General features: G+C 37.4%; 1 protein-coding gene across 1 annotated transcript; it reads right to left on the bottom strand.

Annotated features, from left to right (window-relative positions):
- Positions 1-22,376: 22,376 nt before the first annotated feature.
- Positions 22,377-24,347, bottom strand: LOC145082335 (cytochrome P450 Tp4149-like). The gene is made up of 2 exons (XM_079023311.1): positions 23,245-24,347; positions 22,377-23,064 (listed from the first exon to the last, which is right to left on the bottom strand). The coding sequence occupies exons 1-2, from the start codon at positions 24,154-24,156 to the stop codon at positions 22,456-22,458; spliced, it is 1,521 nt and encodes a 506-aa protein (XP_078879437.1). The 5' UTR covers positions 24,157-24,347; the 3' UTR covers positions 22,377-22,455.
- Positions 24,348-64,422: the final 40,075 nt, after the last annotated feature.

Below are 64,422 nucleotides of genomic sequence, written 5' to 3'. Positions count from 1 at the left end.
TTTAATACCCTTCCGAAGCAATTCCATTTTTTTGTTGCTCAACCTCAGGCCAAAATATAATATTTTTCCCCTGAATTATAGAAAATAGAAAGGATAAAATAATTTAAGTAAACAACGGATATGATGCAGATGATGAAATTTATTAACAAAGTTTCTTTCATCAAATAATTATCAATTCTTATCAGAACCATCACAATGTCAAACCTTAGTCCTACTGAAACATTGATAACCACTAGAGTGGTGGTAGTTGTAAAATTTGTACAATGGAGCTAGGTACATAAACATCTTCCATTTGAATCAGATTCACAATTTTACCCTTCTATTTTTCTGGCATATACAAAAACAACAAATTAAGGTCATCATTTTGTTTGCACTTCATGATTAATAATATACATAAAAAGAGAGATGACACTTGATGCTAGATCACCTAAGTGCTCTATAATTTCTGTAGCAGCATCAAGATTCACTTCAAGTTTAAGAGGTTGAAAGCCAAAATCTCCAACAAATCTTATAAAAAAACATATTGATGCTATAAAGATTAGAAAGGAGAAATGTAAGCCATTCATAAGAAAAGGTTCAAATAAAAAGAAAGCATACCTGGATAACTTTGAAAAAATGAGTCTAGTATGGACTTGTTGACTCCATCTAGTGTAACACCCATATTTGCAAAAACCTGTGACAGAATTACATACATTAATCCTTAATGCATTATACAAAGATTCAAAAGAGTAGATTATTTACAAAGATAAAAAAATCAAGATCCTAGTTCCATTTTTAGTATTTTCAACCATTTTTATCAAAGATGGTTACATTTTGAAGCACCACAAATTTGAATTCTCAACATAATTATAGTTCAATCAAAGATACTTAGTCAAACATTTTGAAGCACCACAAAAACTAAATATCATTTTTGTATTTGTGCGGGAGATGTTGGGAAATTAGTTATTTAGTTTTTAATTCTGCAAAATTATATAAAAACCAAAAATTTTAGAAGAAAAAACTATTGAAGATGTATCAACCTGTTAACATTGATATAAATAGGCTCTTTTATCTACCCAATGACTATGCAAAATAGTCTTGGATGTTTGAAAACTCCGGAATTTTCTCCACCTCACGCAAAGGGTATTAATATGTTGGATAATTAAATGGCCACGGGTTCAAAATTGAGTGGATTAAGCATTTTCCAGCAAATTTAACTTATTGGCGTGGAAGATTCAACATTTGCGGCTTTCTAAACGCAAAAATTTGATCACACGTAGAATTTCAATTAACTGTCAAAGATGTCCGATCTACTGCACAGAACCCCAGATTAGACTGAAGATCATATTTTCTCAAAATGTCATGTCTTTTGAGTTTTGAATGGTTTTCGATGATATATTTTATTGGTGGGGTATCAATACTACTCATTACTGTAGAAAACAAGGGTTGATGACCAAAATTCCATGCATGATACCAAAACTCATTACTACTTCAGATAAAAAGCACCAAATACTCCAAATGGCCTAGAGATTCATAAAGTTGCAAAATTTATGAGATCTCGCTACTCAAACCTGTCAAGACGTGAAGAAAAGGGACAAAATCTAAAGATCTAGCAACTTATTAATGAAATAGTTGGGTGTTGGACACTCACTAAGGTCTGGAAGATATGCTAGAAGATGTAGATGATGCTTGCTAGGTAAATCACCACACCAGAGGCTTATTTCTCCTTCAAAGATCACCAAAAACACCAAAATGAGTTCACAATTGCAATGGAGGCTAGGGTTAGGGTTTCTGAGCTTGAGAGGGTGATGACGACAAAATAATCATGAAATCCTAACTATAATGTCCTTTAAATAGGGCCCAAAGCCCAAGAATTTGGGTATTCTCCAAAAACACTTGCCATGTCGTGTCACATGTGGCCACGACATGGTGAGTCATTTAAATCCACAATCAAAACAATACTGTCACACCGTGGTGAAACTCCACCACGCCGTGGCCACCCAAAATAAAAGTAGATCATTTATAAATTTACTCATACTTGGAATGGGTGTTACATCATCTTCGAAAACTTACCTTTTCCAAATCTTAACCCTATCCTTTCCAGTTGCCAGCCTTTGTCACAAATATGGAACATTACTATCGTTGGTAAGATCTCCATCAATGACGTCACCACATCCATTCATCTTTTCCGCTAGTAGAACCCCAAGATCTTCGTTAGCTGGAAAAGATGGGGCGTTCCTGCGGGTTTTCTCATTTTTCATCTTTCAGCTCTATAAGTCATCGTCGAATGGATAAAGAGAGAGCCTAGTAGTAGGTAGGGGAACCCTACCAGTGGGTATCGGTTGGGTAAGGGCGTCTTTAGTGGTTGATAGTTTCATTTTATTTAATTCTTTTTATAGTTTGTTTTAACATATTTTAGTGTATTTTTAGTTAGACTTCATGCATTTTTTTCTTTTCGTTATTTTATATCTATAATTGGGGCTTTCTAGTTTTTGAGATTTATTGCAAACATTTGGAGGAATGGAGTGGAGCGTGGAAGGAGATTCGAAAGACAAATGAAGTTCGAGCAGATGAGCGGGAATGTTGGAGCTTATCAAAGAAAGTTGGGTTGAAGATTGATGTCATTGGAGTTTTCTTTGAAGATTATATGCAAGAAACTTGGGACTTGGATGATTGAAAGATGAAGAATTATATATTATGGATTGTAGGTTATGGTTGTTTTATTTGGTCTTTTGATGGTAATAAAAAGAAAATGGACTTTTTTTGGATCACTAAATGTTGCAATTGGGATTTTAGGATCAGTCAAAGAAGCAAGGCAAAAGGACAAAGAAGACTAAAGAGGAAACATAGACAACAAAAGCCTTTTCAATTAGCACATCTCACGAGGCCGCGTAAGATTTTACACTGCAACTCACGCGGCGTCATGGCTCCTACAGGCGCAATTTCAGGTTTTCAACTTTTATGGCTATTTGAAGGTAGTTTGGTAGGAGCTTTTGGGGTATTCTTAGATAAGGTTTTTGAGCATTTTCTCTAGGGGTTTTTGAGCTCTAGAAGGTGGGAAGAACTTAAAGAAAACATCATATTTTCATCTAGAATCTTGTTGAATGTTTGGTATTTCTAAACACACACACACACACACACACTCTCTCTCTGTGTGTGTGTGTGTGTGTGTGTGTGTGTTTTTTAAGATTAGCTATGTTAGGTTAAGTTCATTTTGGTTGATGTTGGTTTAATCCATGGATGATTAGTTATTTTGAAGATTTCTTATGAACTTGTGCTTGAAATTTATGGAAGTATTTAGTTAAACATCTTTTTATGTTTGTTTATCTCTAATCACGAGTCTAGCTGAATGAATGTTTAATTAGTTGGCTAATTTCTTGGTTAAGTAATAGCTCTTCAAATTAGCAAGCAACAAATGGTTTATATGGTTGTGTTCATTTCAAATAGACCATGGAAATATTTCCCCCATAATGGTAATGTAATAATTTGATTACCTTTTGGACTTGGTGACTCTTAAAACCTAATGCTAATTGATTTTCACAAAACTACATGCTTCATTAACTTTGTGACTTTGATTAAGGAAATGTGTTTTGAGCTTCTCTAGCGATTTTAACAACAAAGAAGAGTTGAGGTGATTTATGCTTATAAATTTTCATAACCAAGGTAAATGACATCACAAGTATTGCACCATAACATCTAATGATAAGTTAACTAATTGTCCATGTGTAATGACCCAAAAATCAAGGGTAAAATTTTTATTTTTATTATAGTCAAAACACAGATATCTTCTAAATCCAAACATTCCAAAAACATGGCTTTATCCCAAAATCATAAATTGCAGAACACGGCTGTGTGCACTGCGATCAAGCCAATTCCTTCCTTTCCAAACCGATGATACCTGAGACAATAAACAAAATTGTAAGCATGAAGCCTAGTGACTTAACCCTTTAAGGACTTCATCTACTAACCCCAATATTGCATTAAGATAATTGTAGAGAATTATTAGGTATTATTTTATGTTTAATTAATAGTTTTAATGTGGGTCCCGACCAACTCCAAAGTTATGGTTTCTTGATATTAGGGTTTTCTAAACCCTAATTAGGTTTTCCAACTCCTAAAGTTAAATGATTAACTAATTAAATAAATATATAATTAATAAATTGTGCACCACCCACTGCCACCTCGGGAAGTGGTGGTCGGCGGCAGCGGTCCATGGCGGCAGGAGGCGGAAACCACCATTGTTATGGTGGGAGCTATAAATTTTTTGGTCCAAACACAGACACACACACACATAAACACACAGCCACCCAAGGTGGCAACTAGTGGCGTGAGGTGGCAGCCACCACCTCACGGTGGTGGTGGGGGTTTTCCTTGATTTTTCTCCGGCCAAAAACATCCATACAACTTCTCATCAACAAAAGGAAAACACACACACACCATGAAATACACACACACAGCCACCATGTGGTGGCATGTGGTGGTTGAAGATGACAGCCACAACCTCACGGTGGTGGTGGTGGGTTCTTTTTAGGTTCCCGGGTAAGCAAACCTACACCAACACATGAACAACAATACAAAACACACCTACACGTCACAATACATGATAACACTACAAAACACACCCACATTCACTATCTTGGCGGCAACCACGACCGGAGATAACCTGAAAATGAAACAGCCGCAATGAGCGACGACGACAGAGGTCAAATGCGAGCTAATTAATTGCTGCAGGACGGAATAGAAGTAGAAGGAGAAGGGCTGATGTAGCGATGAACGGAGGTTACACCTCCACCAGAACACAACAACAGTGGCTACAAGCTCTTCCATTCCGTCTTCTCACTGTCACGACGTTGACTCGTCGGTCTCTACTAACGTCAGCAACAGTAGTGGTGGTATTGACTCGGTGGTTACGACCTCAATGGTGGAGGTAGTGGCGGCTAGAGGGGTAGAGGAACAAGGGTAGTGGCTGCAAGGTCGTTTTAGGGTTAGGGTTTGGAGGTTGCAACTTAAATGAAGGAGTGAGTGAAGGGTCCTAACCCATATCTAATCAAACTTCTGCCTAAATTTCACTTTCAGTCCCTCCCTCCTAGATTTATTTCAGCTTAGGTCAAAAGTTACAAAACAGCCCCTGCTCTCAAAGAATCTTTACATTACAAGTCCAAATGTTACAAAGAAATCCCCATTTCCATAAAGTACAATAGTTAACTCATTGTGGCTAACACTAGTAAATCTTTATAGATTTAGGGCTAAAATAAAATAAAATATAAAATACATCTCGGGGTTTTGGGTCTTATTTATTTATTTATTTATTTATTTATTATTATTATTATTATTATTATTTTTATTATTATGATTATTATTATTATTATTATTATTGTTATTATTGTTATTATTATTATTATTGTTATTATTATTATAATTATTATTATTATTATTATTATTATTATTATTCTTATTGTTGCTATTGTTGTTGTTGTTATTATTATTATTATTATTATTATAATAATAATAATAATATTATTATTATTATTATTAACGGAATGTTACACACTAGCATACATAAATTTACTATGAATGAACTAATTCATAAGATAAGAAAACTAACCTTTAGATTGTTATAGTAAACAATCTTGAATCCTTCTTCTACAAAACTTTAATAGCATGTACCACAAGCGCTGTGCCTCTAATGGTTCACACACAAGACTAGAAACTAAGGCTTATGTAGAGGGAGAATGAGAATTTCGACCAGATCTTGCTTAGGGTTATGAGTGCCGAAAATGTGAAGGCCAAGGCTCCTTATATAGGTTAGGTAGCTTAGAGCCAAAACTAGGGTTTTAGGGTGGAAAGCCTAATCCCTTTATTTGGTGCCCAAGCAGACCACATGCCTCCATCCAAGAGCCTTTGGACGAAATTTCTAGGCCATTCCTAGAGGATTTCGTCCAAACTCTATTAAGGAAGTTCTAGAGCCTTTTCCTCAACCATCAATAAATTGTCAAATAGCCCCTGCACTATTTAATTAATCTAATTAATCCCAAAATTAATTCTGATTAATTTATGATCAATTATTAATTAAGTATTATGATTTCTAATTAATATATTATTCTCATAATATATTAATAAATCATTTATTCCAATTTATTAATCAAATAATAAATCAACCTTCTTTACAATATAATCTTGTCCACTGCTAACTTTGAGGGCAACCTAACAGGACTGTGCTACTATTAAATTCAAGTTAATACCAATTATAGTTATGGGATTAGACACCTAGTCCAACAACCTCCTACTTAGATAAGTCTAATAACTATAACTACTAGTATAATCTTCCAAATTGATTAGTAAATTGTAGCTACCTAAAGTTGTCGTCGAACTTTGACGTAGTCAGTAACATGTCCTAAGATAAGTGATCATATAATCCTCCGTTATGCAAGATATCATAAGGATATGAGACATGGAACATAATCAATCTCATTTTCCAATAGTTTGTTTCCCGATTTTAGATTTTGTAATGACATAGAACTTCAGATCGACCACATCAATCAAGACTTGGCCGGGCCCGACACTATAAGTCAACACCAAATGAGGGGCCCAAAGATATCGCTTTTTCCCTCTAAAGGTAAAAAGGAACATATAAACTTTGACTTATATGCTTGTACTATCTACTCATCAAATCATGCACAACAATACATTTAATAATATCAAGTTACTAATGTGTTTATGTATCATCAATGCACAATCAACTTGTAAACTACAACTCATATATCTTCGTTTAAAGATTATAAGATATTATCGTCTCAGAATTACTCATGATAAATTCCATGAAGTCTCTGAGCGTGGGTTAATCCATACTTAAATTCTCCAGTTCAAAGTACTCATGAATATTGCATCAATACTTATTGCTACGTCTGAAACTCTTCATACAATCGGCAATTCAATTCATTATAGTGTTGGTTCACTACTTACTTCCAAAAGTACAATTGATTGTGGATGTTTGAATAATCTAATTCTTCCGGAAGTAAAAACATGCAAAAATGAAACACAAAAAAAATAATAGATAGAAGGTAGTAATCCAACTCATAAATAAATCTCAATTACTTAATCACCAAAAGTCAATTACATTTATTTCATTACAAGTTTCAAACCTGACTATCTAACTACTAAAACTAATATCATCCTTCAGACCAATCCTCCTAGCATGCTGAACGTGCTTGACCCTACTCAGTCCCTTTGTGATGGGATCTACAAGATTCTCTTCTGACGATACCCTCTTCACGACGAGATGACCTTCTTCTACTCTATGTCTAATGAAATGGTATTTTCTGTCAATATGCCTTGATCTACCATGATCTCTTGGTTCCTTTGTTAAGGCAACCGTCCCTTCATTATCACAGAAATTCTCCATTGGCTCCTTGATGGTTGGAACAACTCCAAGGTATCTGATGAAGTTCTTCAACCAAATAGCCTCCTTTGATGCTTCGCTCGCCGCTATGTACTCTGATTCACATGTAGAATCAGCTACCATGTCCTGTTTGGAACTTTTCTAGGTTACCACTCCTCCATTTAGGGTAAATACCCAACCATATTGAGAATGGAAGTTGTATCTGTCTGTTTGAAAGTTGGCGTCACAATACCCAGTTACTCTTAACGTATCACCGCCACCAAGCACAAGTATACAATCCTTAGTTCTTCGCAGATACTTGAGAATATTCTTAACTACTATCCAGTGAGCTATACCTGGATTTCCATGATAAATATTGACCATGCTCAAAGCAAAAGCCACATCAGGGTGAGTACATGTCATAGCATACATGATAGATCTAACTACAGAAGCATATGGAACTTTACTCATTTCTGCTATCTCCGCATCAGTACTCGGGCTCTGAGTCTTACTCAGTTTGGTATTACTCTGTATAGGCAATTCTCCTTTCTTGGAATTCTCCATACTAAAACATTTTAGCACCTTTTCCAAGTATATAATTTGACTAAGTCCAATTAGCCTTTTACTCATGTCTCTCAAAATCCTTATCCCTAGAATATAAGCAGCCTCTCCTAGATCCTTCATAGCGAACAACTTTCCAAGCCAAGACTTAACTTCTTGCAAAGTTGGAATGTCATTTCCTATAAGAAGTATGTCATCAAAAAACAATACTAGGAAGGTTACTATACTCCCACTAGCTTTGACATATACACAAGATTCATCCTCACTTCAAGAGAAGCCAAACTCTTTGACCTTCTCGTCAAAGCAAAGGTTCCATCTGCGAGAAGCTTGTTTCAATCCATATATTGATTTCTCAAGCTTACACACTCTATTTGGATACTTTGCATCCACAAAACCCTCTGGATGACTAATGTAAACATCCTCAGCTAACTTCCCATTAAGGAAAGTGGTTTTGATATCCATCTGCCAAATTTCATATTCATGAAACGCAACTATGGTTAGCATTACCCTAATAGATTTGATCTTAGCTACTGGTGAGAAGGTCTCATCATAGACAACCCATGGGGTTTGAGTAAAGCCCTTCTCAACCAGTTGAGCCTTGAAAGTGTGTACTTTTCCATCCATGTCGGTCTTCTTCTTAAAGATCCACTTGCACCCAACTATCTTCCGACTTGGTACATTATCAACCAAATTCCAAACTTGGTTGTCATACATGGACTTGATCTCGTTGTCCATTGCGTCTTTCCACTTGGCAGACTTAAGGCCTACCATGGCTTCCTTGTAGTTAGCTGGCTCATCCAAATTTACCGGTATATTATCACTGATAAACGTATCACCATCTGTATTAATATGGAAACCATAAAACTCAGGTGGCATTCTAACACTATTGGAACGTCTAAAAGGTAATGACTCGTCAATTGGTTCAACTGGAATTTCTTCCTCGGGTTGAGCCTTAGCATTTTCAGAAGTTCCTTCATCGTTTGACTCTTGAATTTCTTCAAGATCAATGGTACTCACACTGTCCTCTTTGCATATGAGCCCCTCTCTCTCTCTCTCTTTCTTTCTTTCTCTCTCTCTCTCTCAATACCCCCCTTCGTGCTATGAAGACCACATTCTCACTAGGTCTATAGAACAAATATCCAAAGGAATTTTGTGGGTAGCCGATGAAAATACATTTCTCACTTCGAGGTTTAAGTTTGTTGTGAGTCTCTCTTCTAACGAAAGCTTCACAACCCTAAACCTTGATATGTCCTAATGTGGGCAGCAATATCTAAGGAATACCCCCATAATGAGATTGGAAGTGAAGCTCGACTCATAATGGAATGAACCATATACAACAAGGTCTGATTATGCCTCTCAGCCACACCATTATGTTGTGGTGGCCTAGAAGGTGTCAATTGTGAAACTATTCCACATTCCTTGAGGTAGTCATGGAACTCAATACTAAGATACTCATTGCCTCTATCAGATCTAAGCATCTTTATCTTCCTGCCCAATTGATTCGAGACTTCTTTCTTAAACTCTTTGAACTTTTCAAATGTTTCTGACTTATGCTTGATTAAGTAGATATATCCATATCTACTATAATCATCAGTAAAAGTCACATAGAATCGATTTGAATCCCTTGTGGTGGATCTGAAGGTCCCACAAACATATGTGTGTATGAGATCCAAAAATCCTTCACCTATTTCATAAGAATCAGTGAAAGATGATTTTTTCATCTTTCCGAATAAACAAGACTCGCATGTGTCATCTGACCTTAAGTCAAATGATTCCAACACTCCATCCTTTTGGAGTTGAGCCATGTGTTTCTTGTTAACATGTCCAAGATGAAAACGCCACAAGCATGCTTTGTCTATACCATTAGACGAATTAATATGAAAAACATTATTTCCTAAATTGTATACAATCATTATAGTTTCATACACGACATTACAAGGTAAAGCTTCAAAATAAAATACACCATTTTTGTAAGTAGAAATATAACCATTCTTATCATTAAAAGAATATCTAAAACCTTGTCTAAATAAAGCATGAAATGAAATGATGTTTCATGTCATCTCTAACAAGCAGCAACAATTTATTAAATCTAAACCTAACCCAGTACTAATAATCCTCATAGATCCTTTGTAATTCTAGAGTCATTTTTGCCACCATGATGCATACAACGTTTGTTTTATCATTATAGTGCTTCCTATAGGTGACCATTTATTTAGTGAGTGTCGTACTTGTTATCAAGAACATAATCTTAACTTAAAAATATCCATATAATAAATGTTGCTTGTATTAGCTATGTTATGTGCTAATTGTAAAAATAAGTTAGTAACATTTGGATTAGGAACTGTTGTGGAAATCAATTTCCTTTAGATATATGTCTTTCCTTAGATTAGGAATAAAACTTATAAAGGATTTTTTATTGTCGAATAGGCTTAACATCGATTAGGTCTTATAGTTGGGTTAGAGTGTGCGACCAAATTGGAGTGTAATACACCCGTTCTTCGGATGACCATAAATGGTGGGTCCTGATCAGACAACCAGACGCTATGTCTGAGTCATCGACCAGAGTATATAACCAACACTTGGCTATTTTCGGCGGTCTTGTGAATTATGTTACTAGCATGACTTTATAACCCATGGATGTAGATGAAATGGAAAGCCATATTCATCAAAATCTCTGAACATTGGTTGCCTTATATGACTTACACTAGCCAAGGAATACCCTAGCAGGTGTAGTCAAACATTTGCTTAGACAGTTCATCCGGTAAGGTAATTCTTCCTTGTAATTATCAAATTAGGATCCGTGAGGATCGGTTGGAATTGAGTTGATGGTCTTAGGATAGGTTATCTATTTACACCTGATATAGGTCTTGTATGAATGATATTTTTGATGGGTTTTGAGCAAAACATCAATCCTATGGTGTACATGAAAACCCTAATAGCTTTTAGATCTAGTTTGTCTAATGAACATGCAATTGAATACCCAAAGCTATAAACCTTAGATCTATCATATAAGAACTGAAATAAGCGTTTAGTAATTATCTTTTATTTTTATATTGCAATAACAATTGTGACATCCCCTAATTTGTTGGCCAGAAAAAGACAGATTTAATTTATGCTTTTTAAAATAAAATCAGAGAAATCTTTTTAAAAGATGTTGCGGAATTTGTTCCAAAAACAAAACATGATAAAAGTTTATCAAAACCTTCTTTAAGAAATGTATAGTTTCATTTCATATCAAAATCTCAGGATGTCATGTTTCGATACAGATCAAAAGCATAAACAAGACATTATAAGCCCTTCAACAGTTATTTACAACTACTGGCCTATAATCCAAAAATCTCTCGTCGTCCTCCGACTATGCTCGGGGTCCACTACCTGTAACATAAAAAGATGAGTGGGTCAGGCTTGGTAGCCTGGTGAGCATATAGAGTTTTCAACCCACAGTAATAATAAGCTTATTAAGTTCACCAATCAACAATAACCCTGATTACCCGTTCCCGTTATCCTCACTTTACGTCCCTAAACACTTTTCACAAGGGACCGAACCTAAACAATATAATCGGGATGGACACTACTGCTAAGGGGTTTCCTCAGCCATACATGTCCTAAAGGCAACCATGAGGGGGATTGAGTACAACGAATGAACACTCTAGTTCATTAACACCTACAGGTTGCGGACCTGCTAATGTTTCTCACTGGACTGTCTAGAAAGTCCGTGGCCGTAATCCAAACTCCGCTAGATGACTGGATCTCAAAACACATCGAGGCCTCTCATCAATTTTATTTTATCACACATCACTATGTACCCATGTTCTACCTAACATATTTGTAGATAAAAATACTTATACAGTTTAAAACTTGTATAAAACATCAACTCAACAGTCACCTCAAATAAACAATTAATATATTTACACATAGCACGTATTATAAGGTAAATACTTCATATCTATGTGTAAAATGAAAGTGACTATACACTCACATGATTTGATGATAATCAGGCAGCAACTCGTTTCCTAAAACGATCGTTTCTAATAAAACCGGGAGTTTTATTGAGAAACCGGGCTTTGCAAAGGTCGGGCTTCGAAACCGAAAAGATAAATTTTCCGGGCTTCTCGGGCACTTCGTGGACTATTCCGGGCTTTGGAATAAGTACCGGGGCTTCGGGGATGTGAAAATAGCCAAAATAGTGAAAAGGGGGCCAAAATTTCCAATTTCAAAATTCTAGCCGGGAGGGTTCGCACCCTTCTATTTATAGGGGGAGGCTTCTGATCCAAGGGCTGAGAAGAGGCCACGCGTCGCAGATCCGAAGGCTCGCAGGGAGGGCTCGCACATGGCTCGCACCTGCGAGGGGCTCGCTGTCAGTCTGTGATTGGACCGAGGTCTAGGTCCGAAGTCAGTTCTGGTGGTGGGGTCCGCAGGCGAAGGTGCGCAGATGGCAGCACGTGAGAGGGTCTCGGTGGCGGTTGCTGATTGGACTGCGGTCTAGCAGTCCATGTGCGAGGCTCGGACTAAGGCGTGCGAGGTTCGGATTGGGCCTCCCTTCGGTCAAATCAGAATTCGACACGTGGCTTCGCATGACTCGCCATTTCTGACACGTGGCACATGCGAGGCGAGGGTGACGTGGCAACTCGTGACTATGCGAATTTTCTCGATTTTCGCGCTAAAACTTCTAACATCCATAAATTTCGCATACGAGCTCCGTTTTGGACGTTCTTTATATGCACGCGTAGGTAAAATTATGCTCTACAACTTTTGTTTAGACTTCGTCAGCTAATTTTGACTTTAACTTTTATATTATTATTTTTAACAGATCGGGACAGGAAATCCGTTAAAAATTCATAACTTCTTCATCCGACGTCCGTTTTCGTCAGACTTTTTACCGTTGTGCTACTAATGACGAGACCTTCAATTCTCGTTTAGGTAGTGTCGGCTAAAAATCAGTCGATCTAAAATTCGAGTTTTTAGCTGTCTACTGCTAAGCTGAAACTTCGAAAAATCATAACTTCCTCATACGAAGTCAGATTTGGGCGTTCTTTTTATCGAACTTCTCGTTTTAACGAATACTATGAATTTCGTTTAGATCACTAAGGCTAAAAAGTAGTTTATCAAAAACTCACTTTTTACGACATTCAGCACCGTGCCGGTTTTGTCGCGAAACTTCGACAGGTCATAACTTCTTTGTTATAACTCGGATTTTGGTATTCTTTATAACCCCGAAATCCTTGTTTCGACCACTACAACTTTATGTAAAGATGTCGGCTTTATCTCACACTTTAATTTTGACGCTTATTTTTTATTCTTAATTAATTAAACCCTAATAATTAAGCATAAAACACATAATTCACATAATATTCACATAATTCCTTTTCATTTCTTCAAAATGAGTTACAAAGGTTAACCTAGACTATCACCTCAATATAAATGCATAGGCTAGAAACACGAGTGTTACAACAATAAATTCCTTGCTTTGATTGGCTTCAAAAGCTTAGTGCCTCAATTGTTGCACCTCTAATGGAGTCACAAACACCACTAAGCAACAAGAGGAAGAAGAGAAGAGAGGGGAGACACCAAAAACGGCTGGAAACCCTAATCCTTGAGTTGCCCACGTTTTTGGTGCCTAAGGGCTCCTTATATACTTAGGCAATTAAGGTTATCTGACAAGGAAACCCTAATTTGACGGCTTAAGCCCTAAGCAGCCCATGGACCCCTTCTTTAGAAGCCTTGGACGACTTCTAATGGGTTTCCCCCATAGAATTCGTCCACTCCACCTTCTATGGAGTCCATAAGCCCATCTATGTAATTATCTTATAATTACACAATAAGTCCCTTAAGTTTAATTAATCTCTTTTAGTCACATAATTAATTCTTAATTAATTCTTGACTAATATTAATTGAACATTATGATTTCTCCTTTAATATATTATAAATCATAATTAAACCTTTCTCTTCTTAATTCATCCTACATATTGCTATGGTGAAGGCAACCCAAAAGGACCATGCTCATAATCGGGTCAAGTACATACCAAAATAGTTATGGACTTAGACACTAATCCAACAGTCTCCCACTTGGATAAGTCTAATAACTATTTTGTATATGAATTCAGAACCTGATCAACAATCGTAGCTTTCAAAAGCCGTTGTCAACTCTGATCTTATCAGATAGTGTGTCCTTTAGATAAGGGATTATATATCCCTCCATTCTCAAGATATCGTATAGACATAAGACATGAATTTCAATCATTCTCTCTATATTGTTTCCCGACTTCCGATTTATGACGACTAACAACAGACTACAATTGAGCACATCAACTTAGTCCTGGCTTGGCCAAGCGCTTAGGTGTCATCACTAAATCATCGAGAGGCCCACATATATGCTTTTATCCCACTTTGGGTAAAAGGAATGGATAAACTTTGACTCAAATGCTCGCTTGCATTCACTCATCGAATCACACACAACAATAAGTTTTATAACATCAAGTTACTTGTGTGTTTACTTATCATCAACGTGCAATCGACCAACAAATAACAACTCACACGTCTCGGTTTCAAGAATATACAATATTATCGTCTCACTAATCACTCGTGATAAATCCATGAAGTGATTCAAGTGAGCGTGGGTTTAATCCAATACTCTAATCTTATCAAAGCACTCATGAACCCTGCAGCAAACTTGTGCTATGTCTAAACTCTTCAGACAATCTATAGACTCTTCATGACAGTCTTCCTTCATACTTACTTCCAACGTATGACCGACTGTGGAGGTTCGAATAACCCAGTTATTCTGGAAGTCAAAACATGCAAACTAAAACATAATAATAATACTTAATCCTATATGGCCCCAAACTCGTGAGAGTAAATAAAACACTTCTATTTATCCACCATATTGATTACTCATTATTTATCATTTAATGTTTCGGATAATCAACTCATTACTTGAATTACAACAATAGATGTCCCATGCACAAAGCATGCACACTATGTTTCCTATGGTCCTTACTTTGTGAGTAGATCAATTGAAAAACCTTTCCAATGACGCTCATTTCACAATTCAAAATCCTTATCATTAGTGTTAGAACACAAGGTTCTTGCCACTACTAGAATATACTAGATTCTAACATTTTATGCAATGATCCTTTCGCAAAGTCATAGAAAAAAAGTCACCAAGACCTGGCTAATGAAATTACAAAGTACTCTATCAGAAATTGTTACAAGACAATTCCATAGACGTGAAGTCTCACATTTAAAGTACATTCCTTTGAACATCCTTCTAGCATAAAATTTTCTAATCTAGACATAGACTCTCAATATCCAACTCCCAATATGGAAACATTTCCATATTTGCCATATGACAACTCATTCTTAATAGAATCTTATATATTCATAATAATATCGATATGGTCCATCCAATACCATACTTCCAACTACTCACAAGCGACCAATCCTCAACGAACTTTGGATCGTCCTTTGATATTTGTTTAATTATTTTAGTCAAAACCGATTCTAGTCCTTTTTCCCTCTTAATGCGCTAGACATTTGGAAAATTTTAGAATGGTCAAATATTATAGCATTTGCAATCGATCCTATACCTGAAGCGTATGGGACACGATGCATAATGTCTTACATAAAGATATGATACTTTATCAATCTTCTGCCATAATACTTTATGTGTCACGTTCTCATAATTCGAACTATGAAGAGGGACGCCGTAATCATAATCAAAATTTGAGAACACACTATATATCCTTTGACTAATATTATTAAAATTTCTCAATCTAAGCTTTAGATTTTGAAACGAAGTATAATATTCTCTCCCTTAATTATAGCAAAACAACTTTTCAACCCATGCAACTTTGCAAATTGAATCTTTGTTTTTCTATAATTAATATTGCTAACTTGCAATACTCGCCATAATAATCATACAAGCATAACACTTATGTTCCCACTATCATGATGATTATTATCATATAAGCATAACACTTATGCTCCCACTAGCTTTGACATGTATTCAGAAAACAAATGAACTTCCAGAAAACAATGCCTATTGAATTTCTGAAATTCATATTTCTAATACCAGGTGCTTCGAGAAGCCTTTATCTAAGCTTCTTAAACTTATACACCTTTGCCTTATACAGCTCATATGTGTGTTTAAACAATTCAGAACTGATGTTACTAAGTTCCAAATGTTCAAACTAATTGCCAAATCTCACAATTCAAACTATGGAAAGGGATGTCGTAACCATAATCGAATTCGAGAATACAATTTTCAAAATTACTATCTTCTTAAAATCTCTCTTAGTGAAAGCATTTCCTCATAGTCATTTTCATGAAGGAGGGAGTATTATGACACTTAGATTTTATGGTGTATGAGTTCCTATCCATGTGAATTTGCCAAAACCAAAATTGGCGACAAATCTAAACTCATATGGACTGAACTTTCTTAATCTTGATTTCTTGCCTTATGGTAACATGTGTGCCCACCATGTCTTCCAAGTAGTTTAGCAACTTATCCTTACATATCAATGTACTTTCCATTGATCAAGGTGCTTTGTCTTTATGCATTCAAATGAGAACTCATAGAACTCACATGCATAATTAACTCAATTGGAATGGCACATAAACAAAATAATGTCAACATGATAGGTTGTAAACCTCAAGTCGTGTGCTAGTGATGATCGATAAGGTTTATTCTTGATTTGTTCTTGAAACTTTTTCAAAAACATTAAAACTCCCACTGACTCCTTGACATATAAGGTTCTCTTATCAAGAAACATCTCTTGACAAACAAATATTCAAGAGTTAGTGTAGCTTTTATCAAGACAAAACACTTCTCAAATTGGTCCTAGTTGGTCTTTGTCTTATCCAAGACATCACAACTTACTAATTTCAAATGTGCAAGAATAAGAAAACCTTTTCCAAACTTCACATTTGATGAGTGTTATAAACCTACTTAAGACTTGTCACTCAATTCGTAATCTTGGAGTATGATTCTAAGATTCGATATTGGAACGAAGTATGATTGACTTCTTGATTTAACCAATTCCACAATTCCTGATTCCTCTTCTTAGACATACAAATGTACTAAGACTCACTTAGAGAATCAATTGAGATATGGTTCTTAATCATTAAGACTTATCATAAAACACAATAAAAGGTACTCTCCCTTCTTCTTAGAATAGAGAAACTTTTATCTTTCTGCCTACTTGATTCTTCTTTATTTGTTCTGCTATTCATTGAAACTCTTTCAATCAACTCAGAATTACACTTAATCTTATAAGTATAATCATATGTACTAAACTTTTAGAAAATCATGACGAATATCTTATCTCTCTTTGTGGTGGACTTGATCAATGCACAACCTAGTGTACTCGATTTCCTAGTCCTTCACTTGACACTTTGTCAAAGAATTAGTCTAATTTCCAAATATGAAAGTTTTCATTCATCACGCAACCAAGTTGTATGATTCCAAGTTTCCGTCCAATTGAAACTTGAGCGATGAGAAACTCTCCCTATTTGGTGAATTCTTGACATCTCCACAAATAATCAAGAATCAAATCCATTATTGCTAATAATAGAAACCTTCAAACATCAATTTTTTCATACATGCCATTGCAAGGATAAATAAATAAGATAAAATCAAAATTCATTTTATTGCGGAAAAAATTTGTCCTTATAATGCAATTCAGTTGAAAAACTATGTTCTTACATATTTCTTAACAATCTATTCTAACTCTAAGTAGTAGCTCAAAAAATCCAATCTTCAAACAATGCGATCGAAATCCACTTTCTTCACGATTAGATTCAACTCACTTCTTCCCTTAAGCTTCCTCTCTTTTCTTCGATCCTACAAAACATCAAAATGTAATCTTATCACGTCATGTATTAAGAATCTAGAATAGGAACTTAAAAGAGTTAGTTAATGGATTTTACCTGAAGCAGAGCCATATGTCTTGACTCTCCCATCTCTTAGATCTCTCAGGTAGTTAGGGCAGCTTCGTCTCCAATTCCCCTTCTCTTGGCAATAAAAGCAAATGGACTCCTTTGGCATAGCACATCGGACAATCACAGACTTAGTTCTTTATGGACTTACAATGTTGCCAGTGTCCATTGAAGTTTGGGAGATTGATTCACCAGATAAATTTGCTTGACCAGCACGCCAAATCATTGCTGATTCAACAACTATAAGCAAATAGGTGAGATCAATGAGGGTTACGTCATGATCCATCATATAGTACTCTCTTACAAACTTATATGATTCAGGAAGTGACTGAAGAACCCAGTCAACAGTCAACATCTCTGAGATATCGACACCCAACATCCTTAACCTATCAATGAATGACTTCATCTCTAAGACGTGTACACACATTGATTTTCCATCTTCATGCTTAATTGCCAATAAGGGCTTGAGTGAGCTCGAACTTTTCAAGCCTTTGAATTTGTGGGGTAGGGAGAACAATTGGAGGAGGTGGAGGAAGTGAAGCATGATCTCTTGTTCCTTGATCATATCGCAGAACATCATCTTCGTTTGGAATGCTTGTTCCATGGGATTTGGGAAGACCATGATTGTCAGAACTTGACATCTACAAAACGGGAGAAAATTCAAGTTAAGTTGATTAGAATTCGTGATGTAACACCCAAATGAAACATCAAGCTAGGATCCAACACAATACTCTACAACCTAGAAGAGGGATGTTGTAATCTAGTCGCAGAATATTCGAAGGTAGGTAAATGACGATTTACCAATTTCCACCATGAAAAACGAAAAAGAAGTTTAAGTTGTAAATGAATTGAAACTCCTAGACCTTTTGAGATTCATTGAACTTTTTAATGGTATGTTTAATCTCGATTATGCCCTACCATTTGTGACTGGGATGCCGAGGATCACAAACAAGGTGTGAATAACCATACGAATCACGTGGTGCACCCAATGCTACTATCACCTAATCAATGTGTCGGTTAGCCACACACGCTCCATTGATCTATGATAAGCATCGAGCCACCCTTCGTCACCAATGTCATCCCCAAATTAGTGTGCCGGTTAACCACACACGCTCCACTAACGTTTAACAAGGGTATGAAGTGTAATCCCATGGATTAGCATAGAATTTCACATTTTGCCTAAAGTAACTATGATTTGGGAATTTGTATAATCATTTAGTTACTTTGTACTTCATTATACTTATAATGGAAGGTTTCTGTCCTATCCTACCCATTCGGCTAACGACCCTCCACTAGTCAAGAGTGCGGTGGGTAAGAGTGGATACCCATTCAATCACCCATTTTATAGGCAATTTCCTTAAACACCCCTTATAGACCAGCTTCGTGAATGAGGCCTACTAATGGTAAGACTGACTGTTTACTCATATATATATATATATATATATATATATATATATATATATATATATATAATATTAGACTTTTAATGTTATATATAGTATAAGGTGTATTTTACACTTTTAAAATACTAGGTGGTTCAATCTAGTAAATTATACTTTTAATTTAATTAAATGTAAACCAAAACTTTATGGGTGTATTAAATCTCTTTTAATTATACACTTTAATTAATTAATAAAACCATAAGGGTGTGATTTGAACTTTTCAAATTACTAGGGTTTAAGAATTTAACATTTCAAAATTAAACTTTTAATCAACTTTTAAATTCCAAAACTTGAGGGCAAGTTTTGACACATTTCAAAACATTAGGGTTTAGAATTTAAATATTTCAAAATTAAACTTTTAATCAAAAATTTAAATTCCAAAACATGAGGGCAAGTTTTGAAACTTTTCAAAACATTAGGGTTTAACTTATTCAAATTTCAAAACCAAAACTTTTAAGTTCAAATTTAAACTATAAAACCTAAAGGGTGCAATTTGAAATTATTCAAACAAGGCAATTATCTAATTTTGACATTGTCAAAAATCTTACAGGATAATTCATCAAATTACTCAAATAATTAAACATTATCTTATAAGGTAACAAATATTTGATTAAATGGTAATTATCTACTATTTTGGTGAGGATATTCACCCAAAATCAATAAAAATCGGATTTCATTAATTAAAAACGTTTATGGTAAGTATCCCAAGCCAAAACAGCAAGAAAATCGCAAAAAAACACTGCCAGATCCTCGGACTCGCCGAGTCAGAGACTGGACTCGTCGAGTTCATTTACTGACTCGCCGAGTCGGACAAGCAGAAGCCAAAAAAGTTCGTTTTCCAAGGAAAAACGATCAATCAAGCATCAAATTCACTAACAAACAGCCCTAGGCTTTGATACCACTGATGAGTTTTGAGCAAAACATCAATCCTATGGTGTACATGCAAACCCTAATATATTTTGGATCTAGTTTTTCTAATGAACATGCAATTGAATATCCAAAGCTATAAACCCTAGATCTATCATATAAGAACTGAAATAAGGGTTTAGTAATTACCTTTGATTGTTATATTGCAATAACAATCAATTCCTTTCTTTGATTGGCTTCAAAAGCTTAGTGCCTCAATTGTTGCACCTGTAATGGAGTCACAAACACCACTAAGCAACAAGAGGAAGAAGAGAGGAGAGGGGAGACACCAAAAACGGCTGGAAACCCTAATCCTTGAGTTGCCCACGTTTTTGATGCCTAATGGCTCCTTATATACTTAGGCAATTAGGGTTATCTGACAAGGAAACCCTAATTTGACTGCTTAAGCCCTAAGCAGCCCATGGACATCTTCTTTAGAATCCTTGGACAACTTCTAATAGGTTTCCCCCATAGAATTCGTCCACTCCACCTTTTATGGAGTCTATAAGCCCATCTATGCAATTATCTTATAATTACACAATAAGTCCCTTAAGTTTAATTAATCTCTTTTAGTCACAGAATTAATTCTTAATTAATTCATGACTAATATTAATTAAACATATTGCTATGGTGAAGGCAACCCAAAAGGACCATGCTCACAATCGGGTCAAGTACATACCAAAATAGTTATGGACTTAGACACTAATCCAATAATTTTATCATTAAAATGTTATGGGCTTGAAATTGCCTGGTTAGGATGCTGAGTGGAGCCAAAGTTGAAATTTCCTGGTTAGGATGCTGAGTGGAAGAAATTATATGTTTGCATTAGTTATTTCAGGACCTTTTTATTTACGATGTAACGTATGTTTGGATATAAACGAATGACATCTTGAAGGTTTTAATTAAATAACTTTTGTTATTTCAAAAATGTTTATTTAACTGGGAACTTCCGCATTTCAATTTTTAAATACGTAAACAAAATTTTGAAATTGGTTCTGAAAAATAGAGGATATCACATTTTGGTTATGGAAGTATTGTTCATAGCAGGCTCGGGCTCAACAACAGTCCTTAGTTATTGGGAGTTTGGGTTTCGAGGCAGTGTCGTTAGTTTTTCAGGTGTAACTCTAGATCAGCGTAGAATCCAATTTCGGGGCATGTCAGGGTTGGTCTTTAGATTGATCCGACTCGGGGTTTTGGCAACAAATCTGGATAATTTTGGAAGTTTTATCGAGATAGTTGTGTATTTGTGGGATCTGTTCAGTTTCAATCGAGGTGTGGGATCTTGTATCAGTCGTTCATGAGTATTTTATGCTAACGATTGAGGTTCGTCATTTCATTAAATCTATTGATACCTTACCCTTTGGGTAAGATTTTGAGGAAGAAGGAATGCAGTAGATCCAATGTTTGTTTTGTGTCTCCCCTTGGGGGTGTACATTGTGGTAGCGCCTCGATTATGGTCACAAGGTAGTGTCTGTGGACTGAGTGTGATGGCATAAGAGCACTTGATTCAGATTATTGGCATGGTTCTTATTTGGTTTTTTTATGTTTGAATTGGAACAAGAGTACAAATGCCTATCTCATTCTCTGGTTATGTGCGACCATGTTTTCGTCTGATTTTGGATTAGTAACAAGCTGTACTATGAAAGGGTTTATCGAAGATAAAAGGGTATAGCTTGTGTTGTGTTCGGTTAGCGTCGAGGGGATGTTAATTGGATTCCTAAAAGTCGGTGAATTGGCGGTTGAGTATCTTTAGGCTCCTGTGGTGCTGGACGTGAGTCTTCAGGACCCTGATGGAATAGAGGCGAGATTCGCGTAGTACCATGAGCTTAATGTTCTAGTGACTAGAGGGTGCCACAATGTATCGTGGACCGGTGGATGTATGATTCATATGGGTGGAACCTGATAGTCATTTGATTGAAGCTCTTAGGTCTCAGATTTAGTCTTGTTGGCATGTTTGGGTGTTAGTGCATTGTCGGGAGTAGGGAGACTAAGTGATCAGTTTGTTTGGATCGCGTGGACAGTAAAAGGTTGTTGGGAGTATTAATTGTGCATTTGAAAACGTAAATTTTTTGTCTTGATTTTTGGGATGTTATAGTAAGAGTCTTCGTTTCCTAGATTCTTCACTCGACAAACTTTTCATATTCTAACTATACACAAAATCAACTAATAAAATCTTATCCATAATGTTGATCACGTTTATTTACTAATTAAGTGTCAACAACATAGTGTTACAAAAGCATATGTAATGCACCACTAGAAGCAAGAAGTCGCCACAACCAGTAAAGCGGACTTTCTATGGAGTGTTAGTCCAGTGATCTCACTCATGTCCAGTTCATCCCCTCTCATATCATCTGGCACTGCAAAATCATATTTGTACACAAGATTTGCTAAAGCAAGCTCGTTAATAACTATTGCAAACTGAATACCAGGACATCCTCTGCGTCCAGCACCAAATGGAAGGAACTCAAAGTGCATCCCTTTATAGTCAATAGAACTTTTCAAAAACCTTTCTGGCCAAAACTTCTCTGCTTCCTCCCAGAGTGAAGGATCTCTTCCTATTGCCCAAGCATTAATAATCACTTGCGTACCCGCTGGAATGTCATAGCCCATTAATTTCACATATTCTGTTGATTGTCGAGAAATGAGTAGTGGAAGTGGAGTATGCAACCGGAGAGTCTCTTTGATGACAGCATGTAAGTAATGCATTTTTTCCAAATCCTCCTCACTAATCATCGATTTTCCTTGCGCTATTTCAGTGACTTCTTTCTGCAACCTTTTCATTACTCTCGGATGTCTTATTAGCTCGCTGATTGCCCACTCTATGGCTGTGGATGTGGTATCAGTTCCAGCAGCAAATATGTCCTAGAAGAAATACAAAGCATTAATGGATGAATGAACTCAAAAAAAATACGACTCTTACCATGATGGCGGCTTTAATGAGAGAGAGAGAGAGAGAGAGAGAGAGAGAGAGAGAGAGAGAGAGAGAGAGAGAGAGAGAGAGAGAGAGAGAGAGAGAGAGAGAGAGAGAGAGAGAGATCTTACCATGATGGCGGCTTTAATGACATCTCTGTCAAGAGTAAAGGACGTGGTAGTGTGTTCTCTTTGAGCATCGAGTAAGATATTAACTAAATCTTGGCCTTCTTCATTTTCACCACTAACATCGCCTTCCACTGCTCTTTTCTTACTTATATGTTCTTCAAGAACACTCTCGAGAACCTCATCAAATTCTACAGCAATATTTTTTGTTCTTGCCTCTAAACCATTAAATCGATCCACCCATGACAGCGATGGAATATAATTCCCAACAGAAAAAGCACCAAGCAGGTATGTAAACCTTTTCAACAAGTCATTAAACTTTACCCCATGAAACTTCCTCCCAAAGGCCACCCTGCAAACTACGTTGTTTGTAAAGATAGTTAGCAACTCGCCTAAATCAACTATAGAACCGCAACTTTCTCCAATCTTGTCAATCATTAGACAGGTCTCCTCTTCTCTTACTCTTTGAAACGACTGAACTCGTCTACTGCTTAGAAGCCCGAGCACAGCAATGCTCCTCACCTGCCTCCAATACTCTCCATATGGAGAAAACGCTATGTCCTTAGATCCATAGGTAAGTGCATTAGGGATACTTAATTTGGGTCTGCTGGCGAAGATTACATCATGGGTTTTCAAGATTTCATGGGCTGCTTCAGCTGATGAGGCTACAAGCACGGGTACACTGCCAAGTTGAATGAGCACAAGTGGACCATGTTTTTGGGTTAAGGCCAGAAGAGAACGGTGGGGGTTTAGGCCTATTTTATGAAGGTTTCCAATAATTGGAAGCTTGCGAGGGGATGGAGGTTGGTTTTTGTGGGTCTTTGAAGCAGATGAAAATCTTGCAAAAGGAGTGAACAGAAACAGCACAAAGATCACTGGAATAAGAGGAAAGAGAAGGAGGCAAAACGACAGAAACATTATTTACAATTATCACTGGAATAAGCAGTTAACTTTTGAGTGAGTGTGTGTATGGACAGTACAGGTGAATGCTTATATATAGCCTCAGTTTAACGAGGTTGAGTCCTTCTTCTGGTTTAATCGTTAGTGCGGTAATGATTTTTAGTATACTAGGACATTGTAGTCTACTGGGCGATCTCTGCAAAATCTGTATTGAATTTTTACTAGCGATCTCTACAAAATCTGGATTGAATTTGTGTGGTTTATATATCACACACGTCATAACCAATTATTATATATAGGATAAGTTAAAAAAACAACACGGCGCGATATGATTACCATATGCCTAGAACTTCGGTGGTCAATGCAAATAGAATAATGAGTGTGACCTATGACGATCAAATAGTGGAACCATTATTATTTGAATTATTTCATTGATTTGATTATATCATTACTTGGAACAATTATTACTTGGAACTATTTCATTGATGTCATTATCATATATGTATTGATTTATAAGAAAATTACATTTCTGGTCCGTGTTTTTAGTCAAACTTTTAAATTTTTGATATGGTTCCATCCCTTAGGCTATGGAGGGATTAGTGTCACTATTGTTGTTTGTCATGCCACATTGACACTACATCAAACTTGTCACAATGTATACAACTTTTGTCATTTAGGTCATAGGGTGTCATATACCACACTATTATAATTGCATGTCATGTCACATTATTTTTCCTCCACCCTACGAAACTGATGGGTGTCATATCACATTTTAACACACACACACAAAGAGGTGCGACATATAACCTTTTCTTGTGGTAGCCTTACTGCATCACAAATATGGGGGTCGGTGTGGTGTGCAACGCACATTACGGTGCCACCTCAGCAACCACATTGTGCGGTCAAGGGTGCACCATATGGATGGTTTGCCACATTTTTAAAAAATTAAAATGTAATATTTTTTTAATTTGGTAAAGGGTTGTTGAGTAGGGCTGCCAAGTTGAGTTGTGCCCTGTTCCTAGTTAAATTCCCTAAATTCTAAGTGTTTATTTATTTTTTGCATATCTGGCCATTACGAAGGGCGTAATTAAGGTATGCGAGACGTACCTTGTTGAGACTTTGACACAAGGTTTTGCCCCTAGTACGCTGGGTGTACCTAGAGTACTTGAGTCAGGGTAAACCCTAATTTTTGGGTTTTGGATCCTATAAAACCTCATTAACTCCTTTGATGATGAACTTATCATCAACCTCCATCCTCTAAGAAGTTTCTCTCGAAACCCTAGCTCCTTTTGAGTGAGTTAGTGCGTGTTTGGTTCATTACGAAGGAAGAAGAGCTCTTTGGAGAAGCATTGCTCGCCTTAATCATCCTTTTGGTCCCTTGATTTGATTCATGTGAGTATAAGTTACTCCAAAAGCTTAGAATAGTATATCTTGATGTTTTTGAGGTCTGTAATGCATAAAAATAGCATCTTGACGGCTTTAACACAACCATGCAAGAGTTGATGTTCATAATATAGAGTTAGAAGGTTAGAAATTGCTTTTGGGCCTTTTTGAGCCATGCAAAGACATCAAGTTGATGACTTTATCATTTAAGACATTCCCAGAAAGAAGATATATGAGTTGGATGTTTGTTCTTAAAGCATTAAGTGCTTAAAAGTCAATTTGGGCTTTTGAGGCATACGCGGGGCGTAACGAGCTTGGCCTGATTTCCTTCTCGAACGTAGTCTAGTACTGTAACATCCTATTTCGAGAAGTTTCTTATTTCGGGATTGTGGACAATAAATGGATCAAGAAAAATCCTTGGGCTTAAATGGAATGGGGTTTAGACCTTATTGGATGATGATAATGTTAGATAAGTTATTAAAGCCTTTGATTTGTGTTTGGAATGTAACATCTAAAATTTTTAGGTATTCATTTTTTACCCTTGGTTTGTGATTAGTTTGCAAAATTGGTCCCAAATGTCATTTTGGTAAAATTTGGGTGCATCATAGGTACGTTGGACGTATACCTTGGTATGTTAGGTGTACCTGGCCTCGTGCATGTACGTTGGACGTACATTAGTATGCAGAGTGTACGCCGTATTGGACAAAACCCTAATATTTAGCGTTTGTGCACTATTTAAGCACCATTATAGCCCCAAAACAGTTCTTCTTATCAACCTCCACTCCTGGGATCGACCTACCTTGCTAACCCTAGCTTATTTTGAATATTTTGAGCTTTTGAGTGAGTTGTGAGCTTTCTTGATTGTGAAGGAGGTTCATCCAAGAGTTGACTTTGCTCTCAAGACTATGGATCCAATACATTCTCTCCTTTATGCACCATTTGGAGGTATAAAGCTCTAAACATGACTTACGTTTCTTTAGATCTTAGTTAAACCTTTGTTTTCATCCTTTTGTCCCAAAACCAAGAGCTTTGTGAGTATGAGGTACTCCAAATGCTTTATGATGTCCTTTCAGATGTACTAGGGTATTCTAAGTCATAAAAATGCAAGATTGGATCTTGGTTTGTCCCCATGAATGAGTATTGGTGTTGAAAAGGATGGATCAAGTTAAGTTTTTAGTGTTGGGCACGTGAGTAGGGATTGCCCCAGGAGTACTCTAATTTCCTTCCATTGCAATCAGACAAACCATTAAAAGGCCGATTGCCCGAGACTGTCTAGAGGAATAGTGGCGGCGCCTACGCTTGCCACTTTGAGGATCACTGATGGTCGTCAGGCCATGACAGAGACACATATAGTGAAGATAAGAGATTTTCAGTTGAGGATCTCTATTGTGACAACCCGATATTTCGAATTAATGTAATGACCTAAAAAGTCAAGAATTGTAACCTCTTTTGATCTAATGAAATTATTGTCAAAAATAAGATGTTCAAAAGTCTCGATTGGATTTCATAAATGATAGATATCGTGTCCAGGGTTTCAGAAATATAAAGAACACTAGAATTCAGGTTATAACGAGGAAGTTATGACCAACCTAAGATTCATAGCAAAAACCGTCAATATGGTTAATCGTAAAAAGAGAAATTTCAATAAAATAATTATTAGCCTTAGGTATCTAAATAAAAGTCGTAGATATCATTAAACTGTGAAACTACATCAAAAGAACACCCAAATCTGATTTTGTATGAGGAAGTTATGATTTTTCGAAGTTTCGGGATAGCAGTAGACAACTAAAAACTCAAAATAGAGATCGAGCGATTTCTATTCGAAACAACCTAAATGAGAATCTAAGATCTTAACAATAGTAGTGCAACGGTAAAAAGTCTGACAATAACGGACATCGGATGAAGAAGTTATGGATTTTAAACGGACTTTTCGTGTCCCGGCCTATTAAAATTATATAATTAAAAATAAATTCAAAACTAGCCAACGAAATCTAAATTAAAGTTGTAGAGTATATTTTCACCTACGCGTGCATATAAAGAACATCAAAAGCGGAGCTCGTATGCGAAAGTTACGGATTTTACAAGTTTGAGGTGCACAAACCGAGACGATTTACACCTAGCGTACTCGGGTGCTAGGCTTCGAATCGTCCACGTCGCCCCTCTATGCCTCTACGCCCCGTCCCATCCGAAATCCGGCAGACGAGGATGCGGTCATGCATGACGTCCGATACGCCCCGCGTAACCCGGAGGTACGCCCCGCGTACCGTGGGTTTCCAGCCCCTATAAAAGGGATGTGAGGGTTCCGGGCATTAGTGCTCATTTTCTCTCATTCTCTTGCGTTTTTACTCCGTTTTGCGTGTAATAAATATCCCGAAGCCTTGGTCTTCACATCCAAGTTCCGAAGGAAGGTTTTACTCTCCCAAGATTCCCGAGAATCCCGAGAAATCCGCTTTCTCCTGTCAAAGTTCTGCTCGGTTTAAGTCTCACTTTCTTCAATCTATCAAGTGAGTTCATACCCATATAACTGCGTTTTCAAATGTTTTGTAAATGCTTTTATACACTTTTAGGGAGGGGGGATACAAGTAGACACACGGTTATCCTCATGTGAAAAACATCAATCTTTTGCTATACTTTTGTTATATAACAAATCATATGTGATTTATAACTATCATACGAAAACGTTCTCATACAACATATCACGATAACACTTTGTCCTTTTCGAAATGAAACATGTTGTTATATAAATATCAAACACTTTATTTTTATTGTGAGTATAAATGTTCAATAATGTTATTACAAATGTTATACTTTACATACAAAGTCGACACTACACTAGGGATAATCATACAAACGAATCACACATTTGGAAAAACTATAATAGGTATAGTTTACTAGATATACATGAGATTTTACATACTATAAGTACTATATCAAGGAAATACTTTCATATACAAGAACAAATGGACTTTTCATACGTAAACCTAATTGATACTAAGTTTTATGAGACATTCAACTTCACGTACTTTCAAGTATGTAGTTAAAGTCATGTATTATATACCATAATCTCTTATAGGGAGAGCGTGATACTTGTGTATAGATCTATACGGGATTGACAATCCCGCACCTAAACTGTTAGCTACAGTTAGACCGGCAGGTCTGGGGTGACAAATGTCATAACATTCCAACGCCCGAAGAACGTTGTTACAGGTAGTCTGGGTCAATAGCATGGTTGTAAAACTCACATGGAGTATTAAGAACACGTTGATTTACGGGGTTATCAAATGCCTTAGCGATTTTATACATACATAAATCTATTATTCTAGGCATGAAAAACACTATTGCATTTCAGTTTTGGAACTTTTAAACTACCACACACTTATGGACAAATATTGGATTTCTAAAGGAAAACATTCAAGACAGTCGAGTCTTGATAAAAGACTACTTTTATACTAGTAGGAAATATGGGATTTTCTAGGAGTTTTCAAACATCTACAAACAATTTCGTTCAAATTTATACAAACACTAACACTAAATACTTATGAACTCACCAACTTAAATGCTGATCTACTCTTTCCAATCTACTTGTATTTCTCAAGGATTCAGTAATACAGGTAAACTTTAGCTTTTGGAGAAGTGATGCTAAGGCGTCAGTTTTAAAACTCATTTTGTCATCATATTGTAATTTGTTTTTGAAACAAGTATCATTCAACAATGTAACTTTTAAATTATATATATGATGGTTGTGTTTACTTTCTTTACTATGTATTCAACTGTTACGATACTACATGAAGTCATCCGCCCTCGAACGATTCCGCCGTTCTGGTTTGGGGTGTGACAGATTGGTATCAGAGCATTGTTTATAGTGAACTAAGTACATCGAACCACATAAGATATACAAACTATGAATGCATAGGGACTAAAACTCTCTGACAAAACATTGTTTCACCTAAAACCACGTTTCATTCAACTTAAATTATTTAGGTAGTAAAAGCACAAATACATGTCATTTCATAGTTAGAACTATACAAGAAGTATTAAGACAAGTTGGACACTACGACTAGGCCCCAGAATATGTAATCGGATTTGGGACAAATATAGCATGATCAACTATATTTATCCGAAATCAGACTAGTCTATGTCGAGGAATGGTCGTAGTGAGCAACAAGTCAAAACTTACCAAAATGACACTAGTATCAAACATACAAACTTAAATACTATAGGAGTATTTGGTAAATACAATAGTTTAACTTAAATGTTTAGATTTACATGTTATTAAAATTTCTAGACAATTCTCATACCTCTATTCTCGTACAGACACAATGGTTGGATTCTATCCACCAGGGGATCCCTACTACCCAAATCAGGGCAATGGAGGATGGATAGAGGAGGAACCCGAAGAGGATGAGGAACCCGAAGAGGATGAGGAACCTATAGAGTTGGAGGAAAGGGATGACTCTGGGACAGACTCAGAACCAGAAGTAATCAACCCACCAGTCGCTCAACCTCCCGCAGTTAGGAGAAACCTTTAGGGACCAACTCCCATTTAGGGAAGTCACCTTCACCATTGGAGCCAACAACAAGGATTATGTCATCCCTATAGTATGTGTCGGGACTTCTACGACATCAGGGATGGAGGTTCAGCCGACCGAGCACTCCCAGTCATGGTGGGCAAACTAGCCAACCGGTCCTATCAATCCGGGTTCAAGTTAACCGGATTCGTGAAGTCAACGTGGAAGTACAAGTTCAAACTTCTGACATTCGTCGACTGGACAGGTTGCAGGATGACGCCCAACTCCGCGTCGACACATTCCAAGCACAACTGATTGCAGCCCTCTCTGAGATAAGGGAACAACAAGCCGCCTTCGATAGGCGTCTTATGGAAGCAAAGCAATCAGACACGGAGTCGAGCTCCAAGCGCAACCTACGTCGCAAGTATTACTTGCCCAAATCCCAAAATTTTGTTATAGAATAGGAACTCAGCTAAAAGTCTTAATTTTCTTTAACTTCTGTATCGGAGACCCTTAGAAGGGTCGAAATTTTTCCTAACTTCAAATGTAACTCAACGTACGTTTAATATATATGAAGAAATTCCTTTATGTCTTAATTCTTTGAATACCACTCAGATTCATAAGTTTATCTATCACTATGCAAACTTTTATTATGAGTCAAGCTCTAAACCCTGGGTAGGTCCCTCAAATTCATAAATTGATAAAAAAAATAGCAAATTTATTAACACACAGCTTCCAATCATTAAAGACTTATGTTCTTCATTCTATTTCTCTAGCAGAACGATGCCGCCCCATAGATCTACACGCCATGTCCACAACACAATACCACCACCACCACCTCCTCCATTGACAGATAACACCGTCTTGATAGCTGCAGTGACAGCAACAATGACACAGATGAGTAATAATGGGTCTGGAGGGGGAGTAAATAACTCTACGAATGGCCAACGTCAGGGTCGTTCAGGGGATTGCACCTTCAAGGACTTCACCAATAGCAAGCCAATATCTTTTAATGGGTCAGGAGGGATAATGGCTCTATCACAATAGATAGAGAAAACAGAAGCGGTTTTCGAGATCTATGCATGTATGGAAGTGAGCAAGGTAAAATTTGCTGCTTGTACATTCTTTGAGAGAGCTCTAACGTGGTGGAATGACCATGTCAAGTCGCTAACTCTGGTAGTGGCTAATTCTATGGGCTGGGAGAATCTAAAGCAAATGTTAATGCAAGAGTACTGTCCAAGGGGCGAAGTACAAAAGCTAGAGCAGGAACTTTGGGGCCTTACTACGGTAGGGTCGGACATCACAACCTATACTAATAGGTTTCGTGATTTGGCAATCCTTTGCCCAGGTATGGTTGCTCTAGAGAGCAAGAAGATCGAGAGATACATTTGGGGACTGTCACCCCAGATCCAAGGAAGTGTACTAGCTTCCAAACCAGTCACTTTCGATAGTGCCAAACAGTTGGCACAAGCTCTCGTTGACCATGGAGTCTGCCAAGGCTTCGTAACTGCTGTTCCGGAGGAAACCATAGGAAACAACAACAACAACAACAACAATACCAACAATAATAGCAAGAAGAAGTTTTGGAACAAGAGGAAGAGTCAGTTTTCACAAGAACCTTCCAAGAAGCAACAGATAGTGGCAGTCCATGCCGCTACTACCCCCACCGCTGCTCCTGTTACCCCTACACCAGCAAAGCAATATGCTGGGAACCTATCAAAGTGAAAAAAATGCAATTTCCATCTCAACGGAAATTGTCGGGAGATGCACTGCAACAATTGCAACAAGAAAGGGCACACTGCCCGTTTCTGTAAAGCACCGGCACGACCAATCACCAAAGTCCCTGGAGTCGGTGTAGGCCAGGCGTGTTATGGGTGTGGTGAGGTTGGACACTACAAGAGAGACTGTCCTAAGGCAAGGAATGCTAGCGGCATAGGAAGAGTGTTCGCAATAGGGCAGAACGAAGCAATAGCTGATCCCATGGTGGTTACGGGTACGTTTCTCCTCAATAACGCTTATGCATGCATACTCTTTGATTGTGGTGCGTAAAGGAGTTTCGTGAGTCATAAATTCAAACACATACTAAAACAGAACCCTCAAACACTCAATAAGATATTTACTGTAGAAATGGAAAATGGTAGAACAAAAAGCACAAACGATATGTGTATAGGCTGAACACTAACTATAAACGAACATTCATTTCAAATCGATCTAATGTCGATCACTATAAAGAGCTTTGATGTCATCATTGGTATGGATTGGTTAAGCCTACCCCATGCTGATATACTTTGTCACGAAAGGGTCGTTCGCCTAAATCTGCCAAACGGCGAAACTCTTGTCATTTATGGTGACAAGCTCGGTACCAATTTACAGATCATCTCTTGTGTCAAAGCCTAGAAATACCTGCATAAGCAATATCATGCCTTCTTAGCCCACGTAGTAGATAAGGAAAAAGAAGCAAAAGACCTCAAAGACATTCCAAAAGTCTGCGATTTTCCTGATGTCTTCCCTGAAGATCTTCCAGGAGTCCCACCAGAACGGCAAGTCGAGTTCAGAATCGATTTAATTCCCGGAGCTACCCCAGTAGCGAATTCGCCATATCGTCTAGCGCCAGCTGAGATGCAAGAATTATCTAGCCAATTAAACGAACTACTCAACAAAGAATTCATAAGACCGAGCTTCTCACCTTGGGGAGCACCAGTCCTGTTCGTAAAGAAGAAGGATGGATCTTTCCGCATGTGCATCGATTACCGGGAACTCAACAAGCTCACTATCAAGAACCGATATCCCCTATCACACATCGACGACTTGTTCGACCAACTCCAAGGAGCGAGTTATTTCTCAAAGATCGATTTGAGATCCTGGTATCATCAGCTGCGAGTCTTGGAAGGAGATGTCCCCAAAACAGCCTTTCGAACTTGTTATGGTCACTACGAGTTTGTAGTGATTCCCTTTGGATTAACAAATGCACTGGCGGTGTTCATGGACTTAATGAACCAAGTGTGTCGTTCATTCCTGGAAAGATTTGTGATCGTGTTCATAGACGATATACTTATTTATTCAAAGAGTAAAGAGGAACATGGTCAACACCTCCGACAAATCTTAGAAACTCTAAGGAAAGAGAAGCTATACGCAAAATTCTCAAAGTGCAAATTTTTGGATTCGAAAAGTAGATTTCCTAGGTCACGTGGTTAGTGAAGACAGAATACACGTGGACCCTTCCAAAATCAAGGCAATAGTGAACTGGTCAGCACCAAGAACCCCAACAGAAATCCGACAATTCTTGGGCCTGGCTGGCTATTACCGAAGATTTATACAAAATTTCTCGAAGATTGCTAAACCATTTACCACCTTGACCCAGAAGGGCACAACTTTTAATTGGGAAGAAAGACAAGACACTACATTCCAAACACTGAAGCGAGCACTATGCAGCGCACCTATATTGTCCTTGCCAGAAGGAACAGAAGACTTCGTTGTCTACTGTGATGCATCTAATCAAGGTCTTGGATGTGTTCTAATGCAACGAGGAAAAGTCATCGCCTACGCCTCGAGACAACTCAAGACGCACGAGGTCAACTACACTACACACGACCTCGAACTAGGAGCAGTCATTTTCGCCTTAAATATTTGGAGACACTATCTCTATGGCACGAAATGCACAATCTTTACCGATCACAAGAGCCTTCAAAACATCCTCAATCAAAAGGAACTCAACATGAGGCAAAGACGATGGGTTGAACTGTTGAATGACTACGAATGTGAAATTCGTTATCATCCAGGAAAAGCAAATGTGGTGGCTGATGCTCTTAGTCGAAAGGAATACTCAGGCGGCCGAGTGAAATCCTTAACCATGACGATCCATTCACACCTGTCCACACAAATCAAGGAAGCTCGGAGGGAAGCCTTGAAAACAGAGAATGTGACGGGTGAAGCCTTGAGGGGAATGGATAAGAATCTTGAAGTCAAGGGCGACGGAGTTCATTACTTCATGGATCGGATCTGGACACCGAGGTTTGGTGGATTCAGAGACGTGGTCATGAATGAGGCTCATAAGACTCGATACTGCGTGCATACAGGTTCGGACATGATGTATCTGGACCTCAAGAAACTGTATTGGTGGCCGAACATGAAAGCAGAGATCGTTACCTATGTAGGCAAGTGTCTGACTTACGCCAAAGTCAAGGTAGAGTATCAAAAGCCATCAAGATTACTACAACAACCCGAAATACCCGAGTGGAAGTGGGAGCAGATAACCATGGATTTCATAACCAAATTACCCAAGACAGTAGGTGGGCTAGACACCATCTGGGTAATTTTCGATAGATTAACAAAATCCTCACACTTCCTACCCATAAAGGAAACCGACAAGATGGAGAAGCTAGCTCGAACATACATATGAGAGATTGTACGAATACATGGTGTACCAATATCCATTATCTCATACAGAGATAGTAGGTTCACCTCGCGATTCTGGCAGTCGTTACAAAAATCTCTTGGAACGAGACTAGACATGAGTACCGCTTACCATCCACAAACCAACGGTCAAAGTGAGAGGACCATACAGACCTTGGAAGATATGCTAAGAGCTTGTGTAATCGATTTTGGTAAAGCATGGGATACTCATTTACCACTAGTCAAATTCGCATACAACAATAGCTATCACTCAAGCATTAAGGTTGCTGCATTCGAAGCCCTCTATGGCCGCAAGTGCAGATCACCACTATGTTGGGCCGAAGTGGGTGACACGCAACTAGCTAAGGGACAAGTACCCGACAGCGCTCTCACAGGCCCATAAATTATAAGAGAAACAACTGAGAAGATTGTACAAATTCGGGAACGACTAAAGGCTTCAAGAGACAGACAAAAGAGTTATGCGGACAAAAGACGGAAGCCCTTAGAATTTCAGGTTGGAGACCGAGTGCTATTGAAGGTCTCACCCTGGAAAGCTTTAATACGTTTCGAAAAACATGGGAAGCTAAACCCAAGTTATATTGGACCATTCGAGATCCTTGCAAGGATCGATCCAGTAGCATACAAACTTCGACTACTGCAGGAACTCAATAACGTATATCCTACCTTTCACGTGTCAAACTTGAAGAAATGTTTGTCCGATGAGACCCTCATCGTCCCTCTAGACGAAATCAAAATCAACGATAGTCTCCACTTTATAGAGGAACCAATTGAGGTCATGGATAGGGAAATTAAAAGAACAAAACAAAGTTGCATACCCATTGTGAAGGTCTGCTGGAATGCAAAGCGGGGACCTGAATATACTTGGGAACGTGAAGATCAGATGAAACAAAAATACCCGCATCTCTCTCCCTAATCCATAAATATTTACCTTACATTTAATTTTGGGACGAAATTGCCTCTAACAGGGGGATGATGTGACAACCAGATATTTCGAATCAATGTAATGACCTAAAAAGTCAAGAATTGTAACCTCTTTTGATCTAATGATATTATTGTCAAAAATAAGATGTTCAAATGTCTCTACTGGATTTCATAAATGATAGATATCGTGTCCAGGGTTTCAGAAATATAAAGAACACTAGAATCCGGGTTATAACGGGGAAGTTATGACCAACCTAAGATTCATAGCAAAAACCGTCAATACGGTTAATCATAAAAAGAGAAATTTCAATAAAATACTTATTAGCCTTAGGTATCTAAATAAAAGCCGTAGATATCATTAAACCGTGAAACTACATCAAAAGAACGCCCAAATCTGACTTCGTATGAGGAAGTTATGAGTTTTCGAAGTTTCGGGATAGCGGTAGACAACTAAAAACTCAAAATATAGATCGAGCGATTTCTAGCCGAAACAACCTAAATGAGAATCTAAGATCTAAACAATAGTAGTGCAAGGGTAAAAATTTCGACAGTAACGAACATCGGATGAAGAAGTTATGGATTTTAAACGGACTTTTCGTGTCCCGGCCTATTAAAATTATATAACTAAAAATAAAGTCAAAACTAGCCAACAAAGTCTAAATTAAAGTTGTAGAGTATATTTTCACCTACGCGTGCATATGAAGAACGTCAAAATCGGATCTCGTATGCGAAAGTTACGGATTTTACAAGTTCGAAGTGCACAAACCGAGACGATTTACGCCCAGCGTACCCTCGTACGCCCAACGTACTCAGGTGCTAGGCTTCGGATCGTCCACGTCGCCCCTCTATGCCTCTATGCCCCGTCCCATCTGAAATCCGACAGACGAGGATGCGGTCATGCATGATGTCTGGTACGCCCCGTGTAACCCGAAGGTACGCCCCGCATACCGAGGGTTTCCAGCCCCTATAAAAGGGATGTGAGGGTTCCGGGCATTAGTGCTCATTTCCTCTCCCTCTCTTGCGTTTTTACTCCGTTTTTTGTGCAAGAAATATCCCGAAGCCCCGGTCTTCACATCCAAGTTCCGAAGGAAGGTTTTACACTCCCGAGAGAATCCCGAGAAATCCGCTTTCTCCTGTCAAAGTTCTGCTCCGTTTTCATCTCACTTTCTTCAATCTAACAAGTGAGTTCATACCCCTATAACTATGTTTTCAAATATTTTTTAAATACTTTTATACACTTTTAGGGGGGAATACAAGTACACACACAGTTATCCTTGTGTAAAAAACATCAATCATTTGCTATACTTTTGTTATATAACAAATCATATGTGATTTATAACTATCATACGAAAACGTTCTCATACAACATATCACGATAACACTTTGTCCTTTTCGGAATGAAACATGTTGTTATATAAATATCAAACACTTTATTTATATTTTGAGTATAAATGTTCAATAATGTTATTACAAATTTTATACTTTACATACAAAGTCGACACTACACTAGGGTTAATCATACAAACGAATCACACATTTGGAAAAACTATAATAGGTATAGTTTACTAGATATACGTGAGATTTTACATACTATAAGTACTATATCAAGGAAATACTTTCATATACAAGAACAAATGGACTTTTCATACGTAAACCTATTTGATACTAAGTTTTGTGAGACATTCAACTTCACGTACTTTCAAGTATGCAATTAAAGTCCTGTATTATATACCATAATCTCTTGTAGGGAGAGCGTGATACGTGTGTATAGATCTATACGAGATTGACAATCCCACACTTAAACTGTTAGCTACAGTTAGACCGGCAGGTCTGGGGTGACAAACGTCATAACATTCCAACGCCCGAAGAACGTTGTTACAGGTAGTCTGGGTCAATAGCATGGTTGTAAAACTCACATGGATTATTAAGAACACGTTGATTTACGGGGTTATCAAATGCCTTAGCGATTTTATACATACATAAATCTATTATTCTAGGTATGAAAAACGCTATTGCATTTCAGTTTTGGAACTTTAAAACTACCACACACTTATGGACAAATATTGGATTTCTAAAGGCAAGCATTCAAGACATTCGAGTCTTGATAGAAGACTACTTTTATACTAGTAGGAAATATGGGATTTTCTAGGAGTTTTCAAACATCTACAAACAATTTCGTTCAAATTTATACAAACATTAACACTAAATACTTATGAACTCACCAACTTAAATGTTGATCTACTCTTTCCAATCTACTTATATTTCTCAGGGATTTAGTAATACAGGTAAACTTTAGCTTTTGGAGAAGTGATGCTAAGGCGTCAGTTTTAAAACTCATTTTGTCATCATATTGTAATTTGTTTTTGAAACAAGTATCATTCAACAATGTAGCTTCTAAATTATATATACGATGGTTGTGTTTACTTTCTCTACTATGTATTCAACTGTTACGATACTACATGAAGTCATCCGCCCTCGAAGGATTCCGCCGTTCTGGTTTGGGGGTGTGACATCTATTCAGGCCATAACTTTGAGGATCTCTATTCAGGTGCGAGGGCCATGAGATATCTTCAACAAGGTTGTTCTGTGTTCCTAGCTTATGTTGTAGACACTCGAGTTGAGGACACGTCGAAGTTGGGTAGGGTGTCCATCGTGTAGGATTTGCCCAATGTATGTGGTATTGTGGGAAACTCACTAAGCTTTGTGTTTACAATTTTGTGGTTTAAACATTTTCGAGTACTTCCCGTGTGAAAATGAAGAGCCTGGCTTTATCGCACTTCATCCCTTGAAGATTTACTCCACAATGATTGTTTATGATTTTACTCTAATGTTTTGAGAATACTTTTACTCTGGTCGTCTTTTAGGATAATGTATGAATGGTTTGACTTATTTAAAATGAAAATTTTTACTTGCTATTTTTGGTATGTTACAAGTTGGTATCAGAGTCTTGGTTTGAGGGATTGGGGCACACTCTCGGGTGTGTTTGATCTGAAACTGAGGATTTCTAAAAACATTCAAAAAGAAGAATTTCCAAAAAGATTTTTAAGAAAAAAGTGTGTGATGCATGCAATCAGTCGAGCTCGAGTAAGTATTTCCCAAAATACCCATACATGTGTTATGCTTATTTTTTTCGTATGAGGATATGAGAACTGAATGACAGAATGCTAGGAGATATGTATGTGTATTCCTTTTGATTAAGATTTTGGAACTTCATGCTAGTAAGATTCCATATGTTGGACATAATTGTCTGATTTGTGATGCCTTGTAGCCTAGGAGGAACTGGATGCTATGTCAGATTTGTAAGCTATGTTGGTGGAATTGATTGCTAAGTGTATGATTTAAAACTTGTATACGATTAGGATCATGTAGCCTTAGAAGGATTGATTTGGCCTTATTTCATTTTCCTTGTCTGGTTGTGGGCTTAGTGTAGAATCATTCATTCGACAGTCTATGTGATTCCATTTTGTGTGTAATTTGCATGCATAAGGAAACCGACAGTGTTAGTGGAAGTTCCTAGCATCGTAGTAGCAAGTGGGTTGGAGGATGCCTTTATGTTTTAGGGTGTTACTGCTCGAATGTTGCTTGCTTTTTGCTTCGTATGACTTGTATTGATGTGAGATAACTATTAAGTGAATATGTTAAGTTACATGCAGTAAGGGTTAAATAATTTTAGAGTGTTTTACTTAGCCCTATTACACAGCTCTTGTCCGAGTCCAACCATTGTAGGTTTAGGTCTTTTATTCAAAAGATTATTTAAGGTTTGTTGCATGTAATTGTATTTATGACGTAGTTAGATGATATTAGTAGAGGTTCTTCAGCAGCTGATGACATGGTGAGGTTGGAATCCTAGGAGAGACTAGGAAGTTCCTTAGAGGAATTGATGTGTTGTTTAGCAGTGGTTATTCGTTTGAGAACATGTATATGTGGTTGGATCGGACGGTAGTGGATATGAGTAGTTACTTAGAGGATCCGGAACGATCCATGAGGATAGTAGGGATATGTGTGGAAGGTAGTATTAAGCCTGTAATACTAAAAGCACGGGATCCATATTCAAGTTGAGGAAAATTTTAGGGATTCTAAGGAGATGATTAAGGGTAGATTTTGTGGTTTGGCACCATGATTCATTGCAATGTGTTTCGTCTTATTCTTTTTATCAGTTATGTTTATTCAGGATGAGGATGGGTACGCTGATTGTTTGGGCCTTAGTGGATATGTCAGTTTAGGTTTGAATGGTGCAGACTTAGGTGAATTAGTTGATTTTGAGGTCTCGAGGGTCTTTCTCGAGGTAGTTCCACCTGATTCGCAGGACTCAAGAAGGAAGCAATTGTGATGATCAGCTTGAGGAATGCAACAGGAGGCTGAGTGATTGGCAGATGAATTGGGATGTCACTATCCACGATAAGGGTTATTGTAACGCCCGAAATCTAGAAGGTTAGTTGTGGAAATATTGCCAATTTCCATTCTAACTCGGCGAGTTGAAGATGATGAATCGTGAGGATTTAAGGGGTCTACTCGACGAGTTGAGGAGTCTCAACTCAGCGAGTAGAGGTTGTTTTTGTCATGAGATTAATGAGGCAACTCGGTGAGTTAGAGGAGCCAACTTGACGAGTTGGGCTCTGTTTAGGAAACCCTAATTTTGGGGTTTTGCACCCTATTTAAACCATGGGCGGATCCAAGGGGATCCCGGGATACCCCTCAAATTTTTTTCGGTAGTGTAATTTTTGTTTACGTATCCCTCAAAAAAAAATTGGTATAGTGTATATATACGCATCCCTCCACTTATAAACACAAACAAATAGATGGTTTGCTGGTTAAGTCGTTGGTTTAATGAAGCAAAGGTCTTAAGATCAATTCTTGCTACTTTCATATTTTTTGTTTACTTTTGTTTTATTTTCCCAGCTATTCTATCCCACATCGTTAAACACATGTAAACTCAATCATTTTTTCCAATTATATAAACCTGCTATCCTCATGCTTTATTTGATATCTACTTTGAGTCCCACATCGATTCAAGTATCAAAATATACTTCAACTTCATGGTTATTTAACAAGACTTGAGGTTAGCTAAGGATTTGATAAAGACTTGGGTTTAAAACCGAACCGAGGAAACCCAAGTACCCCGGGAAAAAAATTAGGATACCCCCTTACTTTGATCTTGGCCCCGCCACTGATTTAAACAGCTTAAATTACAGGTGTTGGCCTCATTTCCAGCCTCCTTAGCCCCTAACCCTAATCTCGAAACCCTAGAGCCGCCAAGAGTGTTGTGAGTCCATTGTGTGTGTTTTGGTGTGTGTTTTGGTGTGTGTTTGAAGCTCATTCAAGGAGGAGAAGCTTGGTGCAAGGTGGTGGTTCAAGAAGGAGCTCATAGATCTTGATTCTCTGTCCCATTTCTAGCTTATTTTGGTTATAAATTTCTAACCTTGCTTAGTATTGGCTTGGATCTCTTCTTGGATTTATTCGTATGCTTTTAGCCATGGTTGGGTGATTGTTGAGGAAGTACAAGTCCCAAGTGTTTATTATTTCCAAATCTATGATCATTATGAGCTCTTTTGGCATAAAGTTTCCAACTTTTATGGTCCTAAGGGCTTCATGCATTCATTAAGTCCTTCTTTTGGTCTCTTTTAAGCTTTTGAGCTTCTTCTAATCACGAATAAGTGTAAAGTTGGAAACTTTACATGGCCATCTAGCCTCATATGGTCAGATCTGCATCTTGGAGTTGTGTCCTTGTGGAATAAGTGCTTAATGATTAAGTCCTTACCCTTTAATTTTAGCGTTTGGGTTTTGAACCCATTTTGGTGGTTCTTAAGGGTAAATTCGGAAACTTTAACCTTCTTAAGGCCATTTTCAGTTAGGATCTGAGTGGGATTAAGTTGTAAGTTTCGATTATGTTGGCTGAATGGATTAAGCTGTTTGGTCTCAGGTGAAATCGATGAGTTGGATGGTCAACTCGGCGAGTTGTTTTGGTTTTCCCCGATTTTGAGTTGGTATGGGTCAAATCGGCGTGTTGATTAGACAACTTCGCGAGTTGGAGCGGTTTCTTCCCGACTTTATGATTGTCAGAGGAACTCGGCGTGTTGAAGGATAAACTCGGCGAGTTGGGTCAACTCATGCTGTTGACTTTGACTTTTGACTCATGCCTTTGATCAAGTTTTCCCAAGGGGTGTTTGAAGCAATCTAAATTGGAAAGTGTGGGCTTAGGATAAGGCCCGTATGGGATTGGGCCTAATTTGGAAAATTGGGCCATTATTGGGCTTTCACGGATTTTGTAGTTATGAAAAAAGTTACAATAGTGTTTTGATTATAATAAAAATGAAAATTTTACCTTGGAGTTTTGGGTTGTTACATTTATGTTCTTCCAACTTTTTGTGTTCGGATGAAAGAAAGAGCATACATGTGATTTTCAGAGTTAGGATGTGGACCCATCATGTGGCTAGATAGTTGCGATTTTTGGCAGCAAGTATGGTGGTGTGGGAATGCACAAGAGGATCCTTGTGGTATGGTTGCCTTGAGACGAGATCAAGGGTATGTTTTTTTAATATAGTCAGGTCAAGCGGTAGTTTATTGTTTCAGGTGATCAGGGAAGTGAATCGAGAATGACGATTTTTGTTCTCTAATGTATCTTGAGTATGAGAATGGTACCTCTTGTATATATGAATGATTCTCACAATGAATTGATGGTTGAGGATGTGCAGACAAGGTGTGTGGTAGTCCATTCTGGACAGAAAATCGATGTTATGAATAAACAGAATTATTGGTTGTGCATCTGCATGAGATTCTTGATGTTATAGGTGGTTATGATTGGGGAGTTACCGAGGTCTCCACCTGAGATTCATAATATCTTTGATTTTGTTTGTTCTTTACCTGGAATATCATCTTATGTTGTGTTATACATTCTCAGGTTCTAGGATGCTATGTATCTAGTTGAGCCGATTTGAGATTTGGTTTGGTTGCAACGTCATTTGGTTGTAGTTCAAACCCTAAGTGGGGGAGAACTAGGACCCAACACAACTATGTGTTGTGTTGTTATATTTTTTCATATTTATATGTTGTATGTGGTATTTTGGGGAACTCACTAATCTTTGTGCTTAAGGTTTTGTGGTTTAAACCTTTTTAGGAACTTCGAGTTTCAACAGGAAAATCCCAAGTTGATCGCACTGCATCCCCTAAAGATTTATTCCACCATGATTGTTTATGATTTTACTCTGATGTTTTGAGAATACGTTTACTTTGATCATCTTTTGGGATAACGTATGAGTGGTTTGACCTATTTAAAATTAAAAATTTTACTTGGTATTTTTGGGACATTACAAGTACGTTGGACGTATAGGTGGTATGCACGACGTACTCATACTCACCTGAAGTCCATTTAGGGCATTTTGGCATTGGGGTTTATTTGGTCCATTTTTTTACCATGGCGTTAGTTTGGGCCAGTTTAGGCCTTGGACTTAGTTTGGTCCATTTTGGGCCTTAGGGTTAGTTTGGGCCATTATGGACCTTGGGTTGTTAGACCTAGAGTAGGAAGGGTAAAAGGGTCTTTTATCCTTTGTGAGAGGGATTATGATTTGGACTTTTAGTTGTAGATTATTACCCTGGTGATTAGGGTTGGTTTGAATGTGTTCAGTGTGATGAATCGTTGTAGCAACATCTTGCGTGTGATTGTTTATAATCAGATTGAAGTTAGTCTTCTCATAGTGTTTGGCGGGTCGAAGGCACCAATTCTGGCCCATTGATAATTGTTGCTAGGATGCTAGTTATATGTGTGACTCTTGCATGTATTGTATGTGTTTGTATTTATAGCATGCGGGGCTCGATGCCAAGGGATGTCGGATGAATATGTTGGGCGGGGCCCATCACATGTTACTGACAGATCTGGGCGGTGCCCAATGCCGGGTGGGGCCCATTGTATGTATGGTATGTGGTATTTTGAGGAAACTCACTATGATTTGTGCTTACGGTTTAAGTTTATGTTTTAGGTACTTATGGTTCGAAGTGGAAGGGCTCGGATTTACTTTAGCGCATCCCCCCCCCCCCCCCGTGTTCAACATTTTTATGATTTTGGTAATTATACTTTGATAACTATTTTCACATTGACATACTTATGAATGGTTTTATATGAATACTTTATGGTTTTTGATTGACCTAAAAATGAAATTTTTACCTATGAATTTTGGGATGTTACATGAGCTTGTCGAGTGCGCAGTACGGTGTGCGTCGATGCCACATAAGCTTTGTCGATCCCTTGCCGAATCACTTCATGTAACCTTAGAAAGTTGCACAAGTGGTTCTGAGGCTACTATAATCGGGCTTCCATTAAATTAATGTAAAATGATCGGTGTACCTTTTTTTTATTTGGACATTCCTAATAAATATAGGTATGATTTTTGTGTAAAATAATAAATAAAAAAAAAATCCAACACCCCTCTTTTCACCTCCTGAGTTCGTTTTTTGCACTACAACTTGTTTTGGGACCATTTTTATAGCGACGCCTCTAATGTGATATCTGCAACATGCAAATGTCGAGATGTCGACAACATCATCTTCGTCAAATCCATCGTCTCTCCTACCTGTTGTCTCCTTTGATACTGGCATAATAAGTAATAACCTCTCTCTCTACATATATTAGGTAGTTTTCTTTCGATAGTGGGTGGTGGTGGTGACTGGTCTCGATGGTCATTGGTGATGGTGATGGTGGTGATTGGTGGTGGAAAATAATGTTATTGATTGATTGTGGTGATGGTAGGGTGATGTAGTTATCGATAGTGATTGTGATTGGTGGTGATGATGGTGGTTGGTGGAGTAATGGTGGTGTGTGGTGTGGTGGAGGTGATTAGGTGGGGTTAGGAGGGCAGGGTACATAAAGTCTTTTTATTTATAATTAATATAAATATAATAGCAAAATATAAAATAAAATAATAAAAAACTAAAAAATTTCATGGGCAATATCGGTATTTTAGAGTATTTAACAGAGCATTTCAAACAGAGTTAATCTAAAGGATCATGGTGCAACTTTTTCAAACCATATGGATTAGTTATTTCAAGAATTCAAAATTTAGACAAAAAGTACAAATATATGTAAACTTTTGGTAGATAGAAAATACCATTGTAGATATTTTGAGGAATTTTTAAAATGGTTTGTACTCTTAGGTTTAAAATGCATATGATGGGTCATTGTCACTTATACTGTTAGTTAAAAGGGTTAAGTGTTTTTAAAATTACAATTATACCCTTACTAATTTATGAATTGATTTTTAATTAAACGAAAAGAATATTAAAGAATATAACTAAGGGTTAATTGTTTGTGAAATTATCAATATACCTCCATCAAAGATGTTTCACTCGCATCATTGTTTTACCATCTACACACAAACACACACACACACACACACACACATATATATATATATATATATATATATATATATATATATGAAATCATTTGTGCATAATGCATTACATTTAGTACCACCATCATGTATTTTTCTTTTTCCACACAATTGAGCTTTAGTGGAATATACTTTTTTTTTGTCAAAATAAGATTTTCTTTTTTCGAAAAGAAAACATCATTTGGGGGGAAAAAGAGGACATGTCTAGTTTCTTTTGCACATCCTTCTCCATATCACTTGACAATTGCAAAATGAAAGATACTATTATACGTACCCCTCACTCACATAAATTATCAAATGATGGGGATACGCATACATTATCCCACTCATAGGGGGTACACAAAGCATTGGGGGGGGGGGGGGGGGAGGTTACATATAGAATTTCCCAAATAAAATCCTTCAAGTGGTTCAAATGCAAAATCGAATTTTGTAGAAGCTAAATCCCTATAAATGTCGATTAAGTTGGAACTCACTTCAAGATTATTACACCCTCTTTGTTAGGAGAGCAACCATGGTTTAATCTCAACTTTACACAAATATTGATCGATGGAATCATCAGGTTGAACAGACCTTGAGCCATAAAGTTTTTAGTCTAAGTAATAGTGATAATGAAGCAATAAAAAATGCACAATCTATATCGGTAAACACAAGTAATGTGATTTTAACCAATTTTACCATAGATGTAGTAATTGAAGCATTCGATGAAGAAGAAGCATCAACAATTTGAACACTATTTTCACCAAAACAATAAGGGAAATTCCTCATTTAAAATGACAATTTGGTAGTTCTTTTGTTGTTGGAGGTGGGACACAAATTGGTTATCGATATACTAGCCTTTTATTCAAGAAACGCCACCAACCCTTGCCTCAAAATAAGAAAAAAATGAGTGGTTTATAAAATCACTTTGTTAAGTTTTGCAATTGAGAGGAAAATAGGGTAGTATTCTATAAGTTTTGATAGACAAGAAAAAAAGTCTATATATGAATGTCCGTAGGAAAAAAATAACGGCTAGTGGTGGTGGTGGCAGACAGTGGTGGAAGAGGAGATCTGGATTGATTTTTGGCCGATATAGAGGCGATAGAAGAGATATGGGCAGAGATGGAGGTTGTGTTCTTGAGAGAGTGTGTGGGTGTACTTGAGATGGAATGTGTATGTGTGAGTTTGTTCTTGAGAGATTATCTTTATGTGTGTGTTTTGTAAAGATAGAAACAAAACTTGAGGGTGGTGGTAGGCCTAAAGGGAGGGAGACACATTTTTTTCTTTTATCTTCTTTTTCTATCTAATAACAGTATATTTTTTACACATGGCATCTTTACAAATAGGTTTATTTTTTTCCCACTTTGAAAAGTGTAATTCCTATTTACCAAATTGTATACAATCTACAATCAACAAAGCAACAGATAATGAGTTTCCATCTTGAACCCTGTAAAGTGGCCACCTAATTGGAGAATTTTGGTAAGTTGATTGTAACACCCCGACTCCTAGGTATAATTTTCAAAAGCTTTATCTTCATTTTGTTGAGGGAGCTCGACGAGTTGGAGGCCCCAACTCATCATGTCGAACCTAGTTGGCCCGTGTTGTTTATGATACCTCCTCGACGAGTCGGAGGACCCTGACTCGACGAGTAGAGTCTGTGCATAGAAATCCTAATTTTTAGGGTTTACATCCTATTTAAAGGACCTTAAGTCCTTTCCTCTAGCACCTTGCCACCTTTAGACGGCCAGTAGAAACCCTAATCAGTCTAGACCTTGTTCTTGAGTGTTTGTAAGGTTTAAAGAGTGCTTTTGGTGAATTTTGTGAAGAAGGCTTGAAGTCTAAGGAGCTTGGGGCAAAGAGAAGCTTGTGGATCTGACTCTACTTCATCTTGGCATCATCTTGAAGGTAACAAGTCGTTACCTTGAGTTATCTTTAACTAGATCTCTTCATGCAAAGATTTATAGCCATTTTCTAGTTGGTTGTGGGTTATTTCGGGTATTGGGCATGATCTGAAGTTGTAACTTCATATCTGGACTCCTATTAGTCCCTATAGTCATAAAGTTATCAGATTTAGCAAGCATTGGTCCTTCTCTTTTGGTTTAACCTTTCCCTTAGCTTGATTTTGGCATTTAGGACCATGAATGTACGTAAACTTTACAACTTTATGTGTAAACCATGCCCTAGGAGGTTAGATCTGCAATATGGAGCTTTGGGGTAGCTTAAAAATGTCTGGATGAGAAATGGACTAAAGGGACTCGATGAGTCGCATGGCCGACTCGTCGAGTCGGGTGAAGATTGCCTATTTTGGTTTAGCATGAACTCAGCAAGTCAGTAAGAAGAATCGACGAGTTAGTTAGGGTTTTCCCGACATTTGCACCCCGCATGGACTCGGCGAGTTGTTTGGAAACTCGGCGAGTCAATTAGGGCTTCTATGATTTCCTAAGTTCTTACGGAACTCGATGAGTTGCTAGCTGCACTCGATGAGTTAGGTCAACATGGACTGGTGACTTGGACCGTTGACTTTGACTTTGACCAACGGTTGACCATTTGGACTTTTGAGGATGTTTTGGTAATTTGGGATTTTGATGGACTTGGTCCTATGGTGGTTATAGGTGGTTGAGTTTGTGGCTGTGATTCAGGAGTTTGATCTTATCACTACAGTTCGACATCGTGAGGTGAGTTCTTCTCACTATATCAACAGGGTCTAAGGCACCAAGGCCGGCCCTTGATGATTTGTATCCTGGTTATAGGATGGTTGCTATGTTAGTGATCTGTTAGATCGGTATCTTGGTTGTAGGATTATGTTATGTTGGTGATCTGTTAGATTGGTATCTTGGTTATACGATTATACTATGTTAGTGATCTGTTAGATCGGTATCCTGGTTGTAGGATGGTTGCTATGTTAGTGATCGGTTAGATCGGTATCCTAGTTATAGGATGGTTGTCATGTTAGTGATCTGTTTGATTTGTATGACTATTTGTACATGCTAGCTAGCATATGATATTTATTTTCACATGTTTGTTTGATTGGGGGTTAGGTTGAGGCGGACATGCTTTGTGCTTAGGCTAACATACCCAGGGCGGACTGGATAGACTGCAGACCCGGGAGAGCATACTTGTCAGACCGAAGGCCCAGCGAGCGGTCCGGATTGGCTAAAGGCCAGCGAGGCAGTCCAGACATGCTGATGTCTCGGAGAGCGATCCAGATAGACTGATGGCCTGCGAGGCGGTCCAGTCAGGCTGATGGCTCATTATGCATGTTGTTGTTATTATTATATGGTTATATTTGTATGGCGTTGGTACTTTGGGGGAACTCACTAAGCTTCGGGCTTACAGTTGTCGATTATGTTTAAGGTACTTCTGATGATCACAGCAAGGCGAAGGCATCATCGTACACCTCCTTATATTTTCATGATTTGATTTTGGGAATACTCTGATGTTTAAACTTTTTTTAAAATATATTGTAATAACTTAATTGTTTTAAATGTTTTAAAAAGTTTTAAATTAGCTTGAATTTTATGAGTCTTGCATTGATAAGGATAATCGCAACGGAGATTTCATTCAATATAAGGGCATAAAATCCCATCTCACTAAAAGTAAGCGTAAAAAACCCAAATAATTGGGGACATACTGATATGTTTTTCATCTAAATCATCATGTTGCTTCTTTTCATCCCTTTTAAGCCTCTTATGATAATTCCTACATCATTATCTCCTATTTTCGTTGATTGATTCGAGGCCTATGGTTTTATCTTTTTGATCCTCTCATTAATAAGGGAATGGTCTGATTATTTCGTGTTTTAATGTGATTTTAGTATATTTGCTAGATAGCCATTTGAGTCACCCACTCACGCTAATTCCCTAAATTTTCTCTTTGTGATTCTGGAGGCTCTTCACAAAGTTTACACAACTAGAAGAAAGGAGAGGAAGGAACTCGTCGACATTGGCAGTATTGGTATAGAAAATAACAGGTAAGTTCTTCCTAATCTCTTGCTACATTATGATAATGATGAATTAGATCATCGAATAGAAAAGGAGAAATGGGGTTCCCTTACCTAAGCCCCTTGTATAAGTTGAACTCTCTTGTTGGTGCCCCGTTAACAAGGACCGAAATATTGTGAAAGGAAAGGAATTCGTATATCCTACTACTTATCTCTAAAGCATATAAGAACCAAATAATCATTGCTGAAAGCCAAATTGATAGTATCAAATGCCATTTTTAAAAATCAACTTTAAATATAAGCATATACTTTGTCTTCTTTTATCCCATTTAATTGCCTCATTAAACATCACTTGCTTGTCTAATATGTTTCTCCATTGAATGAAAAAAGGTTGTTTTGTGCTAATAATTGATTCATATGTTTTCAACTTATTGGCTAAGATATGGAAATCCCACCACTTACCTCTAAAAAACTAGCAAATCACATACACAATGAATTTTTTTAACTAAGAAAATCACAAGTATTGCAAATTTCATGGAACAACCAAACTCAATACCATCATATGCAACATGCTAAAAAGGAAACTAGGTATATTTGAACTTCAAATTCCGCCAACTAAATGATTTAATACAAAGGATCCATATGAAAAAATAAACTACTATTACACCTTCAACAACCAAGGAAAAGATGTAATTTTTAGCCTATATATTATTAGCCCACATGTTTAGCCTATATATTATTATAAACTACTATTACACCCTCAACGACCAAGGAAAAGATGGAATTTTTAGCCTATATACTATTATCCTACATGTTTATGGGCCCTTTAGTCTTTAGCCCATTAGTGTTTTGTCTAGCTAGTATTTATATTCGCTTTATTCTTTATAGCCTTTATGCTTTTTATTGAGAAACTTGTAATTTCTCTCTATCATAATCATATGGAAATTTTATCACAGTATCAGAGCGGAGGTTTGATACATTGTTAGAAGACTCCGTTGCAGTTTTGATAGCAGTTCCGTTCAATCTGTTGACTTTTCTTTGTTGGTGATATTCGTTTGCTTGATGGTATTCGTTTGCTGTTGCTCTTAAGTCGTTGTTTGATTTCTTGTTGTTCGATTGATTGCTTTTGTTGGTTTGTTACTTCTCTCATTCTTAGATTGATATACTATTATTGTGGTTATTTATTCATTGCAAGCATGACTGGAAAGGATGATTCCCTTCAGTCAATCAGTACTCATCTAGATGAAAAGAATTATCAATATTGGAGTTATGTTATGAAGAACTTCCTTTGTGGGAAGAATATGTGGGGCTATTTCACTGGGACTAAAGCCAAACCCTCAGTGCCTCGAGCTAAGAATTTTGATTTGTTGGTTGATGCTTGGGAGACTGATAACTCCAAGGTCATTACTTGGATTAATAATTATGTTATTCAGTCTATTTGTATGCAGTTGGCTAAATATGACACAACAAAGGAAGGTTGGAATCACTTGGAGAGACTGTATACTCAATCCAACTTTGCTAAATAATATGAGTTAGAATATGATATTCGTGCCCTTAAACAAAATGATCAGAGAATTCAAGGTTTCTATGCTGTCATGTCTGATTTATGGGATCAATTGGCTCTTACTGAATCGAAAGAATTAAAAGATTTTGAACCTTACACTGCTAGGAGGGAAGAACAACGTTTGGTCCAATTCTTGATGGCCTTGCATTCTGATTTTGAAGGCCTACATGGAACAATTCTTCATCACTCTCCCCTTCCCTCAGTGCATTCTATTGTTCATGAGTTGATGGCTGAAGAGACTCGTATCAAGTCTTATGCAGATAAAGGGTTTAAAGCAACCTCCATTCCTACTTCCACTCCTATTGTGCTATCTGTTTCCTCTAATTAGTCTCGACAAACATCAAGGGTTGCTTATGATTAGTTTGCATTCTACAAACAGAAAAATCATTAGAAAGACAGTGTCCATTGTTAGTAAACAAGGGTAAATCTGGTCATCCTCAGTCGTGACAACAAAATAGGTCGGGTTAACAGAAGTTTCAGCCAAGTTCCTCTAGTACTTCTCCATGGACACCTCATCCTCCATAGTTTGTTGCTGCTACACCACCAGTTGACACGAAATATGTTTGAAACATGTCACCATCTGCATTGGATCCCAAGGTTTTTGAAAGTTTCTGACAATACTTGGCCTTTAATCCCACTTCCATGTATGCATCTATGTCTCATTCTAGTCCTACTTCATTTGGTACATCAGGTATTCCCTTATCTTTATGGATTTTAGATTCTGGTGCAACCCATCACATGACTCCTTATTTTTCATCATTTACTTCTTTGTCACATGTGTCATCTACTTATGTTATGCCTGCTAGTTGAGGGTGTTGGGTCTGTCTTTATTTCTCATATCACTCTCCTTGATGTTTATTCCATTCCCAAACTTACTTTGAATCTTGCCTAGGTCAGTTAGTTGTGTAAGTCTGTTAACTAGTTGTTCTTTTCTGATTCTGTCTGTGTTATACATGATCAACACACCCATAAGGTGATTGGGATCGGCCGTAGGTAGGGGAATTATATGTCTTGGAGGTTCTCAAAGTATCTGTTGTTGCTGCCTCTAGCCTTGATTTGTCATCTTTTCGTTTGAGCCCTTTGCCGTCTGAGTTTTATCTTTGGCATTCCTGTTTGGGACATGTTTCTGTATCATGTTTGAGTTTTCTAGCATCTAGTGGTGTTTTGGGTCATTTGAACACTTGTGATATTTCTGATTGTAGTGGTTGTAAACTGGAAAAATTCTTTGCTTTACCTTTCAATAAATGTATGTCTTGTTCTACTGCTTCTTTTGATATTATTCATTCTGATGTGTAGGGTCCTACACCAGTAACCACAAAGGGTGGGTCAACCTATTATGTATCTTTTATAGATGATTATACTCGATATACATGGGTATATGTTATGAAAGGAAAATCTGATTTCATTAGCATTTACAACAATTTTAGAGCTCTTGTTAAAGCTCAACATTCGGTTGTGATAAAGTGCTTTAGGAGTGACTTAAGGGGTGAATACACCTCTAATGATTTTTCTCAGTTACTTACTTCTAATGGTACCATACACCAGTCATCGTGTACTAACACTCCTCTGCAAAACGGTGTGGCAGATCGAAAACATCTTCATATTGTTGAGATAGCCCGCTCATTGCTCCTATCTGCGCAGGTCCCTAGTGCCTTTTGGAGAGAAGAAGTCCTAACTGATGTTTATGTGATTAATCGTATCCTTACTTCATTGAATTCAGGAATGTCTCCTTTGGAGAAGCTATATGGTCACCTACCACACAACTCTTCCTTACGAGTTTTTTGATGTTCTTGTTTTTTTCTTCGTCCTCATGTTGAGAGGCACAATTTGGGGTCGAAATCTGCTATTTGTGTATTTTTGAGGTATGGTGTTGGACAGAAAGGATACCATTTCTATGATCCTGTGAGTCAAAAGTTATATGTTTCTCAACATGTCACGTTTTTGGAACATATTCCTTTCTACTCGATTCCTACTACACCCCACAATGTAAGGAGGTCAGATCTTCTGCATATTGATCCTTTTGATGAAGATATAGAGGCTCGAGACCCATCTACGCCACCTGATCCTTCAGCTCATGACACACCCACTTCTTCAGAGTGTTCCTCGACTTTCCCTGTTCCTCTGCTCCTCCGATTGTTGAAATTGAAGAACCACCACCATCACCACTGTAACACCCGTAGATTCAGGCTAGTGAATTAATATATAATAAACGTTAAAAATGATTTTTTGTATTTTCTAGGATAACTAAATTTAACCAAAGTAATAGTTAGGGTTAATAATTATACCCTATTTGACGTAATAAAGAAAAATTATTTGAATATTATATGTTTCATGATTATTATAATATAATAAAATAGGACAAATCAGTTGAATCGTCCGTAAATCGTAAAAATAAGTGCGCCAAAACATATATATATATATATATATATATATATATATATATATATATATATATATATATTATATTTATGAAGTATACGTCGTCCCGATCCAGAAAATGTAAATTTCGTCGAAATTCGAATCCGTATAAATTAGATAAGATTTTTATAAGATATAAAAATCAACCGCGCACAATGAATGTACGACGTAAAAAGCTACGAATAGAATGATTGACTTTTATCTAATGCGACCCAAATAAAAATTGTAGTACTCCTTAAAATAGGAATTTTGAGAAAAAGAATGCCAAAAACAGAGTCTGTATGAGAGAGTTATGATTTTAGCAAAATTATTTAATTTTATAAAAATATGGACAAAAATATAAATTCAAAACTAGCCGACAGAGTCTAAAAGAAAGTTATAGATCTCGTCGATAGCCATAGATGGATATAAACAACGTCAAAAACGGAGTTCGTATGCATGAGTTATAATTTTTAATAGCACATTTACATATTAAAATAAAGCGTAAATCATATATACGTATACATATATATACATATGTAAATATCGCTAGAAAGGTATCGACGATGCGGTCGTTATAAGACTAGTGTTGAGTACTTTCGACATTAGTTTAGTACAAATAGAATTAAATCTATTTAAAATAGTATTATAAATGGGTGTTTAGTAATTTATGTAAATATAGAGGGTGGTTTTTGAAAATTCAATTACTATAAATAAGAGCCTCTAGGCTCTCATAATTTCTTGCACCATTCTCTTGATTCAAAAGTCTTTCTCTTCTTACCCCCCGAGCATTTCGGTCCCTCGTGATTCTACTTCTCTTTCTGTAGTTTTTAGTATAGTATGATGAGCGTTGAAGCGCTGCAAGAATCTTTCTTAGAAAGATTCAACGACGAAGTTTTGCCCTTACAGAGCCCGACTCCTAGCTAAGTAAGTTATCCTACCCTACTTTAAATATAGCTTATAATATTGATATTATGAACCTATAAATAAAATTTATCAGTGATTCAAAGTCGTTATACTGATTGAACTACTTACAGGAGAGGTGTATAGAATGGTCACGTTGGGTTTGGTTGTTGGATTTCAGAAAAGCTATATGCTGAAATGGTCATGCCTCCCAACTGTCCTGCTTGGCTGATCCTTACTAGATAGATCATGAAGTAGACTCTGAGTCAATGATGAATCTAAACTAATAATTAGTCGTAATAAATATTATACTAAAATCTAGTGGTAATATTATTAGGTTTCATCGAAGGATATCATATTGTTAACAAGCGAAGCGCTGCTTGAATTTCGAGTGGTCACTTTCACAAGTGAGTGCATAATTACTTTCATCTTAAACATAGATATGAAGTATTTCATGTAAATTACGTGTTATGTGTGCATATAACCTGTATACTTGCTATCTATGTGGGATGAACGATTTTATACATGTTTTAAATAATTTAAACTATATATATGTATTTTATATCTGCAAAATATGTTGGGTAAAACATGGGTAGATGACTGATGAGGGATGAAAGTTTATATAGAGGAACATTGGCAGTATGGACATAGTTCCCTATAAGTAAACATTGGCAGCAATGGACCTAGTACCATATAGATGAGGATTGGGAGCTACGCCACAACCTGTAGATGTTTTTGATCTACTCTAAACATCCTAGAAGTTGCGCTCTAAGGATAATATCAGCAGCTATGCCTAATAGAGAATGTCATAATTCTAGTAGTTGCGCCCAAATGACAATATCGGCAGCTGCGCCTAATAGAGAATGTCAGAATTCTGGCAGCTGTCCCTAAATGATAATATTGCCAACTTTGCTTGATATATAATATTGACAGCTGTATCATTGGGAACGATGGACTTCGTGCCTATTCCTTAGGATAATCCTTAGGAATGAATGAATGAGGAATAGTTGATTCTTAGGGTAAACCCTTAAGAATAAATAAGATAATGGGGATGGGTAATTGGGTTAATTGTTTGACGATTAAAGAAAATAATTATATTAATGTGGGTTGAAAACCCTATGTACTCACCAGGTTTCCCAACCTGACCCACTCAAGCTTATTTGCATCGCAGGTGTCGATATGAAGCTACCTTACAATGAGAGATTTAAAAGTGATGTAGATCATTAGTGTAAATGAATGTAAGTTCTGTTTATGCTTATGTTTCTGTATTGACTATGACATCCCAAAGTTTTAAAAGGACTAAAATATATTTCTTCAAAAATGCTTTGATAACACATTTATCAGGTTTTTCTGGGAACAAATTCCGCGGCATTTTTATTAAAAGAGTTACTCTGATTTTTATAAAGCATAAACAAAACCAGTCTTTTCTGGCCGTAAAAATGGTGATGTCACAGTTGGTATCAGAGCATTAGTTTAAGTGAGCTAGGAATATAGATTTATTTCTAGACTTAAACTTAGAATGCTAAGTGATGATCGTGAGGAGTGTGTCTAATAAAATTTAGGTAATACACCTGAATAGACACAAACACTAGCTAATTTAGGGAAAATGCCTAACATGCTTTTATGTGCTAAATGATTTATGATGCTTTATGATGCTAAATGTATGACCGGGTCTATGGTCTATTCCCGACCGGATCTGGAAACTTTATGTGTTCAGATTTATAAACGTTTAAATATAGTATTAGAACTGATATGTAACTTTTCGGAGTGATAGGGAGGTTTACACGTCAATCGTAAATAAAATCTCTCATATCTTAATTCTCGTAATTACACACCAAATGTCTAATTTGGTGTATAGATCGAAATGCAAAGAACCCGAAGAGGAGTACGGAATGCAAACGTAAATAGGAATCAACAACCTCAACCTCAAGTGATTGATAAAGTACCTGTAGTAGTAGTTGCACCTGAGCCAATCACGATGGCCGGAGTGCAAGCATTGATCCAGATGATGTTGGATCGTCAAATGGAAGAAACAAGGTGTTTACTTCAACAAAATCAGAATGAACCTACAATGCCTGTTGAACAACCTAAATTGAATGAAAGTCAGTTAGAATAAGCTAACTATAGTAGAACCGTTGGTCCAGATGAACCGTCAGTGGTTAGGAGAAATAACCAGGACGAAGGAATTGAAAGAAACGGATGCAAGTACAAAGACTTCATGACTTGAAAACCATCAACTTTTACTGGGAAAAAGGATCCAATCGGAGTTATAGACTAGATCTCGGAGATGGAGTTGGCTTTCATAACATGTGGACGCAAAGGCAAGCTACAAACCATATATGCAGTTCGTCAGTTTAGGGGTGGCGTTGTTCCCTGTTGGAACACCTTGGGAAAGATCATGGGCCCCAATGAGCCACTATAACTGACTTGGGTAGTGTTCCTGGTGCATTTCAAACAAAAGTTCTGCTCAACCCAAAATCTGCTAGACCTAGAGAACCAATTCCTAACATTGATGAATAACATCATGTCTATTGACGAATGCACCAATTCCTTCACTGACAAGATGGAATTTGCTTTACGCATTGTCCCTGACGAGCTAAATAAATTCGATAAGTATACAAAGGGACTACCATGGGAATATGTTGTGCCCGTACGCCGAGAACCTACACTTGAGGCGGCTATCTGGGCTGCTAAGTTTGTTGAAGAGATGATCAAGAGTAGAGCCGCCAACAAGGTCGAATTTGGCGAGAAGAGAAGGTTTGAAGGATCTTCAAGGTCCAACGAGAAGAGAAAATTTTCAAAGTCTGGAGGAGGAGGAAGTGAAGCAAGATGGTGTGAGAAGTGCAAAAAGAAACACTCTAGAAAATGCAGTGAGGAGGTGACTTGTTTCAAGTGTGGGAAACATGGGCATTACGCTAACGAGTGTACATTCAACAAAAGGGTGTGTTACGAACGTAATGAGGAAGGGCACTTCAAGCAAGACTGCCCAAAGATAGAAGGGGCTACAAAGCCAAATGTGCCGCCAAAGTCGAAGGCAAGATCATTCCAAATGATCCTTGACGAAACATATGACAAAGCAAGGAATCAGGAGTGAGAACTGATATCTGAAGATCAAGTTATTAAGTAGCCATGCGGATAGTATCATATGATGTAGCCTATTAGAGGCATAGTCTAGGGTGAACTTGAACACATATGTAACCGTTTCAAGAAATAATATAAAACCTTGATTTTGTTACCTGATGTGTTAAATGATTATGTGAAATTCTTTTATGGTGACTTGGAAAACTGTGAGGTAATACTTAGGACGAGTATGAGTAAGTGTGAATGGTAGTAGAGGCCTATACTACCGGAAGCACAGGACTCATGCATGGATAAGGGAAAGTCACAAGGTTACCAAGAAGCCAGTAACTGATTTTGTTTTGTTCATGTAAGTCATCACCATTGTTTCAGTGATGACTAAGGAGATGATTGTTATTTCGACCCTAGTGGTCATATCAAATCGAGTCTGACTAAGAAGAGTATGTTACGAGGTTCAGAGAACCAAGATCAATGTAGCATTTGAGTTAAGCCAGAAGATTGGAATGAAAGATAATCAAAGTGATCATTAGAAGTATCGCGATCGCTGTTAACGCAAGAAACTTGTAGCTAGAAATGCTACATACTAAAAGGTGATTATATCACATTAGGACATGAAGGAAGGTATATTCCGTCCTGAAATTTGACTCTGAGAGACCTGATTCTAAGCCTTGCAACATAAGATGAGAGGTTATTAGAACGTGACCCATCGGTCTATTGTGGAAATCAAATAATTTATCTTAAGTTTGTTAAGAAGAAGAAGGAGACTCCAGTAAGGATCAATATTGTGACTTGAAGGTCATGATTGAAATTCTAACATGAGGTAGAGAGCAGGTTCGAGATCGAGCATCGCCTGCATTTAAAGAGGTCCAAGAGTTAGATATTAATTTGAAGGAACATAGAAATTACGATTATCACCAAGGATGAAGAGATAACGTGTGGAGTCATTATACAAGCCCTATTTCGTTGATGATTCTAGGACGTAATCATCCTAAGGGGGGATAATTGTAACACCCTCAGATTCAGGCTAGTCAATTAAAATATAATAAGCGTTAAAATGATTTTTTTTTTGTATTCTCTAGGATAAATAATTTTAACCAACGTAATAGTTAGGGTTAATAATTGTAACATATTTGACGTAATAAAAAATAATTATTTGAATATTATATGTTTCATGATTATTATAATATAATAAAATTGGAAAAATCAGTTGAATCGTCCGTAAACCGTAAAAATAAGTGCACCGTAACATATATATATATATATATATATATATATATATATATATATATATATATATATATATATATATATTATTTAGGAAGTATACGTCGTCCCGATCCCGAAAATATAAATTTCGTCAAAATCCGAATCCGTATGAATTAGTTATGATTTTTTATAAGATATAACAGTCAGCCGCACACAACGAATGTACGACGTAAAAAGCTACGAAGAGAATAGTTGACTTTTAGCTAATGCGACCAAAATAAAAATCGTAGTACTCCTTAAAATAGGAATTTTGAGAAAAAGAATGCTAAAAAGGAGTCCGTACGACAGAGTTATGATTTTAGCAAATTTATTTAATTTTATAAAAATATGGACAAAAATATAAATTAAAAATTAGCCGACGGGGTCAAACGAAAGTTGTAGATCTCGTTGATAGCTACATGTGGATATAAAGAACGTCAAAAACGGAGTTCGTATGAACGATTTATAATTTTTAATAGCACATTTACATATTAAAATAAAGCGTAAATCATATATACGTATACATATATATATACATATGTAAATATCGCTAGAAAGGTATCGACGATGCGGTCGTTATAAGACTAGTGTTGAGTACTTTTGACATTAGTTTAGTACAAATATCATTAAATCTATTTAAAATAGTATTATAAAGGGGTGTTTAGTAATTTATATAAATATAGAGGGTGGTTTTTGAAAATTCAATTACTATAAATAAGAGCCTCTAGGCTCTCATATTTCACGCACCATTCTCTTGATTCAAGAGTCTTTCTCTTCTTATCCCCCCAAGCATTTCGGTCCCTCGTGATTCTACTTCTTTTTATGTAGTTTTTAGTATAGTATGGTGAGCGTTGAAGCGCTGCAAGAATCTTTCTTAGAAAGATTCAGTGACGAAGTTCTGCCCCTACAGAGCCCAACTCCTAGGTAAGTAAGTTATGCTACCCTACTTTAAATATAGCTTATAATATTGATATTATGAACCTATAAATAAAATTTATTAGTGATTCAAAGTCATTATACTGATTGAACTACTTATGGGAGAGGTGTCTCGAATGGTCACGTTGGGTTTGGTTGTTGGATTTCATAAAAGCTATATGCTGAAATGGTCATGCCTCCCAACTGTCGTGCCTGGCTGATCCTTACTAGATAGATCATGAAGTAGACTCTGAGTTAATGATGAATCTAGACTAATAATTAGTCGAAATAAATATTAGACTAAAATGTTGTGGTAATAATATTAGGTTTCATCGAGTGGTCACTTTCACAAGTAAGTGCATAATTACTTTCATCTTACACATAGATATGAAGTATTTCATGTAAATTACGTGCTATGTGTGCATATAACATGTATACTTGCTATCTATGCGGGATGAACGATTTTATACATGTTTTAAATAATTTAAACTGTATATATGTATTTTATATCTGCAAAATATGTTGGGTAAAACATGGGTAGATGACTGATGAGGAATGAAAGTTTATATAGAGGAACATTGGCAGTATGGACATAGTTCCCTATAAGTAAACATTGGCAACAATGGACCTTGTACCATATAGATGAGGATTGGAAGCTACGCCAGAACCTGTAGATGTTTTTGATCTACTCTAAACATCCTAGCAGCTGTGCCCAAATGCCAATATTGGCAGCTACGCCTAATAGAGAATGTCATAATTCTGGCAGATGCGCCTAAATCATAATATTGGCAGCTTTGCTTAATAGATAATATTGACAGTTGTGTCATTGGCAACGATGGACTTCGTGCCTATTCCTTAGGATAATCCTTAGGAATGAATGAACGAGGAATAGTTGATTCTTAGGGTAAACCCTTAAGAATAAATAAGATAATGGGGATGGGTAATTGGGTTAATTGTTTGACGATTAAAGAAAATAATTATATTAATGTGGGTTGAAAACTCTATGTACTCACCAGGTTTCCCAACCTGACCCACTCAAGCTTATTTGCATCGCAGGTGTCGATATGAAGCTACCTTACACTGAGAGATTTAAAAGAGATGTAGATCATTAGTGTAAATGAATGTAAGTTCTGTTTATGCTTATGTTTCTATATTGACTATGACATCCCAAAGTTTTAAAAGGACTAAAATATATTTCTTCGGAAATGCTTTGATAACACATTTATCAGGTTTTTCTGGGAACAAATTCCGCAGCATTTCTATTAAAAGAGGTACTCTGATTTTTATAAAGCATAAACAAAACCAGTCTTTTCTGGCCGTAAAAATGGTGATGTCATAGTTGGTATCAGAGCATTAGTTTAAGCGAGCTAGGAATATAGATTTATTTCTAGACTTAAACTTAGAATGCTAAGTGATGATCGTGAGGAGTGTGTCTAATAAAATTTAGGTAATACACCTGAATAGACACAAACACTAGCTAATTTAGGGAAAATGCCTAACATGCTTTTATGTGCTAAATGATTTATGATGCTTTATGATGCTAAATGTACGATTGGGTCAATGGTCTGTTCCCGACTGGATCTGGAAACTTTATGTGTTTAGATTTCTAAACGTTTAAATACAGTATTAGAACTGACATGTAACTTTTCGGAGTGATAGGAGGTTTACACATCAATCGTAACTAAAATCTTTCATATCTTAATTCTCGTCATTACACAACAAACGTCTGATTTGGTGTATAGATCGAAATGCAAAGAACCCGGAGAGGGGTACGGAATACGAATGGAAATAGGAATCAACAACCTCAACCCCAAGTGATTGGGAAACTACATGTAGTGGTAGCTGCACCTGAGCCAATCACGATGGCCGAAGTGCAAGCAATGATCCAAATGATGTTGGATTGTCAAATGGAAGAAACAAGGCGTTTACTTCAACAGAATCGGAATGAACCTACAATGCCTGTTGAACAACCTAAGCTGAATGAAGGTCAGGCAGTAGAAGGTAACTATAGTAGAACCGTTGGTCCAGAAGAACCGTCAGTGGTTAGGAGAAATAACCAAGACGAAGGAATTGAAAGAAACGGATGCAAGTACAAAGACTTCATGACTTGCAAACCATCAACTTTTACTGGGAAGAGGATCCAATCGGAGTTGTAGACTAGATCTCGAAGATGGATTTGGCTTTCATAACATGTGGATGCAAAGGCAACCTACAAACGATATATGCAATTCGTCAGTTTAGGGGTGGCGCTATTCGCTGGTGGAACACCTTGGGAAAGATCATGAGCCCCAATGAGCCACTGCAACTGACTTGGGCAGCATTCCTGGTGTATTTCAAACGAAAGTTCTGCTCAACCCAAAATCTGCTAGAGCTAGAGAACCAATTCCTAAGATTGAAGAAGGACAGCATGTCTTTTAACGAATACACCAATTCTTTCACCGACAAGATGGAATTTGCTTTGCACATTGTCCCTGGCGAGCTAACGAAAGTCGATAAGTAAACAAAGGGACTACGATGGGAATATGTTGTGCCAGTACGCCAGGCACCTACACTTGAGGCGGCTATCTGGGCTGCTAAGTTTGTTGAAGAGATGCTCAAGAGTAGAGCTGCCAACAAGGTCGAATTTGGTGAGAAGAGAAGGTTTGAAGGATCTTCAAGGTCCAACGAGAAGAGAAAATTTTCGAAGTTTGGAGGAGGAGGAGGAAGTGAAGAAATACGGTGTGAGAAGTGCAAAAAGAAACACTCTGGAAAATGCAGTGAGGAGGTGACTTGTTCCAAGTGTGGGAAGCATGGGCATTACGCGAACGAGTGTACATTTAACAAAAGGGTGTGTTATGAATGTAATGAGGAAGGGCACTTCATGCAAGACTGCCCCAAGATAGAAGGGGCTACAAACACAAATGTGCCGCCAAAGTCTAAGGCAAGAGCATTCCATATGATCCTTGACAAAGCAGATGAGAAAGCAAGGAATCAGGAGTCAGAACTGATATCCAAAGATCAATGATGAGAACAAATCTCAGATTGTTTAGATCTTTCACAGGTATATTGATGAAGAACAAACAATTCAAACACAATACAATTATGAACACAGTATGGAATCAAAGTAAAGCTTATGATTCAAATATAGTCACGCCTCAGCATAGCTCGATGAAGAACTTCCACTGTAGAGGCGAGCTAGGGTTTACAATACTGATGAGAAAAATAATAAAAGCGTTTTTGACTAATGATGCATGCATGCACCTTAAATACTAAAACCCTTGAGGAAAATAATGCACGGTTGGACAGGCCCAAACCGGCTACCAAAACTGGGCTAAGGACCGAGCCCATGATGCAACACTATAAGCCCAACAATCTCCCCCTTTGCGTCAAATGAGGCGAGAGATTATTTCTTTTGAGTAGGCTTAACTGTCTTCACAAATTTGAACGGCCAAGGAATGATAGCAAGAAGAGTCTGCCGAAATTGAATATACCATCTCAGCATGTTAGTGAAAAACTTCTTGTCGGCTGATGAGTTCTGATTACACCTATGAATGATCTTTAAAATATGTTCCAAGCAAGCAGTTGAAAACAGGTGGTTGTCAACAAGAGCGAACATGCATTTTTGACCTTTGCCCCTGAGAAACATCACAGTGTGATATTTTGAGTCAATTTTCCCCTTGATCATTGAGTTTATATCACCAGCTCTTCCCAATGGTTTGATCGTGGTTTGCTTGTGAATAGCCGAGGCGATTTCTTGATCCATCTTTGCTACTTCATGAGTGTAGCAAACAAGTATTCCCTTGATATGGTCTATTATCGGCTGATACTCCTAAGGATTCGACAGCAAAATGGTTTTGAGGAGTATCCAGTCGTGAGGGTTGAGGTTCAGCAGATCAGCCAGAGAGAAATTATGAACCGAGCCTTCAGAGCCTCGAGTCACTTTAAATTTGACATTTATGAACTTCCTGTCTGAATAAGGATTTAGCACCTTGACAGTAGTAATCTTCTGTGAGCTCCAGGTCAGGTACTGTGGCTGAGCGAACTCCAGATAAAACTCTAACAGATCCCGATCCACCTTCGGGTCCGGAGAGGGGATGGCAGCAGTTGAGTTGAAGCATTGAAAGATAAATGTCTTTCGAGTGATTGGCATGTCAAACTACGCATCCTTCGAGTTTTCAAGGCCGAACCACATGACAGGTTCGAGCCAGTGAGTACTCGGTTCATCTATAGCATCTCTTTGAAGCGAATCAATGGTCCACTCTGGAAAAATGGACTTCTTTTTCTCCAGAGCTCCTTTTCTTTTTGCTTCTTCTCCAGCTCAGTCGTTTCCTTCTAGATCTTTTCTGCAAACTCTTTGTCAGAAAGTTTTGTTTTCTAAAAAGGCTTAGAGGGAGTTTCACCCAAAGTATCTTCAAAATCATCGTCATCATTATCTGTATCATCTTCACCAAGTTTCTTTTTCCTCTTAGCTCTTTTGCTGACCGAAACTTCATTATCCTTCGGTTTAGCTGTTGACTTAGGTTCGGGAGGAGGTTGAGTTTTTTCCTGCTCCCCCTTGTTTTGGCGGGACACTAGTCACCAAAACACCCTCAATCTGACTAAGGATATCCAATGCAGGTCTGAGTTTGTCAGCCAAATGGCGTCTGATGGATATAGTCAGAGTGGGATCATGTGCATCAAGAAGATGAAGTAGAATGGAATGAACGCCACCTACAGAGCTTCGAATTACCTTCCTTTCAAACTTTAAATCATTAAGCTCGTTTGTTATAGTTCGAAGCTTGATGTTTTGCATTTTCAGCTGAGATGTACGCTTGTCTAACTCATCCATTATGCAATTTTCTACAGCTAACTCTGCTTCTAGTTGAGTCAGACGATCATTGACATCAGCGTGAAGGGTGGCATTGGCAGCTTCAATTACCTTACGAGCGGCTTCAAGATTAGTCCTTTCAGCTTGAAGAGAGCGCTGAAGATTATCAACCGAAGCATTTACTGTCTGCGAGTTCTTTTGAGCAGCAGCCTGCAAAGAATCAAGGAATAGTTGAGCCTCAGAAATTAGTTTATCGACTTTTATGGTCGCTTCTTTGCATTCCTTCGTCGAAGCCTCAACAGCTGACGAGGCCTTCTGAAATTGAGAAGTAGATGCTTCGATAGCCTTTGCTGCAGCAGATAGGGAAGCATCATGCTCTTTAACAACCGAAGAGAATAGAGCTTTAAGAGCGGCTTCAGAATAAGCACCAGTGGAGGAGGAGGAAAGCAGCTAATCAAGCTTTTCAGTAACAGCCATGAGATGGCGCTTGGTTACTGGAGCATCGTCGTCGTCATCACTTTAGACACGGTAGGGACTGAAGTAAGTGGAATCAAACTCCAAGTCCTCACCTCTAAGAACTATGTTGGTTTCAGTGGATTGGGAAGGAGATAGTGGTGTGGTAGTTATAGGAGGTTCGGTAGTGACAGGTGGTTCGGTTGTGACTGGAGGTTCGGTTGTGATAGGAGGAGTGGGTGCTGAAGAACGAGCCCCGTAACAAATACGTTGGTTCGAACTCCAGTAGTGGTGGTAGTTGTAGCTTCAGTAAAGATTGGAGCAGAAATGGGAATAGTAGTGGATGGTTGAGATGTAGTGATGGGGAAAATAGGAGGGATAGAAACAGGAACAGAAACTGGTGGAGGAGAAGGGGCTTT

The sequence above is a fragment of the Lactuca serriola genome, chromosome 1, assembly GCF_051521515.1.
Source record: "Lactuca serriola cultivar US96UC23 chromosome 1, Lser_US96UC23_V15, whole genome shotgun sequence".
NCBI lineage: Eukaryota > Viridiplantae > Streptophyta > Magnoliopsida > Asterales > Asteraceae > Lactuca > Lactuca serriola.
Note: the sequence above shows the minus strand (reverse complement) of the source record. Positions and strands in the feature narration are given on the sequence as shown.

Bases quoted from the DNA above. Each gene is read 5' to 3' on its own strand.
- LOC145082335 (XM_079023311.1), bottom strand. From the start codon at position 24,156: ATGTTTCTGTCGTTTTGCCTCCTTCTCTTTCCTCTTATTCCAGTGATC. The intron at 23,065-23,244 runs GTAAGATCTCTC...TATTTCTTCTAG, and splicing joins TCATTAAAGCCGCCATCATG to GACATATTTGCTGCTGGAAC.